Source organism: Pholcus phalangioides, unplaced genomic scaffold (genome assembly GCF_987345545.1).
Source record: "Pholcus phalangioides strain wild (caught in Gottingen) unplaced genomic scaffold, Ppha-v1.0 ptg000002l_1, whole genome shotgun sequence".
Classification (NCBI taxonomy): domain Eukaryota; kingdom Metazoa; phylum Arthropoda; class Arachnida; order Araneae; family Pholcidae; genus Pholcus; species Pholcus phalangioides.
This window is the reverse complement of record NW_028301595.1, coordinates 10,867,638-10,939,726: the sequence shown is the minus strand read 5'-3', so window position 1 is coordinate 10,939,726 and position 72,089 is coordinate 10,867,638. Positions and strand designations below refer to the sequence as shown.

General features: G+C 38.4%; 1 protein-coding gene and 2 non-coding genes across 3 annotated transcripts; 2 read left to right on the top strand and 1 right to left on the bottom strand.

Annotated features, from left to right (window-relative positions):
• Positions 1 to 23,199: 23,199 nt before the first annotated feature.
• Positions 23,200 to 28,277, bottom strand: LOC149089406 (uncharacterized). The gene is made up of 3 exons (XM_089238290.1): positions 28,038 to 28,277; positions 25,065 to 26,828; positions 23,200 to 23,534 (listed from the first exon to the last, which is right to left on the bottom strand). Exons 1-3 carry the CDS (start codon positions 28,083 to 28,085, stop codon positions 23,364 to 23,366), a joined length of 1,983 nt encoding a protein of 660 aa, XP_089094416.1. The 5' UTR covers positions 28,086 to 28,277; the 3' UTR covers positions 23,200 to 23,363.
• Positions 28,278 to 30,681: 2,404 nt separating this feature from the next.
• On the top strand, positions 30,682 to 30,753 carry TRNAW-CCA (transfer RNA tryptophan (anticodon CCA)). Its single transcript has one exon. It is a non-coding gene; the product is annotated as a tRNA-Trp (tRNA).
• Positions 30,754 to 47,454: 16,701 nt separating this feature from the next.
• On the top strand, positions 47,455 to 47,526 carry TRNAW-CCA (transfer RNA tryptophan (anticodon CCA)). Its single transcript has one exon. It is a non-coding gene; the product is annotated as a tRNA-Trp (tRNA).
• Positions 47,527 to 72,089: the final 24,563 nt, after the last annotated feature.

Genomic DNA, 72,089 nt, shown 5'->3' with positions numbered 1-72,089 from the left:
TTTGTTCACTCTCTGAGTCTCTATTTTGCTCACTCACGCGCTCGCAAACTCTTTAGGTCATTTTTGGTCACTCTCGGACGTAGTTCCTAGCTGTCTGTGCAGTTGGACGAGTTATATCGTTCTTAGAAGACGAGATATTACGGGAATGGCTGAGAAAAAAAAGCAGATCAAGTTTGATGCGATATCTCGGTATTGCCGCCGAAAGGGTTAACATGGTGAAAATTGTCATCGACCCCAATAATGCTATTACGGTAGTTTACCACAAATATTTGGTATTAGGACACTGGTTTATGAGGAACGATTCAGACTCTGGAAACATTAAAACTGCCGCCAGAAATAAAGTGTTGGAATTTTCCCCCCCATACAAATAAGTAATTTTTATTATTTATTTTTGAAACCAGATGCAGAGATTTATCGCTTGTGCTTCAAATTCGTGCCTAAAAGCCTGTATGTAAAAGGTTCAACATTTGCAGAGTTGCAGGCGATTAGTGTTAAAAAATATGCATGTCGTTGTCTATACTTAATTCCGTGGCACTTTGGTGTTTTCAGGTTGTACTCGGGGGGTACACGACCTTCTCACTCCGCAGGGCATGTATGTGTAACTCCTGCCGCCTCTTCGCAGGCCAGAAACTGGACTACATACGTTGGCCACATGACCAGTATTTTATGGGATATTACCATAATTTGGATGTCCCGAGTTTTCGAACAAGCTTATTTGAATGTTTATTTTTTACTGGAGAATCAGAGTTTCAGATAACTTTCACAACTTATAAATAATATTATAATTATGACTCTAATTATCATGATTAACTATGAGTCATATATTCATCTCACATATTTGTCGGACAGGTACACATTTTGTTTCGGTGAACTACATTTTAATCCGTTCTTGACACTGTGACTTTACACATTCGCATTAATCCGACTTGTGGTAGCTTTGTATTACCCGACAGTTTTTTTTGGCTATAATTGGTAACTTTATTTGCCTTTGACAACTTTTGTATCGATTATAATCATCGATGAACCGTACTGACCCCAATTTCCCGTATTTTTATGAAAGAAATACGGTCACCTTTGTTGTCCATAATTTTTTCTTCTAATTTTCGGTTCCCTTTGGGTAGGGAGGCACTGGCCCCCTGAGCAAACATCTTCCCCTGCGTACTCCTCTGGCCGGATGGAAATCCCCCTGCTGGATGGAAATTTGGCCTGCGTTCAGAGGTTATAAATTCCTTGCTCTAAAGAATGATTCAAGTGAATGTGAACACTCAATATTAACTCGTCAATATCGATACATTCACTAATTTCAATTACGTGAGCAGCTAATACATTTGCAAAATGAGCAGAGAATACGTCAACATCGTGCCGACGGAGACGAGGATGAAGCTACGGGTGAAGCGGAAAATTTTCCAGCAGCTGTAAGAAATGTCATTTTTATCGATGGCCCCGATTAAGAATTTTTCGCCCATTTTCATGCTGTTCAGGTCGCGTTTCAAAAATCGATAAATGACAGCCGACTTCAAACGTTTGCCTTCTTCGTGGAATTCGGCAGCGAACCAGGACACCAATATATACGACAAAACTCTTACCGCCAAGGCGAAAATTATCGGGACGAACACTGCTGCGCCATACGAACTGATATCTTCTTTTATAAACGTGGTGAATCCATAAAACACGTTCAGGAACAATATCGCTACGTAGAGAAATACGGGAAAGTTCATCTCGCTCTCGACCTTATCGAATAAATCAACAATTTTTCGATACTTCGTCGAAATAACATTCATGTCCGGCTCTGCACCGACGACTTCGATCCGAAAACCCGCCAACAGTTTCCGAGTGTCTTGGCAAATGTGAATGTAATAGACACAGAAAGCGCTACAGAAAAGCAATAATGCCAACGAGCTAAATAATACGAGACAGATCACCAGAGACACAACGGTGTAGGAAAGTTTGTAATCGTGGAAAGTGAATCCAAAATAGTCTAAATATATGAAATATTTTTCGTATTTGACATACATGGCGAGTTCCGTTGCCGTTTGAACAAACGGTAGAGAAATCAAAACGATTTTAGTGACCACAATCGAGACATTAGTCTTTGTTGCTTTGAATACTGTTCTGTGGTGACGAATCTTCTTCAGCAGAAGTCTCATTTTCTGACTTTTACTGACCACAACCCACCAGAAAAACAACTGAGATACCGTTTCGCAAACAGTTCCGACCATATCCTGGCCATCAGTAGAATTGTTGATATCGAAAACAATGATACAGTAGAAGACATTGTACGTTATAAAGCTGCAGATAATCCCTATTACACGGCAGAATTTATAGTCCATGCTACAGTCACCGCCAAAATCCAATATGGAGACGGCAATGAAAGCCATCTTCAAAGATAAGCGTTCGGTTCTCGTGCGTACGTCATTAAAGGGTTTAATCGGTACATTCGAAACAATGGTTTTTTTTGAACGATGGTACAGATGGTGCAACGCACTCATGGTTTCACAGTCAAGGATGTTACTTCACACAGGTGTCGTTATCAATGTAACACGAAATCTTTTACCATTTATAGAGAATCAGGCTATTTCTGATACAGATATGAATTGTATTGAAGTAGTCCGAGCAGCTTGTTTGATGCTGCACGAATGAAGTTCCGTAACGTTTGATAATTCCATGTATCAAATACAAAGTTTCAAAGTCATACACGGGTGTTTTTTCAGTAGATGATAAAAAGAAATATCTAAAATTATAATATGACTATTATATATATGATAAAATTATTACACGCATGTAAAAGACACATCACGGAACGGGCTCTTTGAATTAATGAAAATAACGATTGAATTGCGTGGTTAGTTAAGAACGGGTTTTCCAGAAAATACTATGTATTCTTTTTCACTTTTTATCATTATAATATCGCATATTATATGATAGAAATCAATATAAATACGATTATTGGAATTGAATATGAGTTAATGAGACTAGTTTAACGGGTGTTAAAATACCGTTATCGATTGATGGCATTTGATGACGTGTCTTCACTTCGGGTCTTTTCCCGAAGACAGTGCGAAAGGAATGAAAACCTGCATCATGCTCTAGTTGACGTAAAATATTTACAGGGGGATTCTAAATTCATGGGGCAAACTTTGAGAGGTGATTATAAGACACGTAAACAAGCATTGTTTAATGGTCGAATCGTAACAGCAAAAGTAGTAGAGGGTGTTTTTAGAGAGTTCGCAACAGCACTTCACCAAAAGTGAATATATCATATTTTTCTGACGGATTTGCTGCAACAAGTGCAGTCAACCATTTGAGGGTACCGGGGGGGGGAGGGGGTATTGTAATTAGGTATGAATTCTCATGGTGCAAATCGGGGTTACGCAAATTCTACCAAAAGTCATTGAACCCCTTGAGAATTTTTTAATAACCTCGCAGCTTAACTTTGATCGTCATTTCACCAATAAAAAACAAACTCCAATCTAATCCGAAGGTACATATACACCCTCGAATGATTGATAGCGCATATCGCAGGAAATCCGTCGGAAAATTATGTCATTTCTTTCCAGTGAAGTGCGGTTGTGCTCTCTATGGAAACTCCCTCTACTGCTTCTCCTATCAACATTCGACCACACATTCTACGATCAAAAATGCTTGTTTAGGGGTCGTATATCACCTCTTAAAGTTTGTCCCATGGATTTAGAATCACCCAGTATACAGGGTGCCTAACAGCACTTACCGCATTTCACTGGCGAACCGTTAATCCTAGAGGCATAGAAAACAGTAAAATATAAAAAAATAGATGGAAATCAGTAAACAATAGAAAACAGTATCCAAATAACGTGTGGACCTCAGATATGTCATTCATGTTGCAAAGGGTTGCATAGTTATCAAAATAAAAAATAAAAACTTTTTATACGGACACCCTGTGCTCGAGTACCACAATGAGAAAGTTCTTATCCGGTCTTTTTTGATGCCAATAGAGAAAATTCCACGTTTCTAAGTGCAATATTCATCGAGATATTTGAATTAACAAATGGAGGAAAATTGGGAAAGACCAGCATGAACAAAAAACCAGCGTGGTGGGAAATATGTTTCAGCATAGTTATGAACCCTTCGTTTACAAGCTAATGGCAAGAAATTCGGTGATATGAATTTGACGAATCGGTAATAAATAAATTTTAATAAGTTGCATTTAAATGACATGACGTTGGTCTGGATTTCAATCGTTAATTAATTCTCCATCTAGAGAAACCGATGAAACGTCAACTTGCATAGATCATATTTTTTGTAGATCCAGAAATTTAAATTAAAAAAAAGCTGTACTTCTCGATTTGTGCATACTTAACTGATCATAAAATTGCTTAATTTCATTTAGAAACAGATCATGACAGCAATGACTCAAATTGGGAAACAAGGTGCTAAAAATAAATTGATATATATTTTCCAGGCTTATCAATGATAGTTTGGAAAATGGAATTTTTCCGGATTCATTAAAACATGCCGTCATAACCCCAATCTACAAAACAGGTGACAAAAATGACTTGAACAATTATAGACCCGTTTCAGTTCTTTGTACAGCATCAAAAATTATGGGAACAATCATGAGAGACAGACTTTTTTCATATTTAAATGTGCATAATTTCTTTTCAAACAACCAACGTGGGTTTCTTCCAAATAGAAATACAGAAACTGCATTTCTTGAATTTAGTAACTATATTGTTGATAATATAGACAAATCAAAGAAAACAATAGCTATCTTCCTGGATATACGAAAATGTTTCGACAGCATTGACCATAACATTTTACTTAATATACTTCAACTGTATGGAATTAGGGGTAATGCACATAGCTTTTTTAAATCATACTTTAAGAACAGGATCCAAAGAGTTAAATGTGGCAAGTACATTAGTACTCCGATGTCCATGAATAAAGGAGTTCCTCAAGGATCTACTTTAGGGCCACTTCTTTTTACTATATTTATAAATGATTTCTGTAACCTTGATTTTTTGCTAAAATTATTACATTCGCTGATGATACTGCATTACTTTATTCAGCAATAGATCGTCAATCTTTAACGAACGCCGTAAATGACGACTTAGTTAAAGTTCGCAATTGGTTTTCTGCAAATAATCTTGAAATTAATACAACGAAAACAAAATTTATGAGCTTTTCTTTGCATAACAATACTGAAATTAGATACAATATTATTTTTCATAGCCAAAACTGCCCATATAACTTTTCGTGCACGTGCTCATCTTTAGAACAAGTATCTTCAATAAAGTATGTTGGTGTACATATAGATAACAACCTAAAATGGAAAACACATATAAAACGCATGCAATCAAAACTTCGATACACCCTATACAAATTCTATTACCTTAAGCAATATGTGAATCGACCTTTTCTACTGTCATTTTATTATGCCGTTATTCATTCACATATATTATATGGCCTGACTGTATGGGGAAGCACTTTACGCCCTATTATTCAAATGCAAAAAAAAAAAAAAAATAATAATTAGATCACTTACTAACGATTATTCCACTCCTTCACACGAACTTTTTCTAAACCTAAATATACTAACCCTTCGTTATCTATATTTTCACAGATCGATAATTCTTCTGCATAAAAATCAACTCGATTTACCTTTCAATACTTCAAGAACATCGAGTAGATTCAGCAATACATTATCTATACCACTTATTCATAAAACAGTAAAGAGAAATCACTTTACGTTTCTTGTTCCGAAATTTTACAACAATCTGCCATCTGACATTCTTGACTGCACTTCAATATTTGTATTAAAAAAACGTCTCAAACAATATTTGCTCTCTATAAATGATATTGAAAGCTATTTTTAATATGCAATATATATTTTTTTCCCTATTGAGCTTTCGCCAAAAAGGAAAACACTACCCCATCACTCAAAAAATTTCTGAATCGCATCTTCCGTTGTTGCCATTATTTATTTCAATACTAATACTAATTATTTGCTTCATTTATAATTTATTTTATTTATATTAATAAAAGAAAATCACTAATCTTAATTCAAATCAATGTAATATTTTGTGTCTGCGTATATGTGTGTGTGTATGTATGTCATATTCATTAGATGATTTCTCTGTCTTGCGTTTTTTCATTGTTTTTTTTTAATTATTAGTTTATTATTAATATTTACTATTCGTGTTTGAAAATTAACTCAATAATAATCGTGTCCACCAGTATGGATCGACAACGATCCCTTGGATGGATTTTCTTCGTTTTGCCAATGTAAGTGTTATGATGTGATGAATAAAATTGAATTGAATTGATCTTGTAAAAATGATTACGTTGGTTACTGTTTACAGTTGTGAATCTACAATTGAATAATCGACGTAGATTTACCCAAAATTCCAAAAAGAACCTTCTTTTTGGAATTTTGGGTAAATCTACGTCGATTATTCAATTGTATTATCAAACCCAAAAGGTAATTTATTTCTAGTTGTGAATCTGCAAACTCGGGAATGAATACTTTCTTGGATTTAATTAAGAATTGTGCTGATGCTTCTACCAGAGTAACGTATAACAAAAGAATAAGAAGACCCAGGATATTACGAAAAAAATATACGAAAAAACTAAAATTAAGCAGATTATTGAAAGAAATTTAAAAAAAAAAAGTTTGATATTTTGAGATACAAAATAATTTTAAGACTTCTAGAAATATGTTAAACAATGACATAAAACAAAATAAGAATGATTATTATACTGCAACATTTATTCAAGCAAACGGTGACTCAAAATCTCAATGGAATTTAATTAACAAATTAATTGGTGAGGATAAATATAGCAGCACATTGACACGGTTTTTACTGAAACAACTGATGAAATAACGAATTCAATTGATATTGCTGAATGTTTTAATGACTTTTTTTTCTAATTTTTGTAAAAATGATTATATTCCTAGTACTTTTTTGATGAGAAATCTTTTTTTTATATACCCTACGGATAGTCATGAAGTATTGAGTATAATAAATTCTTTGTATTCCAAAAAATCGTCAGGATTTGACAAAATTAATTCCATAACATTGAAATGAATCGCACCATATGTAAGTGATGTTTTATCGTTTATTTTTAATTCAAGTTTTATCAATGGTGAATTTCCAGAGTGTCTGGAACTTGCAATCGTTTCTCCAATATACAAAAAAGGAGACAAAAAGAGTGTTAATATTTGTAGACCGATTTCTTTACTATCTGTCTTCTCAAAGGTCATAGAAAAAAAAATTGAATCCAGAATAATTAAGTTTCTTGACAGCATTAATTTTTTTAGTGAGAATCAATCTGGATTCAGAAAGGCAAAAAGTACAAAGGACGCTCTTGTTAATTTTCTTTCAAATGTGTATATAGCAGATAACAATAAATGTAAAGTTGCATCATTATTTTTAGATATCAGCAAAGCTTTTGATACCGTGAATCATAGTATTCTTCTAACCAAACTAGAATATGCAGGAATTCGGGGTTTGCCACTTAAATTTTTCAAAACATATCTTACTAACAGAGTTCAAAGTGTGAAAGTAAATTCCGTTTTGAGTTCTAAAAGATACATTACATCTGGTGTACCTCAAGGATCAGTACTTGGACTTATTTTATTCCTGATATACATAAATGACCGGTGTAACTTTAATTTGAAAGGAAAAATTATTGCTTTTGCTGATGATTTAGCTCTTTGTTACTAGAAGGATAGAAACTGAACTACATACGTTGGCCATATGCCCCGTATTTTATGGGATGTTACCGGAATTTGGATGTTCCGAGTTTTTTCTATAATATTTACCGTATTTTCGACCACGCTTACTTGAATTGTTATTTTTCGCTGGAATCAGAGTTTCAGATAAATTTCACAACTTATAAATAATATTGTAATTATGACTCCAATTAACTGTAAGTCATTCAAATATATTCATCTCACATATTTGTCAGACAGGTACACATTTTGTTTTGGTGAATTACATTTCAATCCCTTTTGACCTGATTTTCCGACAATTTCTTTTTGGCTATAAATTTGGTAACTTTATTTGCCTTTGACAATTTTGTTTTGATTATTATCGCCAATGAAGCGTACTGATCCCAATTTCCCGTATTTTTATGAAAGAAATACGCGGTCACCTTTTTTTCATAATTTTTTTTTCTAATTTTCGGTCCTCTTGGGAAGGAGGCACTGGCGCCCTGAGCAAACTCCTTTCCCTGCGTACCCCTCTAGCAGTATGGAACGCCATTGCATTTGGCCCTCGGGCCGGAGAGTTCATGCATTCCTTGCTCTGAAGAATTATTCAAGTGATTGAACTCGTCAATTTCCATACATTCACTAATTTTAATTACGTGACCTGCTAATTAATACATTTGCAAAATGAGCAGAGAATACGTGAACATCGTGCCGACGGAGACGAGGATGAAGCTACGGGTGAAGCGGCAAATTTTCCAGCAGCTGTAAGAAATGTCATTTTTATCGATGGTCTCGATTAAGAAGTTTTCGCCCAATTTCATGCCGTTCAGGTCCCGTTTCAAGAATCGGTTAATCACAGCCGACTTCAAACGTTTGCCTTCTTCGTGGAATTCGGCGGCGAACCAGGACACCAACACATGAGACAAAATCCATACACATGAGTAGGAAATTGCTGGGACGAAAACTCCTGGGCCATACGAAGTTAAATTTTCTTTTATGTACACGGTGAATTCATAAAGCACGTTCAAGAACAATATCGCTACGTAGAGAAATACGGAAAAGTTCATCTCATTCTCGACCTCATCGAATAAATCCACAATTTTTCGATACTTGGTCGAAATAACATTTATGTCCGGCTCTGCGCCGACGACTTCGATCCGAAAACCCGCCAACAGTTTCCGAGTGTCGTGACAAACATGAATATAATAAACACAGAAGGCGCTACCGAAAAGCAATAATCCCAACGAGCCAAATAATACGATATAGATCACCAGAGACACAGCGGTATAGGATAGTTTGTAATCATGGAAAGTGAATCCAAAATGGTTTAAATATTCGAAATATTTCTGGTATTCGAAAAGCAGGGCGAGTTCCGTCGCCATTTGAACAAATGGTAGAGAAATCAAAACGATTTCAGCGATCACAATCGAGACATTAGCCTCTGTTGTTTTGAATACTGCTCTGCGGTGACGAATCTTCTTCAGCAGAAGTCTCATCATCGGACTTTTACTGACCAATATCCACCATAAAAGCAAATGAGATGCCGTTCCGCAAATAGTAATGACCAGATCTTGGATATTAGTAGAATAGTCGAGATTGAACAAAATAATATAATAGAAGATATTGTACATAAAAAAGCTGCAGATAATCCCTATTACACGGCAGAATTTATAGTCCATGCTACAGTCACCGCCAAAATCCAATATGGAGACGGCAATGAAAGCCATCTTCAAAGATAAGCGTTCGGTTCTCGTGCGTACGTCATTAAAGGGTTTAATCGGTACATTCGAAACAATGGTTTTTTTCGAACGATGGTACAGATGGTGCAACGCACTCATGGTTTCACAGTCAAAGATGTTGTTGCTTGAGTAGTCCTTATCAATGTGTCAGGAAGTCCTTTACCATTTATAGAGAATCAAGGTATTTCTAATACAGATATGAATTCAAGTTGTCCGAGTAACATGTTTGTTGCTGCACAAATGTAGCTTCGCAACGTTTGATAATTCCATGTATCAGATACAAAGCTTCAAAGTAACATACGGGAGGGGGGGGGGGGGGGTTTCAAAATAGATAATAAAAAATAAATATCGAAAACTATATCATAACGCATGTAAAAGACACATCACGGAATGGGTGGTTTTAATAACAATAAACGATTGTCAATTATGTGGCTGGTTACGAACGGTTTCCAGAAAATACCAAGTATTCTTTCACCTTTTATCATTATAATATATGCATATTGTTTGATAGAAATGAATATAAACGCGATTATAGAAATTCAATATAGGTTTTAATGAGACTAATCTCTAATGAACCTCGTTATCGATTGATGACTTTTTTTCATTAGACCTTTTACCGAAGAATCGGCGACAGGAATGAAAACCCACATAATGCATAGTTGACTTAAAATATACACAGGAGGAATTCTAAATACAAAGGCGGTAAAGGATGGGGTTTAGAAAGTGCGTGACAGCATTTCACCAAAAGCGAAAGCCACATTTTTCTACAATAAGTGCAATCGACCATTCGATTATGCAAGTCGCAGGGTATTGTAAATGCAACACGCCCTCTCATGGGTGCAACCGGGCTAACGAAAATTCTACCACGAGTCATTGTATCGCTTGATAATTTTTTCGAGCAGCGAAACTTTAATGGTCCTTGCAGCAATACAAAATAAAAAACTCCAATCCAATACGAAGGTGCATATGCACACTAAAATGGTCGCAGCAAATCCGTCGGGAAAAACATGTTTGTTTTCGGTGAAGTGCTCTGTTGTGCTGCCTCTAAAAACACTATCTATCGGTTTTCCTATCGCCACTGGATCACACATTCCACGACCAAAATTGCTTGTTTAGGGGTCTTATATCCCCTCTTAAAATTTGCCCACATGAATTTGCCAAGTATACATCACCTAACTGTAGTTTGGTAATGAGTGCAGATTTGAAGCGAGAGATGTAGTCACAGTACCTTTATCAGGCCAAATAATAACCCACAGTAAGTTGTTACTTTTTGAGGTATCCGATCATAGAGACTTCTGGGCCATCCACTCTTAAAATCTTCCATTTGTATTGTACCAATTTCTACTGGATCATTGATATTTATGTTACGCAATCTGCCTGTAGCAATATTCAAATACAGTCGAATCCCGTTATAACGAACTCCAAGAGACCAGAGAAAATCACTTCGTTACAACGAAATTTCGTTATAACGAAATTCCAGCTTTTTTAATTGTTCATACGTAAACTTTTTTTTAAAACGAGTTTCTGGCTTCAAATTTATTCCGGTAATACCTTTAAGACCGTGGCCAAAACGCGTGAATGTGGTTCCGATCCACATGTCACTCCAGGATGGGGGACCACCTTCCATTAAAGAAGCCAGGCATGCGTCGCATATAATGTGATCTCCATTCAGAAAGTTCTTCATCAAACTGACCGGCATTTTTTTCTGTTTGCTCTTAAATAAATCAGACCATACCGTGCATAGTTTTGATGACCTGCTGCAAAAAAGTAGGGTAACATTTTGCGAACAACATCAATATGTAATGGCCAATTTCCTTCTCATTCGGCTCTCACGTGTATCATGCGGGTGACAGGCTTTAATAGACAATAAACCCACAGCTTGCTTGTTTTGCTCTTTGTGGCTACTACTAATCCCCACATGCACTTCCATCCGTTAGAGGTCTGCGGGACCTCTAACGAACAGTTACATGTTGGAAAGTGCGTGTGCGTGTAGTGAAACCTGACGAGAAGTTTGTTTCTGTGCAATGCTTGTTACAGTGCTGCCATCTACCACATATTTATCGAACTATGAGTGACTTGTAACGTTTGAAGATTTAACCGTTTTAGGCCTGTTGCTTTCTGCGACGAGACTTTTTTAATGGGGAGATCGGCTTGCATTTGCACCTTGAAGTTGGGAACCACAGAAAACTAACTTCAGCCTTCTACCACTGTGACGACGGTGGGGTTAATATTCAAAATTGTAAAGATTATAAAAAATAAGTTAAAGTCAAAGTGGTACTTGGCACCCATATGGAAAGTAAATAATAGAAAAAATAACCAATAAAATATAGTGTTGCCATTCCGTAATTGAAGAATATATTAACTTGAACAAAAACCACGCTCCAACCGGCAAGGAAAAATATTCTGGCTGATAGATCATGAAATATTTAACGCTTACGAGTTCCAATACGGCAGAAGACGCCATCTTGAATATTACGAGTTGCCCAAGGGTACCAAAGAGGTACCCGGCATTTATCGATTCCTTATACCTAGAACACACAAGCAATTTCAATAATAAAAAAAAATCTTACACGAACAAAACGAGGTTTGGCTCACGGCTGCCGCCCTAAATCATTCACACAACAAGGCCGAAAAATGAGTTTTTGTTAAGAAACAAACATGATTTCGCCGCCCCCTTCACTGTAAAATTAGATAATTTTTTAGTGCTTTTGGCTACCCCCGCTCAGGGTTGGGTTTCTTCCGGAAGAAACCTATTTTCTTCCGGGACAGTGGAAAAAACTAAAAAATCGGAAGAAACGAAGAAACCCGGAAAAAAAATGTGCACTGATTATTGTGTAATTGAACTGCATATAATTAATGCTTGTTATTTCACCTCATTGGTTGTGAGATAATAACAAATAAGTTTTGAATATTTTTTAGCATTTAATTGTAAATATCTTACCAGGATGTGCAATATATAATTTTCCAATGAAGCGCTAATATTGAAACAAATTATTTCAATTACCACACAAAATGTTAATCTCAGTATAAAAAATATTATACATCTTAAAGTGTAATTAATACATGTTTGTGCAATATAATTGTATTGCATAATAATTTTATGGTAAAAACTAGGCCCCCCCCCACTCTTTTCTCTTTACAACATATCTCGTTTATTTCGCCCCACTTCATCAGAGTGCTATGGGAAGGGATGGACATGTGGATGGACAGAGTGCTATGGACATGTGGATGGACAGAGTGCTATGGACATGTGAAAGCACCAAAGCTTACTGAAGAAGCGAATTTTACGATAATAAAGCAACAAAAACAAATGTGATTAATGAAGTACAACCCAGAAAACTTGCCCATGGGGGTCCCCAGGCTCCTATTCGCTGAATTTTAGTGAGGCCCAGACCGGATTTATCTCGGGCTACCGATGTGTAGCAAATTTTACAATGTTAAACAACAAAAATCAATGCGATTTTTCCAGGGGCCCCCGAATTGGAACTTGTGAACATTTCCGTGGGGTTCCGACAGGGAGGTTTGTCAGACATCATCCCCCACGGAATGAGGGACCACGGAAATGTTTCGTTTTTATCAATTTTACAACGAATAAAACCCAGGGCCCAACATCCAGTAGCGGGGACCCAATACACAGATTTTTAGTGGGGGGGGGGGGAACCCAGACTGGATTTAACTCGGGCTTCCGCTGTTGCAAATTCTACAATGTTAAACAACAGAAAAGAATGAGATTCATCCAGGGCCCCCCAAAATGAAATCTGTAAACATGGGGGGGGGGGCCCGTCTTGGAATCTTCTCGGTCATCCCCGCTGTGAGTGCCATGAAAAATTTTCATTTGTATTCATTTTACCAACGAATAAAATCGAGGGCCCCCAACCAATTACTTGGGACACTAATTATCATACTGTATTTGGGCCCCCTTATTTCGGGCTACCGATGTTGCAAATTTTACAATGTTAAACAACAGAAAAGAATGAGATTCATCCGGGGCCCCCAAAATGAAACCTGTAAACATGGGGGCCTCCGACTTGGAATCTTGTCGGTCATCCCCCGCTGGGAGTGCCATGAAAAAATTTTATTTGTATTCATTTTACCAACCAATAAAATCGAGGGCCCCCAACCAGTTACTTGGGACACTAATCGCATACTTTATTTGGGCCCCCAGAATGGCTTTATTTCGGGCTACCAATGTTGCAAATTTTACAATGTTAAACAACAGAAAAGAAATGAGATTCATCCAGGGCCCCTAAAATGAAACGGGTCCTTGACTCGGAAGCTTGTCGGATATCCCCCTGTGAGTGCCACGGCAAATGTTCATTTGTATTCATTTTATCAACGAATAAAATCCGGGCCCCCTCAATTACCCGTGACCGTATTCGCAAATATTATGGGGCTCCCCAGACTGGATATATCTTGGGCTTCCGCTATCGCAAATTTTTGAATGTTAAGCAGCAAGAAAACAACAAGATCCATAAAGGGCCCCTGGAAATCAAACCTTTCAACTTTCCCATGAAGGTATACGTGCAATTCCCCCCGGTACCTCGACCCTGTGCGTTTGTTAGCACTTTTGTTATATGTATATGATACATATACATACCTCTCGGCATGACCCCCACAAGAGCAGGGCTGACAGGAGCCAGAACGATTCTTGTCACTTTGATTTTTCACACTATAAATTAACCACAAAAGTGTCCCTGAAAAGCTGGTTAAGGGGATCGCCATCTATTCCACCCTAGGGGGCCCTGCTGTAGGATGTGGGAGCCTCTAGGTACATGCACATAACTTGGTCCCGATGGGTCAAATGGGTGCCGATATATGCTAGAGTTAAATGAAAACTTGACCCAAAATCGTAACCCATTTCCGTCAATCAAAAAAACGTCACCCCCTTCCGTAACATAAAATCATCACTAATTTCGGTTGCTTAGAAACAGGCCCTTTTCGAGTTTGTGATTTTATATTATAGAATAGATTATGTGTAGCTTGAAAAAGCTGATCACATCGGCTTTATACACGGTAATGCAATAAGACCAAAGCTGCTACTACTAAGACAGACATGCAGCTCGTCGATATTCCTCTGCGGAACTTCTAACGAATTGGTACATATTGGAAAGTGTGCGTACATGTTGTGAACCTAACAGGAAGTTTGTCACACTGCGTAATGCTTCATATATATATATATATATATATATACACACACACACACACACACACACACACACACACACATAGCTGCCATCTGCCATCAATTTTTACAACTATGCCACAACTCCGACTGCCACTCGCAAAAGGATGTGTACAAGCTTTTGCACAAATCTAGCGATGACCATTTTCCTCAATTAGAGATTGAGATAATTTTAGCAACTTAAATTTGTGACTATAATTACCATAATTAACAATAAGTCATTCAAATATATTCATCTCACGTATTTATCAAACACGTACATCATTTTTGGTGAATTATATTTCAATGCATTTTGACTTGCAGTAGCTTTATATTTCCCGATAATTTCTTTTTGGCTATAATTGTTAACTTTATTTCCCTTTGACAATTATTTCGATGATATTCACCGATGAACCGTACTGATCCCAATTCCCAGTATTTTTATAAAAGAAATACAGCCTTTTACTACTGATCTTTTCTGCCGGAACACATTTCGCGAGCCGGCTGCAGGGATAAACGCAAGATCGAGCTTTGGAGGGGCCATAAAAAGCTTGGGGGCATGAAAATTTTCTTACCGAGAAATTCTGAGTTAAGACCCTTCAATAAGCATTTAAATGAATAGAAATTAGTTAATACAGCATATACAAAGGCTATTTTGTTTCCATGTTTCCATTTTTTCACTGCAATATAATTTTTTCTTCTGATTTTTGGTTCCCTTTGGGCGAGGGGGGGGGGGGAACATTGGCCCCATGAGCAAACCCCTTCAACTGCTCACCCCTTTGGCAGGATGGGAGGCGCTATATGGCCCGCGGGAAGGAGGCAGTGCATATATTCCTTGCTTTAGAGAAATATTCAAGAGATTGAACACACTATAATATATTAACTCGTCAATTTCCCCATACATTCACTAGTTTTAATTACGTGACCAGCTAATACATTTGCAAAATGAGCAGAGAATACGTCAACATCGTGCCGACGGAAACGAGGATGAAGCTACGGGTGAAGCGGAAAGTTTTCCAGCAGCTGTAAGAAATGTCCTTTTTATCGATGGCCTCGATTAAGAAGTTTTCGCCCGAGTTCATGCCGTTCAGGCCCCGTTTCAAGAATCGGTAAATGACAGCCGACTTCAAACGTTTGCCTTCTTCGTGGAATTCGGCGGCGAACCAGGACACTAACATATAAGACAAAATATATACAGCCAAGTAGAAAATTATGGGAACCGACACTGCTGCGCCGTACGAAGTGATATCTTTTCTTATAAACGTGTGGAATCCATAGAACACGTTCAAGAACGATAAGGATATGTAGATGAACACGGAAAAGTTCATCTCGCTCTCCACCTCATCGATTAACTCAACAATTTTTCGATACTTGGTCAAAATAACATTTATATCTGGCTCTGCACCGATGACTTCGATCCGAAAACACGCCAACAGTTTCCGAGTGTCTTGACAAACATGAATATAATAAACAGAGAAGACGTTACCGAAAAGCAATGATCCCAACGAGCCAAATACTGCGAGACAGATCACCAGAGACACAACGGCGTAGGAAAGTTTGTAATCATGGAAAGTGAATCCGAAATAGTTTAAATATTCGAAATATTTCTCGTATTTGAAATACAGGGCGAGTTCCAGTGCCATTTTAACGAACGGTAAAGAAATCAAAACGATTTTAGTGGTCACAATCGAGGCATTAGTCTCTGTTGTTTTGAATACTGCTCTGCGGTGACGAATCTTCTTCAGCAGAAGTCTCATCATCGGACTTTTACTGACCAATGCCCACCAGAAGAGCAAATGACATGCCGTTCCGCAAATAATGATGTCCAGATTTTGGATATTAGTAGAATAGTCGTGATTAAACAAAAGAATGTGATTGAAGAAAATAATATAATTGAAGATATTGTACGTTATAAAGCTGCAGATAATCCCTATTACACGGCGGAAGCGGTAGTCCATGGTACAGTCACTTCCAAAATCCAATACGGAGACGGCAATAAATGCCATCTTCAAAGATAACTGTTCAAATCTTGTGTTTACGCCATTAAAGGGTTTAATAGGTGCATTCGAAACACAGGTTTTTTTCAAACGATGCTGCAACACACTCATGGTTTCAGTCAAAGATGTTGCTTGAGATGTCCTCTACCACACATAGAGAATCAAGGTATTTCTAATACAGATATGAATTCAAGTTGTCCGAGCAACATGTTTGTTGCTGCACAAATGTAGCTTCGCAACGTTTGATAATTCCATGTATCAGATACAAAGCTTCAAAGTAACATACGGGAGGTTTTCAAAATAGATAATAAATAGAAATATCGAAAACTATACCATAACGCATGTAAAAGGCAAATCACGGAATGGGTGGTTTCAATGACAATAACGATTTTGAATTACGTGGTTGGTTACGAACTGTTTCCAGAAAACACTAACTACTATTTCCTTTTTTATTATTATAATATCAGGTAATAGACGATAGAAATGAATATAAATGCGATTATAGGAATTGAATATAAATTAACGAGAGGCTACTTTAACGGATGTTAAAACCTCGTTATCGTTTGATGACATTTTGTCGTGTTGCTTTGCTTAGCATCGAATTTTATTGGGAACCGTTTATTCTACTCCCAATGCATACTCAAAATTAGAAAACGTATCCAAATAACGTGTGTCAAAGATAGGCCATTGATGCTGCAAGGGGTTGTATAGTTATCGAAATAAAAAATGAACTTTTTATACGGACACCCTGTGCTCGAAAACTCTTGAGAAGGAACAAGAACGTCCTCGTTTCTCATCATGAACAAATAAAAATTTTAAAACAGGTATAGCGGGACCCGGTTTAGCCTAACCGCTGATTTTCTGGTCATCTGGAGAGAGCCAGGAACCCACTACCTCCCGCTTTAACGTTTGAAAAGAAAAAGACCACTATGGCGGCGGAGGAGGGTTTTTGGGCAGGCATCATATTGGCACAGACCCACCCCGTGTTCATTAGAGCATCTGTGAGATATAAGGATGACATCTTGAAGCCGTATTTGCTTTTTTTGAGGAGCAGCTGGCAGTGATTTAATTAATTTTAATGAATGAAAACGCATCCACATGAAGCTGCTGTGATCAACGGATTTCTGGGAAAGTGAAACATTCGCCGGATCGAGTGACCAGCCATATCTCCATACCTGAACCCCATTGAGAATGCCTGGGAGGTCAACAGAATGAATCCCAGGACTCTATCCCATCTTCGTGGCAGAGAAGATCTCAGCAACGAGATTTGAGCGGTTGTGTACAGTCTGAGTACGTATCTAGTGTCGTGTCTGATTTTTCAGAGCTATTACTCATACTAAACCATGCATGTGCTACTCGTTCATATTGTTCTGCGAAACTTCTAACGAATTCGTACATGCTGGAATGGGCGTGTACGTGTTGTGAACCTAACGGGCAGTTTTATTTCTGTGCAATGATGCCATCTACCATTAATTTCTCTATGAGTGAAGTACAATGATTGAATAATTGTAACGTTGTAGGCTTGTCGATCTCAGTGGTGGGAATTTTTAATGGAGAAATCGGTTCGCATTCCCGCCTCGAGGTTTGGAACTACAGGAAACCGACTTAGTGGCGATGGTGAGGTCGTTTTTTAGTACTGCCATCGTATTTAAAATTATTAGCGAACGGTGGAATGATTGAACGTTTGTACAATTGTCGGCATGCTGCTCTCTGTTGCGAGACTTTAACGGAGGGTTTGGCTCGCATTCGCCCCTCGGAGGTTGGAACCACAGAATACCAAATTTAGACGACCCCGCGGTTGGGCTAATGGGGGGGGGGGCACTGGGGAATCGAACCGGGGTCCTCACGATGCGAGTGTACCACTATGACCACAACAGCGACTTGAGAGGGCAACTGCAGCTCGTCATCCTCGCCCAGGTGAAAACAGCGTTGTTGACTGCCACAGCCCGATATTTCCAGCATCAAATTCCAGTGAGTGACCCCGTATAACAGTAAGAAGGACCATACCCACCCCCTTCTTGACTCAGTTTTTTCAATATCGTAAGCTTTGCGTTGGACCGTCCGGCACTGATGCGTCTTACGCACGATTCATCTGCATGTGACGAAACTACTCATATGCCCCGATTTTCTTTATATTATATATATTAACACCCCCCCCCCACATATATACAATGCCAAATTTCATTAAAATATGTTCAGAAGTTTGAGATAATCGAACAAAAAGTGAAAGTTCTCTCAATTTCTGAACTCCAGTGTAGTTTAAAAATCAATGCAATCATTTACACAGCAAGATCGAAAACAGGATTTTTTTGTAAGAAAAACATGATTTTGCCGCGCCCCCCCTGCAAAATTAGATAAATTTTTGTCTTCCTTCCCCTGTAGAGAGCTGTTAGCCCTTTTCAATGCAGTGCTATCTTTCAAGCCCTCAAATGTATAAAGGAGCCTCGGGATCATAAGCGCATATATTTTGACCCTCCATGTTAGTAATAAATTATTTTTGGAAAACGGAGAAACGCGCGATTGCCCCTTTCCTGTATCCACCTATGTTCGTGGTTGAGATGTGGCACTATTTTTTGAAATTAACCCCTTTAGCTTACAAGTGATTGACAACAAATTCGGATTTTCTCTAACGAATTGGCGATAAATATGGTAACCTTGTCCTAATCGCACGTTAAAAAAACGAAAAAAAAATATTAGTAAAACAGTACGATAGATTAAGTTGATAAGAGTAGATTTATATTCAGCATCACCTTATCTCATATATATATATATATCAATAAGTTCGGCCGTCTCGCCATTAGCCTTTACAGGCATACGCAAGGTGGGTCCGAAGCAACGATCACAATTTCACAGCGATAAAAGCAAACTCCTCTCGACAATATACTAAGCTATGTATAGTGGAAAGATACATAGTATATGGGGAAAGAAATGTATCAGAATAGAAAACGAAGAGGGAAAATGTAGGGTTACCAAAAAGCTTCGCGATAAGGAGAGGAAACAAAACTTGTTTGATTTTATTCCATTGGCGTTTGGACGTCCTTGATCGTAAGCCTACGGCCCGCAAACGGCTTGGACGTCGCTTCGCTCCTCCGGCCGTTACGGGGGGGCCGCTGCCCCCGGACTGAAAATATCAACTATGTCACCACAACCGGAAATATGGCAAAACTTTTAAGTTGAAACAATACTCCAAAAACAGACCGTGGGTACCACTATTAAAAAAGAATTCGAGTGGGATTACACTGATATTCGAACCCCCCCCCCCCAACCCCCGTACTCCAACCATTACACCGACTGGCACACGCCGATTGCATCTAAAATTAGATGTATTATTAAACGTTGCCAGGCAGTATATTGGCGCCAATAAATATGCCGCGCATGCGCATTACGAGTTCCGAAGTCAACATCGGGTGTGACGATTTAGTGACGTAATAGTGATCTTAGCCAATGAGGCGCGTCCCATGTTAAAAATCCTATGTACGGTATAGAATTACGCGCACCTCCCCTTAATTTGAATTGGATGGGATATCGGGGGTCACATTGTGATAAATGCAGGGGAATTGAGATTTGAGCCAATGCACCGACAAAATCAGAATGTGCGTGACTTGATAAAACAGATGAACTAACCACAACTTATTCTGAAGTGCTAAAATTCAAATTACTTTCAAATGAAAGTAATTCGAATTTTAGCACTTCAGAACAAAAAATAATGAATTTAAGCTCTAACTCAAAATCACTTCACAACCGATTGCAGCTGTAGGCATAGAACTCACGCAAACGACTAGACAACCTAACTCTAGTAATCGAACGTATTTTAACTGTAGTTCGAAAAAAATAGGCCTACATCGTGTCCCAAAAAAATAGCCAAGATTCTCGCCGATAGGAGCTTCTATTTGGAGTCTCTGAACCATATACATGGAAAACCTCCAGATTACAGCAGGGGTGCAACACTCCGTCGAATTGTGCCACTGCGAATTTTAACAGACCATTTATATATAGTCCCTTAAAAACGGGACGTATCTTTTTTCCGTTCCTGTAAAAGTGTTCAGATTGTCCTTTGAATCAAATTCGATTTCCGCAACAACTTTTTTTCCCCGATATGCGCAATCTTACCTACAACATGTTGGACGTAGACGCCGGAACATGCGTATACTCCGAGCAGTTGCCTTTCTTCCCTCACACCAATCCCAATATACAAAAGCCCGTAAAAAAAATTTAAAAATTCATAAAAACCGGTTTGCAGGGTAAGTATCGCTTGTCACGGAAATTGTTTTAATAAAAAAAAACAAAAAACAGATAGGTGTCGCTTACGTACACAAGTCGACGCAAATAACGAACAGAATGTGAAACAGCATTATGCGTTCCACATGGCCACCACCGGGGATACAACATTGCCGTTGCTAGATTCGAGACTCGCCTTCAGCAGGTCCACAAACACTATTTACAACGGTGAACTGTTTGTGGGTTAGAAACGCAAGTTCTTATAAGCGTCTCATTCGCATATTTTTCCTCCTAAACATGCATACTCGCTCGTTCCACAGGCTGTTTTTTTCTCGTGACCTAGCGATGCTAACCCTGCAAGCAGTTGTATTTTTATTAATTTTTAAAGAGTTACATTGTACAAGGTGGGCAAAAAGTCCGTAGTAATTATATGAAAAATTCATGTCCCCGATCTCGTACGTCCAGCAACTGCTCTCAAAAATGAAACACCCGAAACATTTTATTGAACAACTTTCCATTCAATGCGTTAATTTAAAGGGTTGCCTACCATACTAACTAAAAGTTGGCAACCTACAAGATAATTCTTAAAAAGAATTGCTTAAAAAAGGGAATATTTTTATTTTATAAAGCGTTTGCGATACTATGGCGCTCGCGCGAGAAGGCCATCCCTGAATTATAGCCACTTTACTGGCCTTTCTTAGATACTGGTGTGTGTGCAAATTGCAGTCTGAGAATAATGTTATGCGCTAGTTGACTAATCTTATATGTATTTCTTGCATCGCAAAATCCGTCTATATCAAATCCAAGGGCACAAACCGCAAAGCAGGATTGGCCAATTGTTCATATATAGCCACCAAATTCCACCCGAATTAACGGGACACCCTGTATATGCAGTTTTTAATTCCGCATTAAGAGCTGAATCACAGATGTTGCACGACCGAATGTATGTAGATATTTTAAATTTTGTAAACATTTCCCGCTAACGCGCAAAAATATAGTATCGTATGCGCAATTCAAGTTTAGACACCTATTGAAATCTGCATTAAAAGTGAAAAACTTAATCTCGGAAGTAGAGATTTTTAATCTAAATGGAACTCTTAAACATGCATACACGCCGAATTTAGAGTATCAATTTCCAACTATTGCCTTATTTCTAATGCAATTCCATTTGGTTAGATCTGGGACACCTTATAAACTTTGACAACAAAGATTGAAATTGTAATGCGATCATAAATTGCAATCTATATATATAAAATTGATTTTCTGTGTGTATGTTCTCTATACAAATCTACAATTTTAGATCGATCGTCGCCACATTTTGCATATATACCAAATGGGACCAGACTTGAACGATAGGCTACTTTAAAATTTCGTCAGACCAAGGCAAATGCCCCAAATGGGCAAAAAACCGTAGGGCAACAATGGTTTTTGGGCCTCAACAATCACTTTCCGAACGTTTACTTTGGTTACCGTGGTTCCCTAGCAATGCGTTTAAGACGTGTATATGCCTTTACAACGGTTTGTCGTTTCTTTAATGCTGTACGTATATGTATAATATTTATGCCTTTATAATAGTTTGCCACTTTATTCAATCCTCCCAGTAATGAGAGCTTTTTGAATAGACACCATCATCAGCATCACTGAGGGTAAGGCAAAGGATGATGCCCCATAGAAATCGGTTAAAATTGCCGATTTTACTGTAGAAATGCTGAAATTTTGTGGAATTTTCTGTCACATACATAATTTTAAAAATTGTATTGAATTCTAGATTTCTGAAATATTGAGTTCGATTAGAGATATACGAAGCCCAGGCCATCAAATATGAAGTAATTAGCCGGACCTACTTTTGAGTTGGATATTCATGCAATAACATTGATTTCAACTTTTTATTTATATCTTCTCAAGCAAAAATTAATGTCTCCGTATTGTCTTTTAATATTCAACTGCATAAATTCATAGTTTAGAATGTTTTAAAATTAATTATGGGCCCGTAAAGTACATCGAAGAAATTCCACAGCTTCAATTAAGCATTTTTGAAAGCTGAAACAGACAGATGGATAACTTGAAGTTCGGGGGGGGGGGGAAGGATCGAAATACCTAGCACCCCTTAAAAAAGAAAATATATATTCGTTTCTATGTTTCTGTGTAAATCTAGATTTGTTTATTTCATGAAGTCGCGCAGGAAGCCGCCATATTGGTTAACTTAGACACGGTTTGCATGTCCCTCAAAGAAAGAGGGAGATATCACGCGATACAAAAAAGCCTCATTGAAGAAAACCCGGGCAACGCCGGGTATTATAGCTAGTTGAAAATAAAATCTCTGCAGAAAAAAAATAGCTAACGAAAGCTGTTTACAAATGGAAACAAATTTAAAAACTACGAACGAACAAGAAATTAACTAAAATTGACGATTTTATTGCTATAAACAAGGTTATATTTACTTATTGGTATTAACACGATAGGGGAAAACTGGAGCATTAAAATAATTCGGCAAATATCTGACAACTTCAGAATTTTACATGGAATAAAAATTCAAGTATACCATATGTCGAGTGTTTTTATCCCTCAGTTTCACCTTCGGTTGCGAGATTTTCTTGCGGAGAACCGCTCAAGAAAGTGGTGATGTCGGCTAATACTTGGATGGGATTCCTCTGGAAGTTTTCTTCGAGGGCATCAGAGAAAGTCAGGCTTCCAGAATTTAGTACATCGTGTAAGGCGTCAACGAGAGCCTATAATAAAAAGTTAAAAATTACAACTTTTTATGTATAGAAATGCTTTTTTTAATGACATCTAGAATTAAAAATGCAACTAAAAATCATTGTACATTTTTGGAATCATTTCAGCATCCGAAGTCCGAAAGTCTAACAGTTGATATCAACCCCTTAAGCGGCCTCTTAGAGATCTCTCCTCTAAAAAGAATAAGATATCTAGGCTTGTCGATGCTGAGGTTTATTTCTCAATGAAACTTCCTATACTAAAAACTTCAATTTGCAACTGCAGCAGATCTCTTAAAGCCAGTTTCATTTAAATAGATGGCATTTGGAAGGGGACTTAGAAGGGTTTAGGGCACAGCAGAAATCACTGTTTGACGTAGATGTTTCGTTGGAAATTCCATTGAGGAAATACAAAACTTTTGCTTGCCAAGTATACGCGTGAATTTGAAGAATGCAACCGTGAGAATTTTGTACGAGTAGAAAAAACCGTTCTCTGCACTCTAAATATTTTTTGCTATGCTGATCTTTGCTTGGGGGGGGGGGGGAAAGGTTTATTAGAATTTCTTAGAGGAATCAAAACTGAATAGCGCGTTAATGAATTCGAAATAAGTACAATATGTAAAGTTACTAAAAATATAGGGTCTTAAATATTGTGGATCAAGGGGAGACCCCCCCCCCCCTGCTTAGGCGTTAAAAAGATGGCAAATATTGAGTGGGCTTGGGGGAGATAAGATTACGCTTATGAAAATTCGCATTCTATAGCTCGCTAGTAGTTTATTAGGTGTATTATACGGTTATCTGTCGTTTATATCACTTCCAACTTTTTGTCCCATCACAATCTAATCCATAGGATTATGTGTTATACCCGTAGCTTCTACTGCCTCCTGGAGCATTCCATCACCCCGGGGGGCGTTAACGCCCATGTTGGGAATATGCTTTATTATATCCAATTTGTTTTTTTTAACAAGATTACAATTTATCAATCTCATTTTGCATTTCTTATTTGATAAACAGCAGATTCTAGCATCAAGCGTTATTTATAAGGTGGAGAGGATTAAAATTAGTGTCGGAATATCGGATCCGTGGTGATAGGCTTGAGCTTTAAGTAAAAAATTTCAGATTCTGAATAAAATCTGGGGTACTAGGAAGCATGCCAAGAAATTCTGGTGGGTGTTTGCTCACCCATGGCTCCGACAGTTTCACCAACGAAGTTATATAGGTAATTTAATGCAAGGAGTTAAAACCTTGTTTAAAAAAAAAGAACGGGGCTTGTTTTAACCCTTTACGCGTTTTTAAAAATTTTCTCCAATCAGCGCATTAGAACTGCCATATTTGGAAATAAACGCATGTTAAGAACCCGGAGGGTGAACACCGTATGGGTGACCTAAATAAAGCCGACCAAGTTCGACGAGATCTCGGGATTGCTACAGTAAGGGTTAAAACGAGGAAATATCGAACACTTGGAGAAACTACATTTAACTGGAAGGAAACAAATCATTGAAGTGGTTAAAGGGCTAAAAGCGATCAAGTTAAGAGAAGACTTACTTGAGAGGAATTGGTTCCAGGTTCAACTTTGCCTTTCTCGAGGAACTTCCGGACAGATTTCTTGATGTCCTCGACATTCTGGACTTCCAGCGATACGGCCTGAGACACATCGTTGCCCTTATTTCCAGCACCGACGTATAGGATCTCGCCGACTGGTTCCATCGTCTCGTACGAAGACACCGGGATGTTGAGCGTTATACCAGCTTCTGCGAGGACATCGTTGAGGAAATTGATCGGGTTCTTTATCGTAGAGTCGATGTAAATCTTTAGGGGTTCGCCAGTGAGAGTGAAAGCTGCAACCACCTTGTCTTTCGGGTCCGGCCTTTCATTTGAATCCTTGTCGATGTTTAGAAAAGCCAACTCTAGGTCTCGTTGATCCACGGTCCTCCTCGGCAGCCACTCGTTGGATTTTTGATCCGCCTCGAGTCCTACATCGGCCTCTTCAGAAGATTCACCCTGTTCGATGGAAGCCTTGAATTCCGCATACGCCGCTTTCAGCTTCTCTTTGGTATCTTCGTCGATAGAATTTGTGGCCTCTTCCAAGTCCCGGATGTACTCTTCGTAGTTTTCTTGTTCATCTTCAGCGGGATTGGGACTGTCATTAGCGTACGACTCTATCAACTGCTCTGCGTAATCCAAGTTAGGAGCCATGTACCTATGGTCGTGATAATTCTGGATTGGCAAGTTGCTGGCGGGATTAGGCTGTTCTCTGGCTACACCCGAATGACCCAACCTGTGTACTAAATGGTTTAGAGGCCAAATGGGCATTACGTGAGGGTTGGGGATCTGTTCGTGGTGGTGCACGTGGACACCTGGATAAAGACCTAATCCACGAACGTCATCGTAATGGCTCTGTGGATGATTGTAAGGTCCGTAATGGTGGGGGTCTACCGGGTAGAAGGGATTCCTCTTCTGAAGTAATGGAGAGCCAGTTTGATGTTCCGATTTATGGCCAGATTCGTGGGATCTCATCTGGAAGTATTTTTGCTTCTGGTGATCAACGTGCTGATTATATTCGTCTTCAGGATCAAAATCATCCTCTAAACTGTCAGCGCCTCCGAATTGATTGTCCATAGATGGGCTAATACCGCTTCTAGGCGAGAACCTACCCTGGGAGGCGACGTTAACTTTCACAGGAAAGATTGGAGATCTGAAGTTGAAATTGGTCCTGTCTTTCTGGTTGGATAAGGACAGAATATTCCTGGCGGTGCCATCTTGATCCCTCGGCCCAAGGATATTCAGAGTGAATTCGTCTAACCTGTTGGCTTGATCTCTTATCACATCAGACATCAATTCGTTGAAAGGCTTCTGCGAGACCCGTTTTGTAATCTCCTCCGGATTAACCTCCTTCGGCCTCGATTTCGCGTCCAAAGACAACTGTCCCACGGGGCTGTTTATGTTGAGTTTGGTTTTCGGGCCCTTGCTGCTCAACTCCAGATTGAATACGTCAGTCTCGTTTCCCTGAAGATTCAAAGCAGACTGTACGACGTTCTTGACGTTTTCCCGGATATTCTTTAGATGTTTTCGTATCGGGGTGTCTTTGACCTCTTTCCGATTGCCATCCGATTCATCTTCAGATCCGAAGTCGAAATCGCCGAATATCTTGTCGAAATCGGGAAGCATGTTCAGGAAATTCGGAACCTTCACGTTGATGTTGGTTTTATCTTGAGGAGTGTCGTTGGACTCGTGCTCATGGATCCCGTGAGCTACAGAGACCTGGACGATGGATAAGCCTAAAGCGATAAGAAGCCCGAACCTGGCCATCTGAAAAACAAAACGAAAAATCAAAAACCAAGACAAAGTTCATAGGCTAATTTACGGTTATTTTACGATTTTAAGAAATTCAAACTCTGGAAGGGAACGATAAATAATGGGCACCCAAAGAAACTGGGTTTGGGGAATTCCTTTTTAGTCAAACTTAATTTCAGAAGGGTGCCACGAACATTAGTTTCAAGCACCTCTGGTATAGGGATACTTTAGGTGGCAAGCTAGTAGGCTAGTTTCCAGGGATCGTAGCATTACAACTAATTTCAATGTAATCTCATTCCCAATATTTCTGCACCTCTGGCATATCTCTGTACAAGTTGCTGTGGCACAGCTTTCTGGAATCTTCCCAGGAATCTGTTTTATGCTCGTGCCATCCACGAGCTCCCATCCTGAAAGCCCCTCCCCCCCCGAGTTGGGATCTTCAGTGAGCCTTTCCCCGTTGAATTTAAAGTAAAAATCTGGCTAGGAGATGTCTGCCCCAACTATACGTTGGTGGGCAGGCGTACGATCTTCACTGAACCCATGGAATTATAATTCCTATATATCTCGCAACTTCTCACAACACAGATTACTATCTCATGACATCGTACGGCACTGTACACAGTTTGGGATACAATGTTGGAACCAAGGATCCCTCTGCATTGTGCTATACCTATTCGTAGTATTTTCTATTCCGATCTATGCTTTATTATGAAAAACGTTGATCGGAGCTCGTGGGGGGGGAAGCTCTTTGGGCCATCTATTCATCTATGTTTCGACGAATTCAGGAATACCCTCAGGTTGAGCACCTTCCCGTTCGTCTCGGGCATAGAATTATTGGAAAAACTTAACGGGAGGAAAGCCCCCCCCCCCCCAACCCCAGCATTCCCATACATACAATGGGAAATATTGGCGACATCTCGGGGTCTCAATACAAGTTTACGTCTGCGGAAGATGACGAATGAAAGCTAAAAGCTATTCGACTGAAGGATCCCAAACATGCGCAAGATCATACTTCCGACAAACTATACTTTTTCCATCCCTTGAATTTACACGATACAAGAAAAGCCCATTATATTTATCAAAATACCTAGCCGTATTTTAAATTTGAAAAAATTATCACAAAAATTCAGCCTGGAAATAGGCAATTAGTTCTAGATTTTCAACGAGATGCACGAAAAAAAAAATCGGAAATCTCACTAGAGATGAACAAAGGACACAACTTACCTCTGCTGCACGAGAAATACAAAACTCGTGCCTGTGCCTATCCGACATCGACTTATATTGGGGAAAAATACAGTCACGTGGTGTTGTGACGTCATAGGATTTTTTTTTCTTTTCCTTATCTTTATCACAGTTTGAAAAAAAAAAAGAATTTAAATTTTTTTTCCCCCAATGACTTCATTATGAGAAGAGATTTGTACTTATTTCAAATCATGATATAAATCAACATTAAGTTCTTTAATCAAATCAACTAAACGTAACGATAGTTTATAATAGTTTATAAGCAGGGCGGCCCGGATGTTGATGAAAAATTTGAATTTTTCTGGTTTTTTTTCCACTGTTTGGGGAATTTTTGTGTTTTGGGGCATCTTTTTTGGCATTTCCACGACATTTTTTCACTTTTTAAATTTTTTGACAATGGAAAACATTGAAAAAAAAAATTTGAATACTGATTGCATTAAGCCAGTATGAAAAAGTATAGTTGGAATTTTTTGGAAAATATAATAAAAGATGCTTCCTAACCATAAGCATACATAGAATTTCCTTGGGGGGGAAGGGGGATTAATTTTTCACTTTTTACTGCAAAAAAATCTATTCCCTCCCCTCCTCCCATATCTAGCAACAGGGCCCTTCGATCAGATTCTTCGAGGGATTCTCAGTAGTTAATTTTTTGTGGGAAAAACAAAAAAAAAAGGATAAGAATCCTCAAAGACCCCCCAAGCCGGAGCCCTGTCAGCACCACCCCTGTGGGGGCCATAAGGCCAGTGTTCCCAACCGATTCATGAATTACAACTCGTTTATTAGAAAAATTGTTATTTTTGATGAAAAAAAAATTACACATTATTTTGATGCTGTCAAAACTTTTTCTTGATATTCGAACATAAATGGTTTTTCAAAAGCACTTTGTTTTGTGTTATTTTGATAGTATATTTTTTCCGATTTTCAGGGCATTTTTTAATGCCATTTTTCAAATAATTTTAAGGTAACAGCATCTGCGCCTTGGTTATAGGGCTTTGAAACCCTATGTCACTTTTCTGCCATCTTTTAGTCCAACTGTGACGTCAGTATTATCGCTATAGCCATGCGCTGCTCCACCTTCTATAGCAGAAAGCCTCAGCGCGAAGCTTTGACGTCACTGAAGTCGTCCCTTTCACCTTGTAGCTATTGATAAAGTAAGCCGACGTTTGCGAAATCTTTAACTTTTCTTGCAGTATATTCAATGACTATAGGTGAAATGGACGACTTCAGTGACGTCACGAGCTTCGCGCGGAAGCTTTCTGCTATAGAAGGTATTGGCGGTCTCCTCCGTACTACTTTTTTTTTCTCTAAACAATTAGACGTCACAATACACACACAAAGCCAGTTTCTTTTTTTTTTTCAAAGATGGAGGACGCGATAAGCTTTTTTAAGGCCGGTATTACACTATAAAAGTTTGATAAAATCCCTTTTATAAAAGTTTAAAAATCTAACCAATAAGGTTATTGGTTACATTCTAGAAAATGCAACAGGTGGCCTTATTGGCTGCATTTTTCAAGTTTTATAAAAGGACTTTTACCAAACTTTTATAGTGTAATACTGGCCTAAGACTCATTAATAAAAGGCGTCTTAATAACAGTCACATACGTAAAAGTTTATTCGCAACCGTACAAATTTTCACGTTTACGACGAAATTTTTGATGAGGTTTACGATCTGTGTGAAAATGAATTTTTTTTTGCACGGTGGATGATTTAAAATTTATGAGCATTACAAAGATGACAAAATTTCTGGTCGTGGATTGACAAATTTTGTGAGGATTGTGAAGACGAATTTTAATAAAATTGTGAAGATGGCAAACTTTGTGAGAATCGTGATGGCGCATTTTTTAGTATCGCAAAGATGACAAGTTTTGTGAGAGTTATGAACATGACGAATTTTGTAAGAATAACGAAGGTGACAAATTTTGGGGAAAATTGCGAAGATGAAAAATTTTAGGAAAGTTGTGAAGATTACAAAGTTTGTGAGAATCTTGAGATTTATGAACAGATGACAAAGTTTGTGAAAATCGTGAGAGTCATGAAGAAATTTTGTGAGAATCGGACAATCATTACAATTTCATGAGAATTTTGAAAATGATAAATTTTGTTAGAATCGTGAAGACAAAAATTTTTGAGAAAGTTATGATATTGATCCTTTCATTTCATCACGAATCGCACACAGTACGTGTGCAAATTTATGCTCAACGGAAGTATATAACACAATGGTAATGATATTAACTGTGAGCTGTCGGAAAAACTTGACGAAATCGGTTAAGTTTTGTAATAAAATTAAATTTTTCTATATTAGTTAAAAAAGGGTGGGGGGTGTAAAACCTTACGATAGATGGCACTGATGTAGTATTTTTACGCGAGAATATGCAAATGAATTGCTCATGTTAAAAGATTGAGTTTATTCCTAGTACTGTATTTTAAAGTTTTTTTTTGTGAATTATAATGTAATGTGTACTTTATGAAACAAGAAAATTTCATATAAACCTTAATATACGCTTATGACGTGAACAATTTTGGATGGCCACCGCTATTTTCCCTCTCATTTGATAGCCGAGTGGTTAGAAGACCGGTTTTCGTTTCAAGGGACCTGGGTTCGAGTCCACCCGGTATAATACACATCGGCCCGGTGGCGCAACGGTAGCGCGTCTGACTCCAGATCAGAAGGTTGCGTGTTCAAATCACGTCCGGGTCAACGTGAATGACTTTTTCTCCCCAGCGCGACCCAACCCGCAAAGGTAAAAGGCTTATATCCCTGGAGGGACAGAGCCCGGGTCGTGACTGGTCTGTCGGTATAATACATATCTATACTCTTCACGGGAAGACATAGTCAGGCTGAAAGAGTGGTCTAAAATTAAGGGCCTGGAGTATAACGAGAGGACTAATTGCCTTCAATCGAACAAGGAAAGGATCTGAAGGTGTCGTTCTCGAAAAACTTTGATGAAACTCAAGTACATTCATCCTATCCAGAAACACATAAAAACAAAAATGAGTGGTTGACTGCAATTATTTAAGTCACAAAAACCTATTGAAAATGACAACAGTTGGCTACTTATCACACTGTTGTCGCGTTTCTTGGCGATATCTATAAAAAAATTTTTTTTCATTTTCTTTTCCTTTTTTTCCTCCAGCTTCTCTCTTCCAGAAATTAGCTATTTCTCTTTTGCCCCTCTTTGGCTGTGCTCTGTCAACATCTTCTATAGCAGAAAGCCTCCGCGCGAAGCTCGTGACGTCACTGAAGTCGTCTATTTCGCCTACAGTAATTGAATATACTGCAAAAAAAGGTGAAGATTTCCCATACGTCGGCCTGCTATATCCAGTGGTTGTGCATATTAAAATGAGTAAAATCAGTAGGTTTTTTTTTTTCAAATGTTTTGATGACGTCAGCTTAGGACCCTTTCCTTGTTAGAGCGGCAGAACCAGTTTGCAGAACTCAAAGTGGACGTCTGATCGTTAAAAAAAAGGCATAGGGAACTGCTATTGGCTGTTCGCGATAATACTGACGGTTGCAATTCGCACAAACATGAAAGATGAGCCAGCCTGGAGTTTCCAGGAACTCTAGTCTGAGGGCAGCTACTCGATACTCTGATGCGACGTTTGAAATGGCATTCCCACGTCACAGAATTCCCACGAATCAGAATCCAATATGTCATTAACGTAGTGTGTAGCGGCCTTAAAATGTAGTCTTTTCTTGACGTAAACAATGAATTTTCAAATATTTATTTCGTGCGACAAGAGTGCTCAATATTTTCCAAGAGGTTGGACTACAATGATATAAAATGGATAAAAGCTTTCGATTTTTTGAACGGAATAGCAAAAATTGGAAGCCAAACATGCCATACAGCCAATCCCCGTCAGACATGGGTGCAGTTTTTTTATCAGAGGTTCTTTAGTATCCACAGTAAGAGAACTACGAGTAAAATTTCAACGAAGTGAATGTTCAGTAGGTGACCTACAGCTGTGTTTCAAAGAATTGAAAGCTTATGTGGGGAGCATGATCGTGGGCTGTACGATACATATAGTTCGTTCGGACTACGTGCGGTTTACGCATGCGAAGCACACACGATATAAACTCAAGAGCCAAAAAAAAAAAATTCGGTACAGGCATGCGTATGCAAATAAAGAGATATGGAACCAATCAGAGTACGGCGCTGCGGTCGGCAATGCCTATATAACACAACAAGTGTCCGGCATAGTTGTTAGATCGGTTACCTACAATGGCAGGTTATCGAGATTTAAGTGAGTTTGAACGTGGTGTTATAGTCGGCGCACGAGAGATGGGACATAGCATCTCCGAGGTAGCGATGAAATTTGGAATTTCACGTACGACCATTTCACGAGTGTACCGTGAATATCGGGAATCCGGTAAAAAATTGAATCTACGACATCGCTGCGGCCGGAAAAAGATCATGCAAGAACGGGACGAACGACGACTGCCGAGAATCATTAAACGTGACAGACGTGCAACCCTTTCGCAAATTGCTGCAGATTTCAATGCTGGGCCATCAACAAGTGTCAGCGTGCGAACCATTCAACGAAAACATCATCGATATGGGCTTTCGGAGCCGAAGGCCCACTCGTGTACCCTTGATGACTGCAAACACCAAACATGGCCCCCGCTCTGTCCCACCCTTGATGACTGCACGCCACAAAGCTTTACGCCTCGCCTGGGCCCGACAACACCGACATTGGACTGTTGAGGACTGGAAACACGTTGCCTGGTCTGACGAGTCTCGATTCCAAAACTGTTTGAATCGTGAACTGTTTTTGGTTATATTTCATCACTACTTCGTATAAATTATGCTAGCGCAGCTTTATTAGCTAACTTTTAGTTTGGTGAGGTTTAAGATGTAGTGATATGATAAATTCTTAACTGATTAATGGGCAATTGAAATTAAACTTTTCAAACCCAGAGGAGTTTGGATCTGATCGAAATGACAGCAAGTTAGGCTAACGGACATTTCAGATGATGAAGTAATTAAATGGCTTAATTAGTGAAAAAATACTGCATAAAACAAAAAAAAAAGTTGAAAAATTAGCCGATAGGTAGTACCGCCACTTGACAAATCATGTCACAGATGTTCAATATGTTTGTCTAGAATAGAGGTTTTTATGGGTCACAGAAGCTTTCAAGATGGGCCGTTCAAATCCACTAACAATCAGTAATACTTCATATGGTCGTGACCCATAGCTAAAGTATGGGGTCACGACCCAAACTTGATCACAGGGGTTTCCGAGAAGGGTCGTTCAAATACCCCTAAAGGGTCATTCAAGTATTACGTCAGCATCGGGGGTGGGGGGGGTTTCAGATTTGCTGACTTTTGATGGGGAGGGGGGGGGGAGGGGTTTGAAGGTTGCTTACGTCATCAACCACCGCTTTTTGAGATATGAAATATTCTAAGCTGCTGACAAAATTTTGCTTACAGGGGGGCGGGGGGTCGGTGTTTTGCTGACAGGGGGGGGGGGGTCAAAAATGGCTGAAAATCTGCTTACGTAATACTTGAATGGCCCCTAACTAACAGGGACTCTTGAGCTATAGGCCACGACCCACACTTAATTCGCAGGGCATCTGAGATTGGTCGTTCAAATCCACTAACAGAGTTTCTTGATCTATGGGTCCCGACCAACACTTTTTACGCAGTGGTATCCGAGGTGGATCGTTCAAATATACTAACAGCCAGGGGTTTTTTAGCTACGGGTCAGGACACAAACTTGATTCTCCGGGGCTTCCGAGATGGATAGCACAAATCCTCTTACAATCCTGTTATACATGCACTTTTGCGTCACTGGTTTCACCCATGGTACTGTACCAGTTTTCGAAAAACTAACAGTACAGTACCATGGGTCACAAAGCTGATCTTGTTGTTGATTTTGAGTCGCGGCTGAAAAGGGTTAAGAACCCCTGGTCTAGAGTAACGCCACTTATCGGCGATTTTTTTACTGTATCTTAATTTAATAGATGGTGAGTAAATTCTTTAAAAAATGATGAGTAAAAAGCCTTTTTTAAGCCCTTCAGATAGCATACACATTGGTAACAGGGCGTCCGGCATTTTGCTGGCGAACCGTTGATCCTGGAGACATACTTCCAATTAGGTATAGACATACTTTGGAGACATACTTCCAAAAAGTATCCAAATAACGTTAATACTCAGATATAACATTCATGTTGCAAGGGGTTGTATAATTATTAAAATAAAAATGTTAAATTTTATACGGAAACCCCGCGCTCAGAAACCCAATTAGAAAGTTTTTGCCCTATCTTTCCTAATGTCAAAAAAATACATAAATACTAATATTTTTAAGTGCAATACTCACTGAGATATCCGAATTTCAAAAACGGAGGAAAGTTGGGAAAAAACATCATTAGATGGGGGGTAAAATGTTTTACCCGTGTTTAATGCCGATTTTTTCCCAACTTTCCACTGTTTTGAATATCTCTGCGAATATTGCACTCAGAAACGTGCAAGTTTTTCTCGTTATTCTCAGGAGAGACAGGGAAACAACTTTCTAATTGGGTTTTTGAAGACGGGGGTGTCCGTATAAGAAGTTTGCATTTTTTATTTTAATAACTATACAAACCCTTGCAGCATGAATGACATATATCTGAGTACTACACGTTATTTGGAAGTATGCCTCTAGGTTCAACGGTTCACCAGTAAAATTCCATACGCCCTGTTATCTATGCACTCAGTATGTACTCGTGCCCGGCGTTAAATTTTTCTCATTCGGTATCTTTATTGGGAAGTTTTATTTCTGCAACCCTGCATAATTTTCTTTAAACATCTAATGTGTATATATCTTGACACAAATGCCAAGCCATGTTGTGAAAATGCTCGTGTAGTGAAGGAAGACAGAGGTATCCAAACACATGTGGAGCAAAAAAACAAATACAAAACAGGAGTAAATAAAAAACAAGAACAACTGTAATGACTTCGAAGGCTTCCTCCTTCTCTTAAATTCCAGAAGTTTTCGTAGAAAGTAATAGGATTATGAGATTTATACACGAGTAAGGATTCCACCGATGTCGCGTCGCGTATTTCCAGCATCAGCAGCAGCATATCTGATTCAGACTTGATTCATTGCACTTTGCTAAAGGAGAAGTTGGCTTCGAGAGTCCTCTCTCTGTATAATCCCGGTTAAAAAAACTTTGAAAATGCCAGAACTTCATAGATTATCTCGCAGCTAAGATCTGATTCTTCAATCGATCCCAGCATCAAAAATGGTCAAGTTTCTAACCTGGAAGAAAAAGACTCTACCTCGACCGCATGTGAGGAAGGAGCACGTAACAGCCCTGTGCCTGACGATACTGTACATCGTGGAAGTCTGCCTGGGCGTTAGGACTGTTGTATATGTGTTCGATCTATGGAACAGGGCAAGGCTTTCACATCCTCTTTCCGACGACATCAGTTGGGCCCTAGTCGCAGTGTCCTTGATGCTGTGCGTTTTCACCTGCTGCTCCGTGAATGCCATATCAGCCTTATGGGATTCCAAAGACTACGATGGCATGAAGAGTGCCTTCTATTTCTGTTTCCACATTCTGACCGGTGGCATACCGACCCGTTTCGTGAGCATGTGGAAGAGTGAAAGCACCGAGGCCGAGAAAGAGAACGTCATGCTCATGGCCTGTCTGAAGTTCATGTTCAGTCAACTGTTCAGTATACCGTTGATGGTGATCCACGTGTACCTAGGATACGAGCTGACAGAACTCTTATACGATGCCCTAACCGTCTTCAGCGTGACGGTGACTTTCGCGTTGACTTGTTCGGCTATACACAGTTTCCCCGTCGATGTCGAATATCCTCACCAAACCATGGCTCTAGTACCGCTGATTTTCAAGAGAAAACCGGATGATGATCAAGTCACAAACACCGAACAGGGCAAACACGAATCCGTTGGTCCGACCGATCAGCAACAAGAAATAGGAGGCAGTCATTGGGTACAGAAAATCGCTACGGTGGTTCAGTACTTGATGTTCTCGATCGGTAGGATTCTAGCATTGGGTGTGTTGCTGAAACTCACAGGTATATATGCTTTGCCGATCATTTTCCTGCAGTTCCTGTTATCAGTACTCTACTTGAAGTTCCAGGCAGTGCATCTTGTTCCGGAATCGCTATCGAAACGAAAACAGCTAATGCGCCTGGTGTTCCTGAGCTACGTCCTCGTGTTTGAATGGCAACTGCACCGAGAGCCACACACCGGCTACAACCTGGGTTCTTCTTTGAGACACGGGATCCTATACTATTTCATAGCAACTGCCGAGTCAGTGTTCTATCTCGTCGTTTGGGTGGTGACGTACAAGCCTCACGCATTCATCTTCATGGATGTCGGTACAGTGCATAGAGATTACGTGTTATGGGTGACTGTAATAGCCAGTTCGTCGCTTTTGGTTTCGAATGCTATTCATGCCTGTTTGTTTTTTCTACGGTACGGTTCAAAGGAACTCCTATGCAAGCAGCCGAGGAGATTCATCCACAGAGCCAGTACCGTGATACTCAATATGCGGAGAGCGAGTGCAAAGACGAGTTCGGTAGGGAATGATAAGCCCGATGCTAAAGTCGCTGATGCATCTGAAAAATCGGAAGACCTCCACGAGAGTGAACCGGAATTTACAGAACCGAAAAGGTTCAAATCCAAGAGAAGTAACAGCTACAGAGACCTCAGTGATAACGTGGACGAAAACGTCGAAGTTACTCAGCATAAGATGATATATCCCGTAAGGCTAAAGCAAGAATCCACTCCCGTCACGAATCCTTGTCACATCCCGCCGGATCAAATCCAGAAAACAGCTGAAAAATGTGAGTCGTACCAGTCTAAAAAAATTTCTAGTTCATCGAAAGCATTGCATGACTGCATGGTAGCGAACACGGTATCTCTGGCCAAAAACCCCTTCACGGCCGGTGAACTGAAAGCCATCAATGAAGGTAATTCTACCGAACCTTCGAAATCAAATACAAGTGGCAGATTGGCGAGTTACATCCAAGCTAAAAACTTCAAGAGCCCGTACAACCTAAAAGGTCTGAAGGGTCTGAAAGACTCCAATTTCTTCAAGAACTTGAGGAGTCCGAAAAATAGCAGTTCTCCCAGGTCATCTGTGAACGCCAAGGCAAGTTGCGGTAATTTCGACGTCATGAAGAAAGTCAGTTCCATGACGAACACGGTATCGACACAGTTGGCGAAGAAGCTGTCAGCCGGTACGCGAGTCAACAAGGACGAATCTAAGAAAGATCCTGATGGGAATAAGATAGTCATATCGACCATAATGAACGAGTACAAAGAGGAATTACCACAAAATTACGACACGTATACCAGAGACGAAGCCGCTGACGTGGTCGCAAGAACAAGTTCGAACGACACTGAAGGCGATGGACTGAACAGTAAGCCGATCGCTAATCGGAGAAAAGGAAAGAATCCAGAACAAGTGAAGAGACCTGTAAAGTCGGCGAGATGGAGACCTGCGGATTCGGGACTCGACACAGACTCTCCGAAATTCACCAACAACACCGACAGATCTTTTGACTACGAGGATGATGATGATGATGATGATGATGAAGAATGCAGTTATACCAAAGACGTTGCAGGGGCCGTGACTCCACCTCCCGATTTCTATGAATGCATCGCCAGTGATAACACATCCCAAATCGACAATGTCCCACCTGCTCCCGAAACGGGACCTCCCCCTCCTTCAAGATGCCGCAAGCAGTCACCATTGTCAGCGGAGGTGGTGAGCATCGACTGTGATGACGAAGATGAAGACGTAATTTACGACAGCAGGGATTATGAGAGATCTGATCCATTCTGTGATAATGATGTCGGGACTATTGAAGACGGAGCCCAAGGGACAACCAGCAACACTGACGATGAATACGTCGAACGTTTCGTGTGAAGGTGAATACAGTATCACACACGCGTGATACGGCCCACTGGGCCGTGTATCCCGACATGATTTAAACTGTAGTCATAATTTTTGGATAAGAGATCGACATAGATTGGTTAAAAACCTGAATTTAACCAATCCACGTCGATCTCTTAACAAGAAATTGTGACTATAGTTTAAACCATGTCCAAGTGAGATCTTTTAACAAAAATGTAGGATATACGAGACATCCCATAAATAAATGAATGCCCTGAAAAACATTTTGTTTGCCCTATATTTTAATATCTTCAGAAGAAGGAGAAATTTTGTTATTTTATCAATTTGAAGGGCAAAATACTTTACTTTTGGGGGGAAACTGGCTTATAGGCTGGGATTACACTATAAAAGTTTCATAAAAGTTCATTTATAAAACTCGCAAAATACAACCGATAAGGTGATCGATTGCATTTGCTAGAATGTTACCAATCCTCTTATTAGTTGCAACTTTCATAAAAGTACTTTTATAAAACTTTTATAGTGTAATCCCGGCCTTACATGCATCCGATTAACTTTTGAACGATATATTAGACTCCCACCAATTAATATTTTAAAATTTGTTGAAAATTAATGTTTTTTCTATGAAATTGATTGCCAAGGGTGCCTCACATTCCTAAATAGTATAAAAATTTGTAAAAATTTGAAAAAAAATTAATTGGTATATTTGAATAAGGTTTGCGAAAAAAAAAGTACGTTTTCACGAAGAGAGATTTTTTTTTTTCAAAAAAAAGGAAATTTTAGTTCAAATTATTGTCGACAGAGAGCACTGCACAAAAACAAATCAGGATTGATTATATTCGAACCTATATCTCCAATCTCTTCTGTGTCCGAAACATTCGTAAAGCTTCAGTCGGTGATTCGTGGCTGAGGTAAAACTACTCCACCAATATTGCTTTATCCACCAATGTAAACATCGCTATGCAAGCGCATTCAGAAATGAGCTGTTAATCGTACACCCTAAATTTTACATAGGACTCCGAATTGTACATTTATATATCCACTGATTTGCTTTCTTGCAGAGTCCTCTACTGACTAGATAGGACTCTGTCCGTACAGAGTCCTCAAAATCTGAACTAGTTTTTTTTCCGTATCAAAAAAAAAAGTTCTCTGTATGAGAATTATATATTTTTTTTGCAAATCGCTCATTCGAAAATACACAAATTCCATCAATTTTTATATGAATTTTTAAACTACTGTATTAATGAATTTATGGGACACCCTCATAGGCGCATTAATGGTTTCGTGGACTGCACGAATTTTGCCGCCCTTCCCCCATTCTAATCGAATTTCCTTGACTACTCTTTCCTCGCCAACCCGTACTATGACCGGCTTGGCCTACCACAACTCCTGCAAGCATACCTGTGTCTCTAAGCATTGCTTGGGGTTCTAACCCTCTTGGAGCCAAGATTATAGTGTTATTTTACAGAAAAAAACGTAAACCCCCCCCCCCCCAGAAGAAAAAAAAAAATCTGAACCCCCCCCGAGAAAATTCTGCGTGCGCCTATGTCTCTAAGTCACTCTTTTTGTCATCCACATGCTTGCACACTGGTTTGATTAATCACATAGTTGCACACTGAAGGACCACCCAGACCAGAATTGAATTTTGAGAGGATTCCTAGTCCAGGAGGGCCAACTGCCGGCATAAAAACTGGCAAAGAGGGCCTGTGAAGAAGAAAATGTGTTAATGTTTGTAGATAGATATGTGTTTGCACGTATGTGTAGTGTATGTAAAAAGAACTGGGCAAAAGTCATGATCTGGCTATAAACAGGCAAATGCCACCACAGTCCACAGAAGCAGGTCACACAATCTGCAGCTAGCAACATCTATTCCAAGTGGAATAGGGGAAAAAACATCACCCCTGGGAGTCGTGACGCAAAAAAACCCCTAGCAATAGCATCAAAAATGCAATACAGGTAACAAAGTTCTGTTTCAACTCAGTGCATCAAAAATTAATGGGGATTTATATTGACAAAATTTATGTACGCTAAGCAATCCAAAAATTCAAAAGAGTCTTCTCACTCTGTTTTTTTTTCACATGTACATTATATGCAGCCAAAGTCCAATATGCAATTCCAATTGGGAAAATATGTGAACATACAAGAGACAATTATTAAAAATGCAAATCGAATAGATGCGAAAAGATGTGAATAATGTCAAAAAGTGCAAGGATACAGATATGCCCCCCGTATCTCCACCCATGTTCTAGCTCGGTGTTAAAAACAGTGGGAAAAAAATTGACATTTCAATCAAATCAAAAATTATAACGTTATAAAAAAAAGATATTAATTTCTTCATCCGAAACAATTAGAAACCTGACTTAAAACAACCAGAATTAATTTTAATCATTATTTGGATGACCATACGTCTCGTATTTCTCGGAACATTCCTGTATTTTCACGTGATTTAATAATACACAAGAAATTTTTTTGAAAAAAGACAAACAACTAGCAACTATATGGGTATTTTTTCCATTCAAATGGCCAAGAAAAAAGTTCTGATCTAGTTGGAAAATCCCCAAGTTGTCAACACTGTTCTAGCTTGAGCAGGCACTAAAGAAACACATGCAAACAGTCAAATTTTAGAATGGAAAATAAAAACGAGAAAAAATGCTGCCCTTTTTTCCGATGTTAAAATATAGATCTTGATTTCTATAACTTTTTCAATGATAACAAAGAACACAACCAGAGATGGAAAAACAAATATTATAATATATATAATTATTATAATATAATATTATAATAAATAATACCTTTTCATTTCGACTCGAACCCCGAAACTCATTTCTGTAAATATGATTAAAATCTTTTTTTTGTAGGCAGCAAAAGACGTCACTGAAACTAATATTTTTACGAATATTATCGCCAGAAAAGCCATAATTTTTAGTGTGATTATAAACGGATACATAAACATTAAGCAAGCTGATGACCCCTTTAAAACGGGCTCTAAAACGGTTTGTTTATTGGAAGTTTTTGAAATAAACAAAATAATTTGCATTTGTCTAAAGGCAACTATACTAGATATGTACAGACCATACTACTTCGCGCATACAAAATTTTCCTTCCGAGTTTTTTTTCCATTGTGTTAGTACTTCGTTTCCCAGTGTTATTCCCGAAGCATTTGCAACTGGACTGCTGGTGAGAAACAAGTACAATATATGAGTTCGTTCTTTCATTTCCAGTAGAATTTAATTTGGTTATGGTATCTCTTTGCTTGCTAGCTGGCTGCGTGGAATCAGCTTTTCTTAATTTCTGAAAAACAAAAACCACCCCCTTCTCTTCTATCTTGAATGTGAAATGAATATTTCTACAAAAATAAACTGAATCTGTGAAAGAGCAAAACTTGTGAAGAAATTAAATGTGCCGAGTTACTTTTGGAGACGGTTGCCAAAAAAAATAATAATAGTAATAAAAATAAATCTGTGAATATAAACAGTATTCAAGGAAGGATGTACACTGCTGGCCACCCAAATTGCAACACCAAGAAAGACAAGAGATATCGCAACAATATTTATTTTGTAGATAACATGTTGACCAAGCATCAAATGATTAAATTTATAGACTTCTGTGAAGTGTGGTTCCTGCCAAAATCAGTAGCCAGAGTAGCCGCCATTGTTGGAGATCACCACTGCCACACGCCTCGGCATTGATTCAAAGAGACTTTGGATGTGTTCTTGGGGTACAGCAGACCAAGCAGCTTCCACGCGTTGCCAAAGTTGATCTGGTGTGGCAGCTGGGGATGTAATCTGGGTCAATCGTTGAGCAACCATGGACCACATGTTTTCTATCGGCGAAAGATCCGGAGAGCGAGCTGGCCAGGGAAGCAATTCAATCTGGCGATTGACGAAGAACCTTTGGGCAATGCGTGCCACGTGTGGTCGCGCATTATCCTGTTGAAATATGGCTGTGGGCAAGCCCTGAAGGTAAGGAAGGACAACTGGCTCCAACACCTCGGAGATGTAGCGCTGGCTTTTTAAAGTACCGGCAATGCGTACTAGAGGAGTGCGAGAGTGATATCCAATACCGCCCCATACCATAATACCCGGTGCAGGACCAGTGTGGCGGTGCATAACGCAGCTGTTCAGCATCCTCTCTCCACGGTGTCTCCAGACTCGAATCCGACCATCGTGGTGTTGCAGACAGAAGCGTGACTCGTCAGTAAAGACAATTTCATTCCATTGTGCCGTCCACATCCATCTTTCATCGCACCATTGGCGGCGGAGACGTCTGTGGTTCTGCGTCAAGGGTAGACGAAGCAATGGACGTCTTGCGGACAGACCACTCTGCTGTAAACGGCGTCGAATGGTACGCGCAGACACTGGATGATGCGGTACAGACTGAATGTGCTGTGCTATGGTTCGTGATGTGGCTGAGCGATCCGTCACTGCCATACGCACAATACGCCTGTCATCACGTGAAGTGGTGCACTGAGGTGGATGCGATCGAACACGTCGGTCCGTCGTACCCTCCTGCATCCAACGATCACATATCCGCATTACAGTTGTTTGGTTTCGTCCAACACGACTACCGATTTCCCTGAAAGATAATCCACAATCTCGGTAGACCACTATCCTTCCTCTGTCGAACTCGGATACTTGATCAAAAGATGATCGCTGTTTTCTACGAGGCATAATTGATCGTTTTTTTGAAAAAACCACAAGAAAAACACAATTGCCGTACTTCAAATCGTCGAAATCTCCAAGCCTTAAATAGCACTTTGAAGTGGCACCACAGGCGCGCGTGATGTGCATCTGCGCTGAAATTCTAATCATTTGCATATCTCACCTCCGCTAATGCATGTTGTAAATTTCATATTATTTGCATGATTCCTTCAGGGTGTTGCATTTACGGTGGCCAGCAGTGTATTTTCTGGATATTATGCTGAAGTGAACTCGGAAAGAAAAGCCTCCTCGTCTCTGCCGAGACTCAAATCCAGGCCCTCTTGCATACCGAGCGAGCATGTTACCATCTACACCACTGGAGACACGACCCTACCAATCCAGTGGTGTTCCTGCCAATTCAGTGGGATCGATGTTCGAGTCCCGGTGGAGACAAGATGACTTTTCTTTCCGAGTTCACGTCAGCATAATATCCAGAAAATAAATGTTTCCTTGATATCCTGGGCTGAGAAAAAGCCATCTATCTCTCTATAAACGGTATTGTTCGCAGAAAATCTTACAAATTTGTTTTTAATTTTACTCTTTTTTTTGTCATTTGTAAAATGATCGTAAGAATCCTGAAGAGAGAGAGAGAGAGATTATAAAGTAAACGGGCAAAGTTATCATTGGATTGAATTTATAAAAAAAATCATAATCTCATGACCTTTCTTTGTTTTCTTCATATTCAGATAACTTTTAGGAATGATCCGAAAATTATGGGAGAATCACGGCTAAATAAAAACTATGCTGTGATTCCGTCTGTCGAAAGTCGTATAAAAAATGGGGTTCTCTCTCACTCTCTCTCCACTGTATTTCTTTGTTTCTTCGGTCTCCTCTGTTCGAATCTGGAGACTACCCAATTTCCAAATTTGAATGGTTTTGTGCTACTATACAGGGCCGTCTTAAGAGCATCGTGGGCCCCCGGGCCAATTGGTTTTTCTGGGGCCCTACCTTGTAAATTCTAGAAAATTTCAGTCGGATCTCATTTTTGTGAGGCCCCTCTTCTCCTGAGGCCCCCGGGCCGTGCCCGGATCAGCCCATGAGTTAAGAGACGGCACTGCTACTATACTGATGTTTATCTATCTATATTGCTCTAAAATAGAATGTTTTAACCCCGGCATCTGATGACAACCGGTAACTTTAGATCTTTTCTACTCCCAGGGTTATATAACTAAATCGTTTTCACTTTAATGAGCATCAAAGAAAAAGAAATCAATCAATGGTTCATATATCTTTCGCCTCGGCCATCCTCCTCGGACTTTTTATGAGAGCAAAATACCTATTCCAGAGAAGTCAGTCCCTGGAAAATTTTAATCTTTTCAACTGAACTGATAAAAAATGACCAGTGGTCGTTTTTTATCTTCACTGGTGGGGCAAATAGAAAGGCTAGTGGGGCAAAATCCCCACCAGTTAACATGTTAAAAAAAGGCTTGTCCCTCGCTGTGTAGGTCGCTCATTTGGCCACTCACTGACCTAGTTTCTTACTCTCGGCAGAGACGGATTTATTTGAGGTTATACAAATTTTGCCACCCTTCTATTCCCTACAAGTTTTCTTTTCACTCCTTCAAATTTGCCACTTCTCTGAACTTGCCGCCCTGTTCTATAGCCTGCTAAGCACACCCTGTAAATACGCCATTGGATACCCTGTATATTCTGTGTAATTCCTTGTTCTGTATATTAATGAAATCAATTTCATATCTTAAAATTTATAAATTTTAGCTTCTAAAATGCATGCTTCGGCATGTCTAATTTAAGATTTAAGTATATGAATAAGATTTTGTTTAACCTTTGTTTTTTTTCAGGGAAACCGGGAAATTTATAGTTTCATTTTAAATGCGAGATCCCGGGAGGGAAACCCTGTTTGGTATTCCACTCTCCGTTGTTTTTTCCCTACGAGACAAAGTTAGCCCGCTTTTTTTCAAGTATTTTCTATGTTTATTCAGAGCTGCCCTTACCAGACGCGGGGCCCTGAAACTTCAGAATTGCAGAATTGATAAAAGTTCAGAATTGCAGAATTGCAAAGATGATGAAAGTTCAGATTTCCAGAATTGGTGAAAATTCAGAATTCCGGAATTGATTGTTCCGGAATTGAAAATTTAGAATTCCGGAATTGATTGTTCCGGAATTGAAAATTTAGAATTCCAGGAGTAATTGATGGTAATTCACGGTTAATTGATGATAATTTATAATTAATTGATGATAATTTATAATTAATTGATGATAATTTATAATTAATTGATGATAATTTATAATTAATTGATGATAATTTATAATTAATTGATGGAAATTCAACATTCCAAAAATGATGAAAGGTCAGAATTCCAAAAATGATTCGAGTCCAGAATTCCAGAATTGATGAAAATTAAGAATTCCAAAATTGAGGAAAACTCAGAAATTTTAGAAAAAAGAAAAAGAAAAAATCCAGATATTGTGGAAATTCAGATATTGTAAAAGAAATAATTCCAGATTCTCTTTCGAGATGAAAATGAAGAGTTCCAGAATTTTTTCCGTCTAGAGGAAAATGATTTCCAGAATTGATGAAAATCCAGAATTTATCAAAAAAATTACTGTGCGAAATTACTAATTCGACTAATTCGAAATATGGCCCCTCCAAAAACGTGTGGCCCATGCCACCGCACCAGTCACATACCATTAAGGGCGGCGCTGTATTTATTTTTATTGCATTGATTCGGCGTAAGTAGGGCGACTATATTTCCTCGAAAGACTATACGAGAAATCGGGATTTCAAAAACATTACCAATTATCGCCAAAAATGATGCCAAAAGTAAGAAAAGTTGTCAAATATTGCTAAAATCACGTATATAAATCGCCAATAGCTGAAAATGAAGTAGTATGCAAATTGGAGTGGATTGTCCACGAAATAAAACATCCACCATGATTAGGGTCACCATACGTCCTGCATTTGCCGGGACAGTCCCGATTTTTTCTGTTTTTCAGACTGTCCCGTCTTTTTTTCAAAAATGCCCCGGTTTTTCACGTATTTTCAACGAAACCAACTTGATTTCCATTTCTCAAATTAACGATTAAAATTATTTTCCCAACTCAGAAATTACATTACGATAATTACGACTACAAACAAGAACATATTTATTTCACATATATATTTATAACATTATTTTTCAATTCACCGCAATCGGAAGTGGCGACTTTTCTGTGATTTTAGTCATAAGTTGGCAACTTCTAGCATCGTTTTTGGTCGACAACTAGCCAAGTCCCGTATTTTCCTGTATGAGGCTTTTTGGATCACGTGATATTTCTCTCTTTCTTTGAGGGGCATGCAAACCGTATCCTAGGCAACCAACATGGCGGTTGAAAGAACAACCTTTAAAAAAGATAAGATAAATTAAAAAAAAATTAGTAGTAATGAAATAGATTTTGTCACTGATGGGTGCTAAATATTTCGAATTTTTATTTAAGTTCAAGTTATCTATCTGCCTGTCCAATTATCTCAATTGCTGCAAAATTATTTCAATGTAATTTATGAGCCATTATCAATTTTAAAAAAAAGCAACCTATATGAATTTAAAAGGCAATAAGGGGACATAAACTTGGATTTTCACGCTCAAGAAGATAGAAATAAAAAAATTTAAATCATTTCAATATTGTATGGATATCCAACTCAAAAAAGTAGATTCGGCTAATTATTTTATACTTAATAATCTGGACTTCGTATCTCTACGTTAACTCAATGTTTCGAAAATATAGAATTCAATTTTTAAAATTATTGCTGTAACGTAAGTCCCCCAATAAATTTCCGCATCTCTACTGTTAAAATCGGCAATTTTACTATTGATTTCTATGGTAATCATCTTGTGTGCCTGTCCCTCAAAGTGATGGTGATGATGACGTCTATTCAAAAAGACTCATTTACAAACCAAATTTCACGTATTTTTCTCGAGAAAATATGGTCAGCCTAACCATGGGATCAATATTCTCATTTATATGGTGACGATACATCCCGTATTCCCCGGGACAGCCGTCAGTATTTTTTGTTTTTCTGGCCGTCCCGACTTTTTGGAGACGGTCCCTCATAAATTATATTATGATTATTGCAATTATAAATAAGAGTATATTAACCTCCCACATCTGTCTTTGTGAACGTTTTTATTCGAGGAGCTCAGTGATTTGAAATACCAATTTTATGTATTTCTCTCGAAGAAATATGGTCAGCCCACCTATTTATAGTTGTAATTATCAAGAAAAAATTTATGAGTTCAAAAATAATTTTTGATATAAAAATAATATAATATTATATATATAAATATATTTTATATAAGATAATAAAAATTAAAGTTGTTTTAAAAACGGGAAAAACCGGGTAATTTAAGAAAAAGTCGGGATCGGCCGAAAAAGGACAAAAACCGGGGCTGTTCCGGAGAAATACGGGACGTTTGGTCACAGCAAGAATATTTTAATTTTAATAGGTATAGTAATATCATTTCTAACTTGAGAAGATAGTTTCAGTCGTTGATTTGAAGAATATAGTCAAGTTGGCTGAAAAACCGGGAAATTTTTGTAAAAGAAATCGGAACAGCCAGAATAAACCGAAAAAACCGGGACTATCCCGAAAAATACGGGACGTATGGTCACACTAGGTGAAGGCAATTTTGGATTATGGATTGGTTTAAAAGACAGAAAGTAGATGGCAGCAGCAAGATAACCAAAGTGGATTTTTGAAAAAATCATTTTACACGTTCTTGATATCATTAGTTAGCACACACTCGCACACACAAAATGGCGATTATTTTTTACAGTAGTTAAAGCCTTGTTGTTCAGTGTGATGATAACACCATGACACTCGAAACGCATCGGCCCGGTGGCGCAACGGTAGCGCGTCTGACTCCAGATCAGAAGGTTGCGTGTTCAAATCACGTCCGGGTCAACGTGAGTGACTTTTTTTTTCCTTTGACATTTTCGCGATAATAATTTCATAATTAGTTATGTGACATCTGCTGGTTTTGTATCAGTATGCGTTTTGATAATCAGATGTAACCAGTTTTTGTCTTAATTAGAGCTAAAGCTTTCATTATTTCTTTCTGATGAAAATTCAGTGTTTTACGAACATGAATATATATTTAAAAAAACTGACAGTGCACACGTGTGAACCAATTCCATTTTTTCCGTTGGGGGGGGGGGGTTTCGTGTCAGGGCTACCAAAACCGCTATAAATTGAAAACCCGTGTATAAGCCGACCCCAAAAAATCCGTTCATTTCAAAGAAAAAACTTTCTTATATTTTCATGCAAAATGAATAGCTTACGGAAATTTACAATGGAAAATGATTCAAACTTTTTAATCCGTTTCCTCTGAGTCTCCAAGCTCATCGTAATCCATCGGATCATCATAGGGGGTGAGGCATCTTCGTTTTTATCTTCATCTGGGCTGTCATCGCAATTGTCACTTTCAAAGAGGATATCATCTTCAGTTCCGTCCATCGCATTGCCGATTCAACACTTTTTGAACGATCGGATGATAATTTCGGTGGAAACAAAATTCCACGCCTCCTGTACCCGTTGGCACACTAGGTCAATGCCAGGTTTCTTCAGGGCACCACTTTTTGTAGTTTGTTTATCATCGGAACTCATCCATTCGATCCACAAATTCCTCAAATGGTCTTTGAGAGGCTTGTTGATGCTCACATCTAAAGGCTGTACAGTCAACGTTAGCCCATCTGGTATCAAAGCAAATGATGTTTTCGATTTCTTCGTACTTTGAATTAGAAAACGTATCTAGATAAAACTCAGGTAAGTCATTCAAGGTGCAAGAGGTTGTATAGTTATTGAATTAAAATAAATTACCATTTTACATTTTACACGGACACTCTCTGTCCTAAAAGACCCAATTAGAAAGTTTTTCTCCTGGGGCCAGCAGAAAAAAAAAAATTCAATGTTGTTTTCAAGTGCAATATTCGCTGAGCTATTTGAATTCAAAAAACGAATGGCGCATCTTTCTCGCATTTACGTTGTTCTTTTCCAACTTTTCTGGAATTTTTGAATTCATATATCTTAGCGAATATCGTATGTGGAAACATGGATTTTTTTTTGTTGGCCAAGAGACAGGACAACGACATTCTACTTGGCTTTCTGAGGACCGGGCGTCTGTATGAAAAGTAAATTATTTTTATTCCAATAACTATACAAAGACTAGGAACATGAAAGAAGTATCTGAATTCTACACGTTATTTGGACACTCTTTCTACACTGCTCAAAACAATTGGGGAGCAAGCAAAAAAGTGAAGAAAACCGTGCGAGACAGCCACGTATTGGCATACAATGGATAGTACACGCGTATCAATGCGCGATACAGAAAAAAGACGTAAAAAAATTTGGAATTAAGCTTTAATTCTTTGAAAATATGGAAAAAACATGAAAAGATGATTTAGGGCAACAATTTGGATACATGTAAACGATAAGAAAAAGTACTGTTTAGACATGATGCATGAGTTTTAATAGGGCGTGTGGTCTCCTCGAACAGCTAAGACTGTTGCACACCTGTTTGTCATGGATGCGATGAGGTTATCGATCAGACTTTGGGGAATACTGTTCCACTCCTCAAGAAGTGCAATCTGCAAGTCTCGGACAGTAACAGGCGGCCTTGGTCGCGCAGCAATGCGTCGTCCTGATTTAGGTCAGGAGAGCACGCTGGCCATTCCATACGCTGTATTGTTTCAGCTTCAAGCATGTTCTGCACCAGACGAGCTCTATGCGGTCGGGCATTATTTATGGCTCCAGCGTAAGGGATGACATGAGGTCGCAGTATCTCGTCTGCGTACCTTCGGGCCGTCAAAGTGCCATTCCGAATGATATGCAGGTCCGCCTATGCTGATTCCACTCCATACCATCCAACCAGCTCGTCTGTATTGTGAACTTTCACGAACGAATGCGGGGTTATTTCGAGTGCCCCTGTTCCTCCATACACGTCGGGTGTCACGCTCCAGGCTGAATCGGGACTCGTCTGTAAACAGCACTTGGCTCCAATCATGTTGCTCCCAATCTCGATGTTCAGCAGCCCATCTTCTTCGGGCCGCACGGTGGCGTGGGGTCAACGGAATGCAGACCATTGGCCTACGTGCATAGAGCCCTCCCTCATGAAGCCGATTACGTACTGTTTGGCTGGACACCCTTCGTCCTGTTGCCAAGAGCAACCGTCTTTGCAGCTAGCATTCTCTGTTCTGTTTCGACGGGCTGTTAACCGTACATACCGGTCATCAGTTGCTGTAGTGGCGCGTGGCCGACCTTACCCTGGTCGACGTCTAACATTTCCTGTTTCTTGGAATCGATTCCACAGCCTTGCAACAACACTTCTGGCGACTGCAACAGCGTCCGCGACACTACGTTGTGTTTGCCCGGATTCCAGTCTGCCTATAACAAGCCATGCCATGGATTCCGGTAAATCACGTTGTTGAGACATCCTCAAGTCACCTTGTCTCAAAGCAATCGAATTTCACAGTTACGGCAGTAAAACAGACGTTTCTGCAACATCCCGATTTCAGCCCTTATCTCCTTTTTCTGGTTTTTGTCGTCATGAACTTTGATTTGCATATGAAGTTTTCTTGTTCCGTTTCCTGCTAGGCTTTAAATTATGGATGATTCATTTTATGTTACTTATCGGTATACATCTTTGCGTAATTTTGTTAAAACCATGTGCTCCCCTAATTGTTTTGAGCAGTGCAGTTACGGCCCTGACTTGAACAGCCCCAAACGAGCCGCGGATAACGAAAGTTTGAGAACCAATGGTCTAGGATTATGAATTCGATTGATAATGTTGGTTTGGTTTGCACATGTCGATACCTACGAAAAAAGTCAACATTACAAGACTGACAATATTTTCTGTTTCTACCTTTCACTCCTATTTTCATTTAATTTCTTTTACAGCAATATCGTTTATTCATCTCGTGCGGGAAAACCTAATAAGTTGATCAAATCAAGAGAAGAGAGATTTCCATGTTTATATCAAACCTTCAGCAATTTAGTTTGGAAATTTTACATAATCGACGGTAAAAGTGATTAATGCAAAAGAAACTCATGACACACTTATCGATTCGATTGATCATTATGCATAGTTACCAATTTATCATTCACCATATCAATATACTGGGTGTTAGAAGAGTTGATCAACTTTGCCCAAGAATATTAAGAAGACACCAACGAAGCAAGTGTCCAATCAGTACGCTGGATTAGTATCTCACGCAGGCTCACCGCTTCATTCTGACCACGACGTTTGAAGTGAACAGACGTACTTTTTCCGCTGAGCAACCGAGCATCAAGATTTGGTATTAAACATAAGTGGGAAACTCGGTCAGCGTGACTAGTGGTTAAATTTTCCTCTGAAGACGGCACCCATTGGTGTTGAAATGCATAAGGACTTTTTGTTTTCGTGTACTTGCCTTATTCGTTGGAGTCTTCTTAATATACAGGGTGTTTTCTTAATCCTCCTCCTTGTCGCTATTTTACTGGCGAACCGTTGATTCCAGAGGCACATTTGTAATTTAAAAAAATCGTCCAAATTTTGTGTAGAATTCAAGTACTTCATTCTCTCTTATTGTAAGTGTTTACGTAGTTATTGGAATAAAAAAGAAATAACTTTTTATACAGACGTCCTGTCCTCAGAAACCCAGTTAAAATGTCGTTGTCCTGTCTCTGGCCAACAAAAGAAATCCATGTTTCCACATACAATATTATCTAAGATGATTGAATTCAAAAATTTCAGATAAGTTAGAGAGGAACAGAATAAATGCGGGAAAGATGCTCAAGTTTTCTCCGTTTTTGGAATTCAAATAGCTCATCGGATACTGCACGTGGAAACATTGAGCTTTTTTTCGGCTTCAGGAGGAAACAAGACAACATCTTTCTAATTGGGTCTTTTATGACAGTGTCCGTGTGAAATGATAATTTATTTTAATTCAATAACTATACAGCGTCTTGCAACATGAATGACCTGCCTGAGTTTTATCTGGGTACGTTTTCTAATTAAAAGTACGCCTCTAGAATCAACGGTTCGCCAGTAAAATGCGACAAGGCGAATTACCGAATCACCTTATAACTGCCTAGCATATACAGTAAATTGAACTGACTTCCGAACTGTGAATAGATGAGCTATTAGTTATCAGCAGGTAAGTCAATTGTACGTAAGTATCTAGTAACGGTGTAGACTTAGTTTTTAAACTTTATTTTTATACTTTGAAAAATAATTTCTTGTTTCTCACAAATTTCATATTTTTTAAGGGAAATACGTTCATTTGGAAAGGAAGAGGAAAAATATAAATCCACTGCTGCTGAAATCCGAGATAATTCTACAAAATAAAAACTGGATCGTTCCATGGTTTTTTTTTTCTTGCTGTCCTCGAAAGAAAGAAACGAACTGAATACTATGAATTCCCGAGGGACTTAATCTCGTTCAATTTCTCAGAGCATTGGGATGCGATGCGACTTTGAAATAAACTCAAAGGACAATATCATATATACTTATTTCAAGAGATTTCTGATTCCTATTCTATTCGAAGAATAGAAACAGAACTGACGAGATCGGAACTGCTTCGGACATTTATTTACTCTTTTTCTTATCCATTCCTATGTCTCTAGAGCAGGGGTGCAGGACTTTTTCAGTCCGCGGTCGAGATATTGGGGTGCATACAGACTACTCGTGCGCTAGAAACTTGTATACAGGGTGGTAACTATCGACTCCCCAATAGTCACACACGTGATTCCTTGTAAAAAAACGAATACAGATTAGTTTTTTTCTCTGTTTTATGATCAGATAAATATTCAACGAGTAATAACGTTTTGAACTTTTGTGACGTATTATTTTTGTAACGATCAGTTACGCCCCAAACAACCAACGAAAGTAGAATTCTTTCTCAGCAGAGGGTTACAGGTATTTTGAAAACGAACTGAAATATTTTTTCCCGTTAGAAGCCACAAGTTCTGTTATTTTCTTCCACGATTGGCGCTTTATCCTCTTCGTATTAGAGCGTTAACACCTTTTTACTACGTGTTACGTTGACTCCACCAAATTGGGAAATTCACCGCCTGCTTTGTAAAGCGTTAGCCCAACGAGATCCTGTTGGAAAAATTGTTTTCCCGAAATCAATAATTTTTTTGCCAAAATGTGGTAATTTGTTCACTATCAAGTCAAATATTTTGAGGGAAAGTGCATACAGTGCATAATACTATACAGCGATAACGTTTTATTTTTATGCTGTCATTATAATCAGATTAAATTTTGATATCCAACGAGTTATAACGTTTTGAATTTTTACTCAAACGAAATTTCGTGGAGTAAAATTGAGTTTTGATGAGTGATCACGCATCTAAATGCCTTGAATCTTGAACCTCCACTCATATATCGGGGTGCCGTAGATGAGATTTTAACAGCCCAAACCCCCTTCATCAATTAAATGCAGTAGTGCATTGAATCCATGGTTGGTATAAGAGAATAGGAATGAGCATGGACCCCACATCCTGGAGTAGGGCATAGCCCACTAAACAATTCTAGTCGGCCGTGAGTAGGGCCCCTAGACTGGGATCTTTTGCGGGCCCCCCGGCCAGACTTTCACGGGTCCCCTTTATGGTGGATTTATAGCGTGGAAAAACAAAAAAATAATGAAAGCCATCCCGGGCCCCAGGGCTGGAGCTTTGCCAGCCCACCCCTTGTGGGGGGCCATGGGGATGAGGTGGAAATTTAAGAATCATCTCACACCATCTCTAAGATGGCGAAAATTTTCGTAATGTGGCTGGAAGTACATCTTTATCCCGAGAGATACCACCTACCTTCACAGGAGCTTTCTTTCTTTTCTTTCAAACCGAGCACAACTCAGGTGTATCACCATCTATGGGAGATTTACCACCTAGTGAGTTGTGCCGGAAGTGTAACTGTGTGTGTACCTAACAGTCTGATTGCGTAGTGTTTGATTTTTCAGTGCTGCCATCTATATTTCAGATGTGAAGTGAGTGATGAGTTATGATTTATACTGTTTGTAGGTCTGTTGCTCTCTGTGGCGAGATTTTTCAAAGGGGAGATCAGCTCGCATTCGCGCCTTTAAGTTGGGAACCACAGAAAACCAACTTCAGCAGACCACACCTCCACAGGAACTAATGAATATCATATATTGATTATAATTGATGCTATAACTACTTGTATGTTATAATATGATGTAAGATCAGGACCGTATTTATGTTTTTGCCGTCTGTGGGCCATACACAAATTTTGCTGCCCCCTCCCACTTCAGTCTAACTTTTGAATCCCCCCTTCCCATGCTATTACTAATAAATCATAAGCAAGCAAAAGACAAAAAAAAGTGGTACTGTATATAGTTGCGCCTAAATTTTACATTTCTGTACTGTATTCGCATCCTACTCCAATCCATAATGATTGCCATGTAACGGAGGGGGTGGGGGTGTGCTTAGCCTCCGGCCCGAAGGCGTCTACCACATCTACACATCGATGAAGGCATATAACCATCGATTATGCATATGACCGGTTTTTTATGCATAATAACTACATTTAAATTTATCACATTTACCGTATTACGCATAACCATAGGTTATTATGCAAAACCATGTGGTAAGACGCCCATTTAGGTACAGCGGCTTGATAAATTCCGCTAAATTTATCACTTTTACCGGCGTTTGTGCGTAATACTCAAACATCAGTTATCACACATGGATATTTACCGGCGATTATGATAAATGTGTGTGTTTCGAAATACCCAAGCATGTTAGTAAGCATAATGAATAGTACTAAATTCATCACGCATTCTTCCGGTAATTATGCATAATAAGACCTCGACATAACGAACTATCGTTTAACAAAGTCTTCGATTTAACGAATTTTTCCGGTTTCTGTGCGCATATAACTCCTTTATGACGAAATCCACAATCAGATCTCGGTATAACGAACTCCTATTTAACAAAATTTACGACTGTATCCTGATAAATGTTCGTTAATACCCATCTAGATTCATGATTCACTCATCAAAATTCAATTTTACTCCTATAAATTTCGTTGAGGAATGAAAATACTACTTGAAATTTTAGGTAATTTTCCTTTAATAGTTTTCACTGATTATTTGATTATTTATTATTAATTAATTATTTGATTATTTATTATTATTATTGTTTTCACTTTCAGTGTCTCATAATTATTATTTCTCACTGATAAAAAAATATAATCAATTTAAAAAAAAAAATACCCCTTATTACTCGGGAGAGTAGTAAAATTACTCCCTAAAGTTATATTTTTAGATAGCACTTATCCCAATATAATTAATTCTCAATTAACGCATTCAAAACATTATAAATACGATAGAAATACCAAAAATATAATGATAAATAAAACACTTAAATTTCAAGTATTCATCAAATTTACCAGGTATGCTTGGGTTTTACGTATAATTGCCACAGGAAAAGTGGTTTTTTTAGTATTCACAAATTTATTAAAGCAACTTGGGTATTATGCATAAACGGTGGTAAAGATGATACGTTTATGAAACTCGCGTACCGAGAATGATTAGAAATTATGTATAACAACCGGTTATATTATGAATAACAAATTTATCCCATCTACTATAACATTTATCTGTCCATATCAAAAGGAAAACTTTTCCGAATTCATTCAAAATTCTTTCATATATATAATTTTACTAGCTTTCTAGTAAAGTTATTTGCCGAAATGTTTAATATTGTTTCCCTATAATCCTCTCCCTCTTTTCTTTGTTCCACTCATAATATTTATATTTTTCAACTTCATACAAGTTGAAAAATTTACATTTAAATTCATATATTCAATGTTTACAATTTGAAGCTAACAAATATTTTGAGGAAACCAATAATTTTAATTATATTAGCTTCAACTTATAAATATTGAAGCATTAAATTTATGAATTATAATGGAAATTTTTCAACTTTTATGAAGTTGAAAAATGTGTGTTTCTACGATGATTATATCAGTACCGAGAACGAGCAAACTTTTAAAATTTCGAGTGTTTATTCAAATCAATGATTACAAAAAGTCGAACGTTTCTTCATGAAAAGTCTCAGGAATCCCGTCCAGGCTCCTAATGATGTCTTTATGATGTCTAAACCGGTGTGGCGTCCTGAAACAGCTACAAGGCTTTTGGATCCGCAAGGATGGAAAATAGAATCGGCAGTATCACGCTGAAAAAGTGTTTTGAAACTTAGCAGACGCGGAATAGAGAAAGTAAAATTATTAGGAGAGAGTTAAATATCGAAGCTTTCATCATCTTGAATGATTTTAATGAGTGACTAAGCTTGAAGAATTTGAAAGACTTCAGCGTCTTTAGTATTATTCATTATTATTAGCGTCTTTAGTATTATTCATTATTATTAGCGTCTTTAGTATTATTCATTATTATTAGCGTCTTTAGTATTATTTATTATTATTAAAGTCTTTAATATTATTTATTATTATTAAAGTCTTTAGTATTATTAGGTCTTAGGTATTTTAGTATTTTTAAAGTTGGCAAACTTTATACAAACGAGAGATTTTTATCCTAAAAGTTTGATTTAAAAATTCAGTTTACTTGTGTATGTGCGTTGAACATTAGCAGCATATTAATATTTGTGGTGTGATTAGGACATTATTTGTAGTGTGATTAGGACATTATTTGTAGTGTGATTAGGGCATTAATTAGGTGACCATACGTCCCGTATTTCACGGGACAGTCCCGGTTTTCTTTCTGCTGGCCGTCCCAACCTTTTTGGCAAAAGTGTCCCGTTTTTTACACAACGCCTACTTAGATTTTTATTCGTTATTCAAAGTCAAGGATTGAAATTATTTTTCAACTCATAAATTATATTATGATAATTACAACTATAAACAAGAACATCAATCTCCCACATTTGTCTTGTTGAACGTTTCGTTTCGTGGAATTCATTTCAATCCACTGCAATTTGCAGTAACACTTCGTTTCCCGCCATTGCGATTTTTCCGTGATTTCAGCAATATTTGGCGAATTTGTGCACTTTTGGCGTTGTTCTTGGCGATAATTGGCGATGTCCCGTATTTTTCCGTACTTGGAATCCCATTTTCCCGTATTTCTCTCGAGGAAAATATTCAGCATAGGCATGAATAACAGTTTTGAAACCGTTTAAATCGTAATTTGAAATAGTTACTTTATATTACTGTTTTTGCGAGAAAAATTATTACTTTTATTCATCTCCGCTGCATCTTATGGTCAACAATTTTTTCCTTTTTCTGCACTTTGGCGCCCACACAGATGCTGTCAACGCATTTCAAAGGCAAAGTTTTCAGCAACGCTCTCCTACTCGCCTGCCAGTGAAATAACGCTTCTAGAAATCTACGTGTGAGAAGCGTATACACACGATAAGGGCCATATATACAACCTCTGCATACCCAGTTGGTAAAGTTTTCTGCAACGCTCGCCTACTCGTTTACCAACAGGGTAGACGCTGTGCCTTACGTGGAAATACTAAACAGTTGATACCTGCACTACACATTAATGGTAATGAATATTATATATAAATTGGTAGAAATTTAATTGTTACTATATGATTAATTTTTTCGAAATTTTTTTTTAGTTAATTTATATGAGTGTTTCCCGAAGTGGACAATATCAATCACCCCCTGAGGGGTGATGGAAAGGTTCAGGGTTGGTAAGAGCGTTGGGTTTAATATAGGATCCTATGGTTTGGCTTGAGTTTTGGGGGCGATGAGAAGGAACATGTTTTAAAGAAGGGGGCGATGGAACAAAAAGTTTGTTTGGGTAAATATATTTATAACCTTAAATTCCAGGTTAGATTGGATTCCATATGAATACCCTTTAATTTTTCGACTTGAAAAATTACTATTTATTCTTGAAAAATAAGGACTATTTCTCTGAATCAAGCCATACGTTTTCTCTTTGGGTCATTTGTATGTTTCTAATTACCTTTTTTATTCAATTTTTTTTGCGTATTCTTAAAATTAAAAATAACTTTATTGTGTATTTTAATTTACGTCTATATGAAGTGTGTAGGTCATATAAGCAGTAATTCTAATTGATGCTCATGTGAGGACGAATAAAATATCCCATTTCCTACAATAATCGAATTTTTATTTTATACAAATACAAATACAAATACAACGCCACAACAGGCAAAATGCCCAACGAGGTGGCTGATAAAAAGATGCCCATAAAAATATGGTTGTCATATGTTTCAAAAATACAGCAACCCAATTAAAAATGCAATTAACACAAATTACAAACAATATATACACATGATAAAATATTATACAATGCCCATAAAGAATACTTATGGTTGTCTTATTCTAAGAATGGATAGCTTCTCGATTTACCCGAACATGTTTATCGTATTTCTTTTTAAACGTGTCAATTGTGTTACAATTTACTACCTCCGGGGGTAAGCTATTCCTTTTATTAACAACCCTATTGGAGAAAAATTCCCTGCGACACCATAACCTTGCATTGTCCCTCACCAATCGATACTGGTGTCCCCTTGTAAAAGCAGTCGATTGGCGGTGTACTAAAAGTTCATGGTCCATCCTATCCATCCCATTGAAAATTTTGAACACTTCGATCATATCTCCTCGACCCCTGCGTTCATCCAGTGTGAACATATTCAAAAAATGAAGTCTCTCTTCATACCTCAAGCCCCGTGTGCCAATAAGGACACGCGTAGCTCTTCTCTGCACCCCATTCAACCAAGTCTATGTCCCTCTGTAGGTATGGTCTCCAAAACCTTACAGCATACTCCAGTCCAGGACGAACTAAGCCTCGAAAAAGCGGAAGAATGACTTTAGGAGAACGCGAAGAGACCTTTTTGAAAATGAGACCAAGCATTCTATTCGATTTTTTGACAACCGCTGAACAATGTTCAGAAAACTTAAGTCGCTCGTCAATGAGAATTCCCAAATCGGTGACTCTAGTTGCATCCGGGATAGTGACACCATTCAACTCGTAAGAGAACCGTGGGTTGTTCGAACCAAAATGAGCGACCATGCACTTATCTACGCTAAACGTCATGCTCCATTCATTTGCCCATGCTGCAATCTTGTTTAAGTTGGTCTGGAGCAACTCCCTATCGCATTTCATTTCCGATTACCCCCCATTAGCTTCACATCATCTGCGAATTTGCTAGTAATTCCATCGATACCCTGATCGAGTTTGTCGATAAAAAGTGAAAAAAGTATGGGGCCAAGGACACTTCCCTGAGGAACTCCACTTGTGACGTCTGTCCAACCAGAGAATTCCCCGTTCACCATAACTCGTTGCGACCTATCTCTTAACCACGATTCTATCCAATTCAGCAAGTTGCCCCCTATTCCAATCTCGTGTAAACGCTTCAAGAGTTTGCCATGTTGGACCCGATCGAATGCCTTCTGGAAATCAAGGTAAACAACGTCGACATTTTTGCTCTTACCCAAAGCTTAGTCACGTAATCATAGAAGCAAAGGAGGTTAGTTACACATGACTTCCCCTTCCTGAACCCATGCTGATTATCCGACAATACATTATTCTCGTCTATCCACTTCACAAACTGCCTTTTGATGATAATTTCCAAAATTTTCGAGAGGGAGCTCGTCAAACTCACTGGACGATAATTAGACACCACTTCTCTACTACCCTTCTTAAATATCGGAACAACGTTAGCCAGTTTCCAATCTCTCGGGACGATACCCTCAGCAACACTACTCCTGTATATCTGTGCGACTGGCCCCAACAATTCATTAGCACCTTCCCTGAGAACCCTGGGATAGATATCATCTGGTCCTGGTGCTTTGCTTGCACATACATTTCTTAGAAGATTTAGGACCTCCACGTCTTCAACTTGAATATCGTTGAGCGTTTTATTACCCCATGCAACACCCGTATATCGAATATCATTATCTCCATTAAAAACCGACGCGAAAAAGTCATTGAAAGCACTACACATGCCTACATTGCTCTCTACTTTTGAGCCTCCTATCGAGAGGGGGCCAACTGTCCCCTTACATCCATTATTGACGTATCGAAAAAATGATTTTGGGTCAGAGCCAATGTTATCCGCCAACCTAGATTCAACTTGCTTTTTACTATCCCTTATCGCTTTCTTCAACAGTCTTCTTTTATCAGTAAACAATGATAGGTCACCTCGTCCACTTTTATACTCTCTGAATGCTCTTTTCTTTTCAAGATAAAGGTTCCGCACGCTATCCGTGAACCATAGAGGGTGTGATGTACAAACACGCTTTTTCCGAACAAAGGGTATGACGTCGTGCAAAACAGAGGACAGCTTCGTACTAAATTCTTCCCATTGACTTACCACCCCTACTGATTCCAACCGGTCTTTGAAAACTTCCGCTAACCTTCTTCGCAAAACATCAAAGTTAGTTCTCCGAAAACAAGGAACCAGTCTTTTGTTATCAACCTTACCCGAGGAAAAGTTACAGTGAAATCTGACGATACGATGATCACTGGAAGAAAACTCTTCCCCCACCGAAACATGTTCAACTAGATCCTCAGAACTAGTAAGAACTAAATCCAAAATAGCAGTACCCCTAGTGGCTTCTGATACATGCTGATACAAAAAATTTTCGAGCACCAACTTAAGAAAGTCTCTTTCATACTGATTTCCAGATGAAAGGTTCTCCCAATCAATACCCGGGTAATTGAAATCCCCTAGTATGAGAACCCTCAATGTTGTTGAACCCCTACAAAAATGTTGATTTCATTCTTTTTTTCTCGTTTCATAGCATAATTTTTTATAGTTTAAAAAAAATAAAGCTTATAAGGGGACGTCACGTGGAAGGTGCGTCTCTTTTCCATGAGGTGGCGGAATATCCCTTAGCACTTAATATTGGAGGGGTGTCCAATTTATACACGAAACTACGGAGCTTAACGAAGAAGACTTTATTTCGAAGCACACTCGAAACAGACAACCTTACAGAACGGAAGCCACATTCCAACTCACGTTCTCTTCTCTTGGAAGATAGATTTTCTCTTCACAACTTCTTTTAACAACGTATAAACAAACAAAGCATATTATGTGGTATAAGGCCACAGGGTCAGTAAAAATGTCCATACTGGAAAAATAGATTTGTTACAAGCTCAATTTATAAAGCTGGAAATAGTACGTGATGTATTTTTATAGAGTTTTTTTTTTTTTTTTAATGTTATAGTGTAATTTAATTATGTATAGTCCAATATTACTTTTATACTGAAAATTAATAATTAATAATGCTTTTACGGTAAGTTTTTAGTCATTCGTGTAATTTTCAGCACTTTAGCATCCACGTAGATGCTGTCGACGCATTTCAAAGGCAAATTTTTCAGCACGCTCACCTACTTGTTTGCCAGTATAATGGCACCGTAAGTCATACGTGTGAGAGGAATGTATATAGCTGACACGCAAAAATACAGCCTCTTCATGCCCTCTTAGTATATAAAGCTTTCTGCAACGCTCACTTACTCGCTTTACCAACGAGAGTAGACGCCGTGCCTCATATGGATCTTAAACTCAACTATTATCATCCTAAATTTAGATTTATCTAATTATCTTAGTTTTTGCGGTACTTCCGAATTACGATTCTTTTACTTTAAAAAATTAATATCGATGCTATTAACTGCCGTACCCCTGAAATTAAATTGTTCTATGTTTAATTGATTATTATTCGACAGCAAGATTTTCGTAGTGATTTTTTTAGGTACGCATCGAGCCACAAACAATTTGCCGTATCAAATACCTTTAACATTCAAACTTTGAATGCATTATTTGCACGAAAAAGTTACTGCTTATTCTTGAAAAATAGGGTCGGACGTTTCTTGGGGTCGAGCTACACGGTTTCTATTCAGAATGGATTTTTTTTTTTCATATCGAATGCTTCTGTGCTGAAATGTGAATTAGAAGATTTTTAGACTCGGATATTACAAGCTTTTCTGTCATTGTTTCCTTGAAAATAGCTTGTTTAAATTTTTATTAACGTGTAGTAAAATATGTAGATTATATAATAAAAAATCTGGAATTAGAGAAAAATATGAGGATGAATAAAAATAATTTTTTTGCACTACAAGAAATTTTTTTTTTTTCTTAATTACGCAAGTTATTTTATTTTGTTATGTAGTTTATCAGTTAATTAAACATTGAGCTTGATTTATAAATTTGGGAATAATTTGTACATTAGTATTTTTATAGGTTTGTACTTTTGTAGGTATATTAAGTAAGTATAGATTTTTTAATTATTATTTGTTTCGTGAAAATTAATTAATATAAATTATGTAGTTCGTTTAGAGCAGTGTTTCCCAAAGTGGGCAATATCGCCCCCTGGTGGGCGATGGAATGGTCCAAGGTGGCGATAGAACCTACTGATTTAACATAGGATCCTATGGGTTTACGTGAGTTGGGGGGGGGGGGGCGATGACAGGAAAAAATTTCTGATGAAGGGGGTGACGGAACAAAAAGTTTGGGAGACCATGGTTTAGAGTCATGCCTCACATTTTCTGCCGCACAGATGCTAATGACGTATTTCAAAAGCGAAGGTTTCAGCACGCTCACCTATTTGTTTGCCAAGGAAATAACGCTTCGAGAAATCAGGCGTGAGAATCTGTATAAATGCCAAGACCTGTATAGAACCTCACACCATACCCTTTTGGTAAAGTTTTCTGCAACGCTCGCTTACTCATTTACCAACAGGGTAGACGCCGTGCTTTAGGCCCTGGGGATCTACTCCCACTACTGCCGTCTTAGCTACTACCCGCTAGCTTTATAGAAATCAAGTATAATTGTATTTGAAAATTAATATTATTTTCCCATTCATCTTTTTACATTAGTTTTTTTTAGATCTTAATTCATTAGTTTCAAATTAGAATATATTGTTATTACCACATCTTAAATTGTTCTACATATAATTGATTTTTCTATAGTAAGGGCTTTTTTCATGAATTTCTATGCTTATCACCGAGATATAATCAGTTAATTATGTGACATAATCTTAATTCTGTTTCGTTAAAGTTATTTTGGTGTAATAAATACGTATAGTGCAATAACACTCATATCCTCAAAATAATTTGTTGTTAACTGGATAGTTCGGTTTTGTCATTCACGTTTTCTGCACTTTGGCATCCACGTTGATGCTGTCGACGTATTTCGAAGGCAAAGGTTTCAGCACGCTCACCTACTTGTTTGCCAATGAAATTACGCTTCCAAAAATCTTCGTGAGAGGCTGTATACAAGGCCCAGACCTATATAGAACCTCACTATACCCTTTTGGTAAAGTTTTCTGCAACGCTCGCTTACTCATTTACCAACAGGGTAGATGCCGTGCCTTACATGGCAATCCTAAACCTTTAAATCGTAAAACCTAAATAATTTTTATCTCTGTAGACTTCTTATCGCATTTCAAGTTATGCGTAGTATTTTAGATTATATTTAGTGTAAAAATCCACGAGGCGTATTATATTTGGGCTTTTGTGATATTTTTTTCCCTAATAGGATCTTCTAACGGGACCTCTCTAATATATATATATTTGATCAGAACTTTTTTTTGCAACTTATGTTTCATTCCATTCTATTTAGTTTTACTTTATTATATAGAACCCCAAAAAACTATTTAAATAAAACAGAGAGCGGAGCGCTATATTTGTACCTAATATTTTCACATTTAAACTCTCATTTCGTTGATTTAAACATAAAACTTGGTCTTTTCTGTTATGGTCTTTTCAACTATATGGTTTATATAGACCATAGTTTAATGGTCTTTAAACTATGGTCTTTTCTGTTAATTCACTTTAGCTCCAGATCAATGAATATGCGAGGACTATTTGATTACCCGATTCATAAGAAAACTTACGTTAACTTAAACCCTGAATTAGTTATTGATAAATTTATTGGATAATATTATCTCCGATCCCTATAGATAATATTATTCCCTTTGGAAAGTAATATTATCTTAAAATAATATCTTTAAAATAATATTACGCCCCTTCCCGTACCATTTCATTGCTTCCCAAAGGGCGATCGATATTGCTCACTTTAGGAAACACTGGTTTACGCGTATCAAATATTTTGAGTATCTTACATTAAATTATGGATAGCGGTAATAGCTACACATGGATTGAGCTCACCCCCCCTTTCTTAAAAGATCCCAGCAAGATGGAGTCTCTTCTTCGATCTCCCTCCTCAGCAAGATTTAGTACCCTTCTTCGATGTCCTCCCTCAGCAAGATGAATTCCTTTCTTCGATGTCCTCCCTCAGCAAGGATGATGTACTTCGAGACGATCATCTTCTTCAAGATAGTATCTATTGCAATATGATATATCGAATTATCATCTATTAAATGCATTTTGATGATTCAATGTAATATAGGATCCCCAGTTACCCATTCCCAATATTTTCAGAGCCAAAAATATAATACAGATTAATATTTGTTTTTATGCACGTGCACCGTATCTCTCCGTATTAGCCAGCATGCCGGGCCGAGAAACAGCGAGGGAAACCAGCATTCCAGGAATACCCGTATTTTCCTTCATTTCAAGAAATTCGAGTCACAGATTCTGGAAAAATTCTTAAACAATTTTACTCTAAAAATTTATTGAACTGGCCAAATGCTCACTGCGAACCTCGTTTTTCCCAGCATGCCGGGAACAGACCAGACCCAAATATTCCGAAACCAGGTGTCCCTCGAGTTTTATGGCATGCCGACTAATGCTAGACAATACGGTAACACAACTTGGCTCTCTAAATGTATCAATTACATAAGTTGCGGTAGGAAAAATTATGATCATTTAAATTTCAGCAAAGATATTTGATTCACGAATCCGTATTTTATTGTTTTGCTCTATAATGTATCCCCTGCATTCAAATAAAGTATAAAACCATCTCTAAACTTTTTGATTTTCTCACTAGCTTAATCAATAAAATATTTGACTGATCATTAATTTACAGTAGAACCTCGTTATAACGGACTAATAGGGGCTAAAAGTCGTTCGTTGTAATGAAAAAATCCGGCCCATAACAAATAGTTCTTAAAGGGGGTGTAATGCTACATCACATTGAAAGTACAGCAGTTAGCTGTAAAAAATGGTTTATTATACATCAAATGAAAAACAGCCTTCAACATAGGTTGAATTTAAAAAGATGTGTACGTATACACTTAGCATTATTCTTAATTTTTAGTGATATGAGTCACGCAGAGCATACAAGGTTTACTCAAAACAAAACAGTGATCGATGTTTAATCGCTCACTTGGAAATTCCTTTTAAACAAGTTTTCAATACTTAACATGAGTTTTAAACTCGTCCGATAAAAATTTTACAATTTTTACAACTGTTTTAGCTGATCGTTATTAGGGAAGTCCGTTATAGCGAGGTTCTACTGTAGATTGAATTGATAGCAGCCGTCTGAGAAACCTTTAATATACCCTTTTTTTTTCAGAATCGGAAATCCTAATAAATGCTCTCGAAGCATTTCACATGTATGTGAAATTACAATTAAAAGAAGTCGAATGAAAATCTTCGTTGAAGGGAACAATACGAACTATTTCATAATTGAAGTATGGCAACACCCTCTGTTAGCGGGGACATTTTCTGAGCTTTATCAGCTGAAGCATTACTGAGCCAAATAATATAAGCTAAACCATTATTGAGGGAGGTTATTGCTGTTCATTCGAAACAATATTGCTTAGAGCGAAGATTTCCATCGCTCTTGCGTAACCCCCTGATGATTAAGAAGCTGTTCCACGGAACCCTTTATGGTAACAAGTCTGTCCTACAGAACAAAAACAAGTTATTTTAAAGATTCTCTAATATACGGGGCCTTTTCCTGGGAAGTTCCGACAACAGCATGGGTCATTTTGATCATCGATCCTTTTTTGTTTCTAACCACGGCTATTTTCTGTACACGATCGGGACCTACAATTTACTGCCTATTCTGAGCAGCAGCGTCCGACATTTTCCTTTTTTAATACTCACCAAGGGGTTGGTGAGCTAACCCCCTCGGTAAGGGACCCCGGGTAAAATGATATTTTAATGATTATCTATGTTTTCCCAAAGCCCTTTCGAGATCAGCATGGGACCCCGGATAAAAAAAAAAGTTTTAATTAAGGGTTCCGTGACGTTTGAAAACGCATAGGAACCGCAGGGTTCCAAATCAAGCCACGAACTAAATATTTTCTAGGAAAACAAGCTTTCAGACATTTATTTAGGCACATTATGTTTATGGTCAAAGAAAACTTTAGCAGTTTCAACGCTAAAGGTTTGACTTACTTGGCGTTACAACACGTTTCGATTAATATAAGACATATTTGTCAAGTTTTACGAGAAATCCCTACATCCGTCGTCTACCGAGAATTTAGCTGTAACTACGGTGCTCACTAAAGTTCCTTAGGGTACTCGATTTTGATTTCGTGTTGAAAACTATTGATTGAGCATCCCATTTTGACCATCACCAATTGAGCATCTTCTGCAACTTGGGTAATTAAAATTTTGCTTATTTTATATCTGAGGACATGTCCAAGTTGCGCATGGGTGCTCTTCTGATAACAATAGGCACAAACCACCGCTTGGTATTTGAAAAAGTTTGAAGACCGCTTTCCTAGTCACTTGATGCTTACCACTGCACTGATTCGTACCAAAGCATGTGATTCAACTACAAATTACCCCTACTAATAATATAGTTTTTTTTAACAAACTTCAATTTTTTTCCCTCTCACCGCCCCTGAATCAATTTAACTTTTACAGAACCCCCCCCCCTCCTGGACCATTCCACATTTCCCTCTCTGGGAATTCCTAGATATTGCCCACCTTGGGAAACACTTATACTCCTACCAAAAGTCTTTCCCAATACATAAAAAAACCGCTCTTATCCATAAAAAGGAGCAAAACATGGGAATTTTAACTATAGTATAAAATAAAACATTAATTTTGATAACTAAAACGACTATGTCTCCTTACTTACCCGAACGGGGATCCTTAGACACGACTTGTCGATCGAACCTCTTCGGCAGGTTCCCGCACCTGCCATTCATCTACCAACTGAAAATAAATAAATAAATGTATTAGGTTTCACACAAATCATATTTGAAGACAGTGAAATAGTTACATTTGAGAATAAAAGAATTATTAACACCTACATTTTTAGCGGGATTACCTTATCGATAAAACGAAGGAGGTCTTGAGAAATTCTCCTTCACCGGACGCACGACAATCCAAAACTGAAAAAAAACTGACTGTTGCGGTTTCGAATATTTTTTTACGAGAATGCATTCAGTTCAATCAATCACAGTAACAGTCAAATGCAAAATATTGTTTGATATGGACATTTTTTTTCTATATTCCTCTCTCTCAATAAATTAAATACATTTTGCCTAATTAATGAATTTCTTCGGTAATATAAATGTTGTAGCTATATACCCTAATTGGAAATATACGGGACATATAACTAAATTTACTAGATCAAAAACCTTCGACCTGTTGCTTGTGCGCTCATAGGTGCTCACTGAAATACCCAAGAGCATCCCATACTTATGTTCGTTTCAGTCATCGCAAAATATTCATGTTTGACCACTCTTAAAAGATCCAAGAACTGGTATAATGTTGATTTGCGTGAAAGCATATTTGAGAGCAGCTTTATGGGTGCTCATCTGTGATAGACATTAACGGTGCTCATGACTCTGGTAATACACAAAATTATGACTTATTTATTACCCTATCATTATGAATTTAAAGTCCTTGAGAAAGTGATCATTGGAGTACATCATTGATCTTCAAAATACGTTTCTTGACGCTTTGTATGTCAAATGTATAGATCTACTGCCAAAGACTGAAGTGCGGCCAATTTACGACGGCAGATGGCGGCACTACACATAACAAGCATTATACAGACACAAACTTCACGGAAGGTTCACTATACATACACACATTCGAACATGTACCGATTCGTTAGAAGTTCCGCAGAGGAATATGCACGAGGTGCATGTCTGGTTTAGTAGGAGTAGAGGTAGGTTAGTAGTAGTAGAGGTAGGGCAGCATTTATGTTTTTGCCGCCTGTGGGCTATACAAATTTTTCCACCCCCCTTCCCATTTCAGTCTAACTTTTTCTACCCTCCCTCCACCCCTCCCATGCCATTACTTATAAATCATAAACAAAAGAAAAAAAGTGGTACTGTATATAGTTGCACCTAAATTTTACTTTTCTGCCCCGTAATCGAATAATACTACTCTCCGATATAATGATTGCCATATAACGGGGGGATGCTCAACCTCCGGCCTCGCAGGCTCGATGAAAAACACTGATAGACTTAATTCGAATGTATGCGTCATACTTTCTGCGTACTTGGTTGCAGTCTAGCAACAAAATCAATAATGCGGTACATAATTCCTATACACATTATCTTTAACCGCACGTCTTAAAGTGTATTTTAAAATAATGAAATGCTTTTTGAGAATTGTTTCGTGGACCGATTAAAATTCTCGACGGGCTCCGCCAGTGGTTTGTGCGCTCGTGTGATTTAGGGCGGTATTCACCGCGCGCGACATGGTTTAAACTATAGCCATAATTTTCTGATGAGACATCGACACGGATTGGTTAAATTCAGGTTTTTAACCAAGCATATCTCTAATCCAAAAATTGTGACTACAGTTTAAACCATGTCGGTGAATACGGCCATTAAACGCTTGCATTACTTGAATGTAGTGTCCCACAATCGCCTGATGGTTTTCAAAATGGGAATAGCAAGAAAACGGTGACAGATATTTGAGCCATTCTTGCGGAATATAAAAGTGCGAAGTCAGGAATCTCATTAATATTTCAAGGAATTGTATAGTTATTAAAATTTCAAAAAAAAATTAACTTTTATATGGACACCCTCTGCCCAAAAAACCGAATTAGAAAATTGTTGCCCTGTCTCTTCTGATGCCAACAGAGAAATTTTCTCAGTTTCTAAAATCTTTACATGATAGTCAAAAATGAGCCACGTTTAAAATCGGCTTCACGAAACTTCATGGTTTCCAAAACTTGATATACTTATATATGCTCATCAATTCCCAGAAAAATTTCCATAATTTCAATTCTACGAATAGTGAAATTTATTATATTAAATTGATTCTAAATATGAATTAATATGGGATTTATACTGGGTAGTAATTAATTTTTTATATTAGAATTAAAACGAAATGAGCAATAACTAACATATATTTTGTTGTGATCTTTTGTTTCTATGTATATTTCATTGAGCATATATTTTTATTGCGGTACGTGTAGTTTGATACAGTACCGTATTTCTTGGAATAAGCACCACATGAACGTATGCGTCACTATCGGGAAAAAATAACCATCAAAATAAGACATTTTGTTTATGAATTTTAGATAAGGCTCGCATCCGCATTACATTTCTAATATAAAATTTATTTAATGCTCATTTTCAATTTCGGCAATGCTTGCTAAATGCTCAGTAATGATTGTCGAATGATTGCCGATTTTAAAAATGCTACTCGGTTAACTGACAGTTGAATATCACGTAATGCAGTAGGCCAATATCTTAGAAATTGTGATTTTTGAAACGAAAAAATGAACATACCTACCACCACCACCAGTCTCTAAAATCACGTTTTTCGAAACGTAAGCAACGCGATGCTCGTTCCATGAAATGAGGGGAATAATATAACATTGCAATTAAAATGCTGTGTAAAACGCACTATGTCCAATTTCGTGTATATTGAGATAACGCTATTAATTTGCTGTATTTATGTTACACTATACAGGGTGTTCTGTTAATGGACCGACAAACTCAGAGGGTTGTTAGTAGGAATCAAGAGGAATAAAAAAATTGCAATGTGGAACATGGTGTCGCAAACCACGTTGAGAGGGTGAAAACCGCGAAAAATGCATGCAGGCTCTGAGTCCAGAGGAGTCGAAAGGTGGATGTCAGTTGATCGCTGAATGCGTTCGCTCACCATATCTGACGTAAGCAGCGTCGCGAAAAGCATGCGCTGGGTAGGATCACACGCTGCGGACGACGTAAATTAGCTCTATTACGGTAGTAATCACGTGTAGCAGTTAGTTGTCTGTTTCAATGAATTAGTTGTCTGTAGCATTGCTGACTACACGAACAAGGAATACGCTGACATGCATCTGATTTACGATCCAGCAAATGGCAATGGGCGCTTAGCACAGCGGATGTACCCAACAGCAATATACGATGAAGCGTTGTCCGCACCCACCCCCCCACCCCTACTCCTTCGCCTCGATCGATCGACTACTACGGGAGACGGGGACCTTCCACCCAGCACAGCATGATGCAGGCAGGGAGACCCACTCAATGTACGCACTCCTCAAATGGAAGAAACCGTGCTGCAACGGTTTGCCGATTCCCCTCGACAAGTACACGACAAGTACAAGTTGCAGCTGGACTCAGAGCCCGCATGCGTTTTTCACGATTTTCACCCTCTCAACGTGGTTTGCGACACCATGTTCCGTGGCAATTTTTGTTCCTCTCCATGTCTACTAACAACCCTCTGAGTTTGTCGGTCCATTAACGGAACACCCTGCACGTATAGAACATGGAATCCTGTTTCAGTAAATAACAGTGGTATATCCACTTTAAAAACACTTCAAACGGCTCTCAGAAAATTTCCTTTTTGGCACATGGTTTTGTCTCTGATATACAGAAATATTTCAAACTGCAAATTTAAAATACAAACTGTTCACCTGTCGTGTTTGTTACACATCTGAAAAGCAAGTAAGAAAGCAATATAAAGATTGCAGAGAAAACACAATTTAACTGTATTAAGACCAGGATGTGAGTCAATTTCATGTGGCTTTGCACCCAAAATGAAACTAAAATACAAGAAATATTCATCTTTTTTACTTTGATTTCTTAAAAAAGTACTAGCTCAAATTCAATTTATCGATGTATCGTATAAAAACACGTGCGTCTGACGCCTCATTGGAAGTATTATAGAGAAATCCAAATTATTTAAGGTTGAATTGTGGCGATTGTTCATATAGGTTATCATTAAAGAAAACTCTCCAAAATACAAAATGCATGGACCATGAATTTATCAGAAATGGGTAGCTATATTTGGCATTTGCTTACTTTTTGTTCGTCAGGAAACTGTATAATAATGGGAAGCTTTTTTACGTTTTTCTTGTTGGTAATCCTGCGTTTATAACCGAATGTAGTTTTGTAATATTGTATATGATTCATTAAAATGTCGGTTCTGCCAAGTTACACATTTGTCCCCCTCCCCCCTTTTTCTGTTTTCACGAAAACGTCGCATGAGCAGAGCTGCCCCTTATCCTTACGCGACCAGTAAGCGGAATCACGTGACCCCGCCTACCATTCTGTACCATGATTTCTTTTTACTCCAATTAGGGACTGCAAACGGATGTTGTTCTGGATTGATCGGCTTCTTCCCATTTCGGTTCCCAAACAAGTTTAAAAAAAATAAATCGTATTGTAATCGAATTCATCCATTCGATTTATAGCCACTTAACACTGTTCTATTGGTGTTTACCCCTAGCCTGCTTCCCCAGATGGTTAATATCAAGGTTTCTAGAATATATGTCCCAAAGACTTTCATCAAAGCCCCGACCGGCGCCAATAAAATAATCTTTGTTGTAGAAGATTCTTATATTGTCCTGTCTACTCATTCTACAGGAGGACATTTTTTAGGACTAAAAAGAGGATATTTCTCCCCCCCCCCCCGTATTCAGAAAACCTAGGGGTGTTGAAAGAACCCCCCCCTTCTTTTTTCCTTCCAGACCACTGTGCCTACACCCAACAACATAGCCCTCCAAAGAAAATACTTTCTCTTCCCCCCCCCCCTTTCGTAGGAGGAATGTCGGCTGAACTATACCTTTTTTCCAACATCTTCAGTAGGCTAGTCTGAAATGAGTGCTGTTTGTTTCGCTGGACGCCTACTCACCCTCCCGAAGGGCGTAGCTGGGGGGGGGGACTTGGGGCTCTGGTCCCCCCCGAAATGTGAGAAAATGACCCAAAAAAAGGAAAAAAGATGGCCAAATCCATTGTTCTGTCACTTTGGTCCCCCCCCGAAATGAAAGTGGTCCCCCCCCGAACGAAATTTCTGGCTACGCCCCTGTCCCACCGCTACTTATGATAATACTATTTGGGAAGGCGGCGAATAACACTGTGTGGAGAAAACACAAACAAATAAAAATAAACGATATGCTCTTTATTAAGATATGACACATATGACACTTCCATACGTTTACGAAACGTGAACTAAAAAACAGTTTTTCTCAAAATTTGCCGCCCTGGGCTATAGATAGCTCGCTTAGCCTCCCTGTAAATACACTACTGTGTAAGATGAATAAATGACAATAGCCACCAGTAAGATGCTGGAGATGCAAAATGCTAATAGAGATGTAGTTAATGCTGTATGTGAATATGATAATGTAGATAAAAATAATAATGTATGTGTATATATTGTAACTGTGTATATATTGTTTGTAATTTGTGTTAATTGCATTTT

What these genes read in the sequence shown, in the direction of transcription:
- LOC149089406 (XM_089238290.1), bottom strand. Translation starts at nt 28,085, where the DNA reads ATGTCGGATAGGCACAGGCACGAGTTTTGTATTTCTCGTGCAGCAGAG. An exon ending in GTATTTCTCGTGCAGCAGAG is followed by an intron (nt 26,829 to 28,037) that starts GTAAGTTGTGTC and finishes TTTGTTTTTCAG; the next exon opens with ATGGCCAGGTTCGGGCTTCT. An exon ending in CTGGAACCAATTCCTCTCAA is followed by an intron (nt 23,535 to 25,064) that starts GTAAGTCTTCTC and finishes TTTTTATTATAG; the next exon opens with GCTCTCGTTGACGCCTTACA.